The following is a 56,123-nucleotide window of genomic DNA, read 5'->3' on the forward strand; positions in this document are numbered from 1 at the left end:
AGAAGAAGGACGGGGTACCACGGTCGAGGCGAGCAGGTACCCTTATGGAAAAACGCCATTTTGAGTGTACCTTGGACTGGTTTTAAAACTGGAGGAGACTGTACCTCTCGGGTCGGGGCTCCTTAGCTGTGGAATGCTCTTCCAAAACTTAAAGTCATTGGACGCCGTGGTCTTTTTTTAATGAGCAGCCAAAACCATCTGTTCACGCAGCGTTTAGGTAGCATTTTAAACCTGTGACCTACTGTTTTTCTTTTAATTTTGTGTAGTGTTTTCACTTCTGCTTGTTGATGATTATGTTGGATTGTTAATTTGGTGCTGTATTATTTTGATTGTGAAGCACTGGGAGACTGATGTCTGTGAAAGATGCTTAGTACATGAACTTTGCTAGCTTGCATGCTAGTAGCTAAGTCAGTGTTCATGTATCTGTTGTCATGGTGTCTTGTGTTTGAACCATCTTACAGTTTGTTTGTCATTGATGTGGATTTGCTGCTCATGTGAGTCCTCCCACAGTGTTACACTAGCAGCTGGAACCACAGGGACTCTGATAAAACTGGAATAATAAGAATCCATCTGATATCAAGCTGTGGTTTGAATACCACTTCCCTCCTCTTTGAAGAGTAGTCCCATATCTGTGTTCAGGTTTTTGTACAGCCTCTTCTACACTTTGTGTCACTGTGTTTCTAGAGCACAGTAGTAGAGACCTGTGTCTGCCAGGGTTAGGGTCTTTATGGTCAGTTCAGTTGATTTCACTGATGTTTTGGTTTCATATTTCTGTTTATCTGGGATATATTCACCACTTAATGCTCCTTTCCAGAGAATAAACTGAGGTGCCTGAAGGTCTGAATGATGTCTGTACCAGTGAAGGTTTGGATCACTATCTGTTGTCTCATATTCACATCTGAGTGAGACAGATTCTCCTTCTCTTTTACTGACTTCATCTTCTACAGGAGAGATTTTGTCTCCAGCTATTAATCCTGAAAAAGTAGAGAAAATGAAGCCATTAGACTAACATTGTTCATGAGGCTGAGAGGAGAAGACAGAGGAAAATGTCAACTGTACATTGTTACTCTGGACAGGAACAGCTCAACTGGTCAGAGATTTCTGCTCTGAACTGCAGTTTATATAAATCTTTAGAAAATAATAAAACCATGTTGTTCTTTGTATCTTACCAAAGAAAAGAGCAGCAAGAATAATCCCCAGCCAATGTTCCATCTCTACAACAAGGTTTAAATCAACAGGAGAAACTAGCTGATGTTCAACATCCAGTCTGAGAATTGTTCTCTTCACAGCTCCACTTCTTATTGACTGAATGGTTGAACACAGTGCACAAGTAGTGCACCTCCTACTTGATAATGTCGCCCTCTAGTGGAGCTACAAGGTTCACTACAACAGGGTATAAAAAAGGCTTCCAGCAGCTTGGCAGTGTGTCAGCTTGTGTTTTTGTACAGAGACTGTGGGTTTGCTGTCACTGTGGGCCTCACAGCACAGTAGTACACAGCAGAGTCTGGCACTGCAGCAGAGGAGATCTGGAGATCCACACCATGCTTTTCTTCAGACAGTTTAGTAGAGAACCTAGAGTCTGATTGGAGAGACTCTCCTGGTCTCGTAAAACCAAGCCCTGAAATGTACAGGAGGAACTCTGGTGGTTTTCCTGGATATTGTCGATACCAGAAGAAATCATCACCACTAGTAGCTTGTCTGGAGTATCTGTAGGACAGAGTAACAGAGCTGTCTTCTAAACTGTTCTCTTCTTTCTCTACTGGAGTGAGATCTTCACAGCTGACTCCTAAAGGAAGAGATAACTCTGTTATTTTATGTTGTAGAAGACATAATGAATGATTCACATTCAGCTGGTTTTGTAATTAAAGTTCTGCATGAACCTTTTGAAGCTTTATACTCTAACATACCTGTGAGGATGGAGAGAAACATCAGAGAAAACCCCCAATGCTGCAGTGGCAGCATGTTGAATAAAGGTAATGTTGGTGGTGTGTGTATTGATCTCTGTTGAATCTAGAAGTTCCTCTCTCTTCTATAGTTCAGTAACAGCTCAGCTCCTCCCTGAGTCTCTCCGTCTCCTCGTAGCTCTGTAGTTTCTCTTCTCTCAGTTACACTTCTAAGGTAAAGTGATTCTAGACTACATCATATTGAAGTGTAACAGAGTGTGACTCCCTCTGGTGGACGTTGTGGAGTATTGTGTTGTCTTTGCTCCAAAGGTTTTTGTACAGAGTTTTGGTGTTTCCTGTCACTGTGGGCCTAAGAGCACAGTAGTACACAGCAGAGTCTGTGACTTTAGCTGAGATGATCTCCAGATCAACACGTTTCCTTGTCTTGTTAATGTGAGCTGAGAAATCAGAACCAGTTGGATGAATTGATCCTCCCTCTGTGATGGAGAGCAGGAACTCTGGTCTGGATCTCTGTATTGTCGGTACCACTGGATACTGTAGATAGCTCCCTCATATGTACAGGTCAGGTTGATGTTTCTGCCCTCTGCAACATGGTCTTCACTACTTTCTGGCTTTATGCTGTTCATGGAACCCAGGGCTGCAAAATGAGTATTATTCACGTCATTTATCATTACCTTCCACAGATGAACCTCTAGTTGTGAAATATGTGGTTAATACAGCAGCTTAGATGAGACTGTGATCTCTGTTCTAACACTCACCTATAAAGGGAAGAAGAGTAAAAAGAGGTAAAGCAACATGTCTTTGGAGTTGTTAAAGCCAAACAGACAGCAGATGAGCAATGTTCCTCCACTGCAGTAGAATGAACAACTAAACAGCCTCTCTGATGGGCAGCCCTTCTTCTCAACATCCACTGATTGGGCGTTTACTTCCTCAGACATTCTGCTCTGGAGACACAAATCATCTCATTGGTTGAGTTAAAGGTCAGTGGGCGGGCCAGAGAATAACCTTTTACTGAAAGTCAAAAAGATGAAACAGCAGTGAAGAGAATTAATACCTTTGGTGGATGTCTCTGATGTTGGTTGAGTTGTTGTGTGATTGTCTTACAGTTTAACAGTGTGTCTCTCTCTGTTGGACGTTGTGGAGTATTGTGTTGTCTTTGCTCCAAAGGTTTTTGTACAGAGTTTTGGTGTTTCCTGTCACTGTGGGCCTCAGAGCACAGTAGTACACAGCAGAGTCAGACAGCTTAGCTGAGGAGATGATCAGAAAAACTGACTTATCCTTGACTATAGAATAAATTCTTCCTTTGTGAATATCTCCAGCATCTTTTGCTCCAGAGTAGACACTTAGCATAAACTTCGGAGAGCTATTTTCTTCTTGTTTGTACCAGAACAAATAAGAATAGGTGTCACTGGTCTCAAATGTACAGCCAAGAGTAAGTGTCTCTCCTTCAGTAGTAATGACATCTCCTGGTGGCTGGATCACTCTGTCTTCTCCTTTACACTCTGGGGAAGAAGAGAACATGCAGAGGAAGAGATGAATCAATAAAGATGATTGATTAAAGGAGAACAATCAGTATGTTTCAGTAGTTACCTAGCCAGAGAGTCAGAATCAGGATGTTAGTCATCCAGTGTTTCATGTCTGCAGTGAGAGGGGGGGAGAGAGGAAGAGCATTGATACTCTGATGGATCTGGGCCTTCACATCATTGCTCCTTCCTCTTCGTCATCTGTTGAGGAACTCTCGACATTTTGTGATTGTCCTTAACTGTGTGTGTCCCTCTGGTGGACGTTGTGGAGTATTGTGTTGTCTTTGCTCCAAAGGTTTTTGTACAGAGTTTTGGTGTTTCCTGTCACTGTGGGCTGCAGAGCACAGTAGTACACACGCAGAGTCTGACAGCTTAGCTGAGGAGATCTGCAGATGTATTTTGGTTTTATCCTCACTCACTGAAGCAACCTTCCAGACTTTGTTGCATTTTGCGTTCCAAAGTGAGAGATGATGAATTCTGGTGGTTTTCCTGGATATTGTCTATACCAGAAGAAATAATCAGCAGAACCTTTGGAGTATCTGTAGGACAGAGTAACAGAGTTGTCTTCTAAACTGTTCTCTTCTTTCTCTACTGGAGTGAGTTCTTCACAGCTGACTCCTAAAGGAGAGTACCTCTGTTATTTTATGTTGTAGAAGACATAATGAATGATTCACATCAGCTGGTTTTTGGATTTAAACCTTTTCAAAGCGCATAATCTAACATACCTGTGAGGAAGGAGAGAACATCAGAGAAAACCCCCAATGCTGCAGTGGCAGCATGTTGAATAAAGGTAATGTTGATGGTGTGTGTATTGATCTCTGTTGAATCTAGAAGTTCCTCTCTCTTCTATAGTTCAGTAACAGCTCAGCTCCTCCCTGAGTCTCTCCGTCTCCTCGTAGCTCTGTAGTTTCTCTTCTCTCAGTTACACTTCTAAGGTAAAGTGATTCTAGACTACATCATATTGAAGTGTAACAGAGTGTGTCTCCCTCTGGTGGACGTTGTGGAGTATTGTGTTGTCTTTGCTCCAAAGGTTTTTGTACAGAGTTTTGGTGTTTCCTGTCACTGTGGGCCTCAGAGCACAGTAGTACACAGCAGAGTCAGACAGCTGAAGCTTCTGGATCTCCAGAGGAACTGATGTCTTGTTGATTTTAGCATCAAATCTGTCTTTCTGGAACCCTGGAGCATTAGATTTTGTTCCAATGGTATCACGTCTCAAAATAAATTTAGGAGAGTCATTGACTTCTTGTTTGTACCAGAACAAATATGCATTGGAGACAACACTGGTCTCAAATGTACAGCCAAGAGTATGTATCTCTCCTTCAGTAGTAATGGCATCTCCTGGTGGCTGGATCACTCTGTCTTCTCCTTTACACTCTGGGGAAGAAGAGAACATGCAGAGGAAGAGAAGAATCAATAAAGATGATTGTTTAAAGAACATTAGGTTAAAAGAGTGAATAATCTGGATTTTCCATTACTGCTGTTTCATCTCAGAAAAAATTATATAACGTATTTAGCATGTACGAGATACCAACAGAAATGATGTTTTTCTTTTTTCTGCATTAAAACACTCTTTGTATCTTACCAAAGAAAAGAGCAGCAAGAATAATCCCCAGCCAATGTTCCATCTCTACAACAAGGTTTAAATCAACAGGAGAAACTAGCTGATGTTCAACATCCAGTCTGAGAATTGTTCTCTTCACAGCTCCACTTCTTATTGACTGAATGGTTGAACACAGTGCACAAGTAGTGCACCTCCTACTTGATATGTCGCCCTCTAGTGGAGCTACAAGGTTCACTACAACAGGGTAGAAAAAGGCTTCCAGCAGCTTGGCAGTGTGTCAGCTTGTGTTTTTGTACAGAGACTGTGGGTTTGCTGTCACTGTGGCCTCACAGCACAGTAGTACACAGCAGAGTCTGGCCCTGCAGCAGAGAGATCTGGAGATCCATTTTGGTTTTTATCCTCACTCACTGAAACAGACAGTCCAGACTTTGTATTTTGCATTATTTCTCCTGATTCCAGATGAGAGATGAGGAACTCTGGTGGTTTTCCTGGATATTGTCGATACCAGAAGAAATAATCAGCAGAACCTTTGGAGTATCTGCAGGACAGAGTAACAGAGCTGTCTTCTAAACTGTTCTCTTCTCTCTCTACTGGAGTGAGTTCTTCACAGCTGACTCCTAAAGGAAGAGATAACTTTGTTATTAGATGTAACAGTTGGACAAATTTCATTCTTACAAAAGTTTCAAGAAATGATTCAGTTATGAAACATTGCAATCAAACCTAGAAAATGCAGAATATAACTTGCCTGTGTAGCACCTGGAATGAACCTTATCGAAAGTATTTTGTTTGGTTTACAGACAACACATAATTTAGCTGCATTCTGTTTAGTAATGCATTGAAGTATGCAGTTCTTCATCCTGCCAGTAGGGGGCTAGCTGTGTAGTGGTTTGTGGTTCAAACTTACTGTAATACATGGTAAGAAGAAGACACTTTTGGCAAAGAAGTTGAGGCCGTGTAGTAAAGGAGAACACGTTTGGTGTGTGTCCGCGGTAGTGAACTCGAACTCGCTGTGTGAACATCCTACTGTGAAGGATAAACTGAACTTTTATACACTACTATCAGCGTCTCCGTCTGAGTGGTGTAACAATTTGGAGGCACCGCTGGGATTCCTATCAAGATGAGGATTACTCTGCAGCGAAGAAAACACGGTAAAACACCGGTGTGTGTGAGCAAGGGACACGAGGTAGCTTAGCTTCCAGAGCTAACAGTTACAGTCTAGCTAGGACGACACCGAGCCGTTTTATTGTTTTTTGTAAAGGAAAAAGTGTATCGGGTCACTAACACGAACAGCAAGATGTCGGAACACCGTGAAGACTTTCTTTTGGAAATTGAAGAAAAGTTGATTGGATTAACCGTGAAAGAATTACATCGAGTTTGTGAGAACTGTAACATTGCGGGTGAAAACTTACCAGACGTTACAGGTAAAACTCGTCGTGCACTGGTTAAGCACGTCATAAACTTTTGTGAGCGCGTTGAGCTCCTAGAGAAGGAGGACGAAGGTATGTCTGTGCTTTTGCAACTGAACGACCTGCTCGACACACTCCGGGACAACCCGATGACCTTGACCGGCTACGGGTACGCGGGAGCGGCCGACGGCGGTGAAACAGCAGCGGTGTCCATGTATGCGGACGGCGTGGAAACAGCTCTCTCACCACAGCCCGCATCGGAACAACCACGAGGAAAAGGCACACCGTTTCCGTCGTTGCTGGAGCAAGGAGTTCTGGGGACAGCGGGGCACAATGCGACTCAACGCGGAGGCAGAGAGTCCATGAGTAACAGCTTCTATGCTCCTTCAAGGGGTTCAGAAAGGACTTCAAAATAAATGGATATGTAGGTGAGTCAACCTCAAAGGACACTCTTAGCTTTAGTAGCTTGGAACATCAGATTGAAAGTGGGCTAAGGAAATGCTATCCTGAATTTAAATTGTGGAGGCAGTTATTTGTGCTGTGAGGCCTGGATTGAAACTGAGGAGTTATCTGGAGGGGAAAAAGAACCTTACGCTTGATATCCTTAGACAAATACTCAGAGCTCACTATGCAGAAAAGGATGCAACTGTATTGTACCAACAATTGACAAAAGCTGTACAGGGACCTGGGGAAACACCACTAGATTTTCTGGTCCGAGTGCTGGATCTGCGCCAAAAGGTACTGTTTGCATCTGAGCGTGCCCAGTCTGGCCTGAAATATAACAAAGAGCTAGTCCAAAGCCAGTGTTCACAGTCCATCATGACAGGCTTGTCAAACGACAACATAAGAGCAGAAATGAGAATGTATCTGCGGGATGAGGAAAGTAATGATGAGCTGCTGTTACAAAAGATGCAGGTTGCGCATATAATGAAAATGAGAGGATCCAAAGATTAAAGCCACCAACAAAAACGCTCATCGGGCAAATCTGAACACAGTAGAGAGGAGTGAAGATGAAAGTGTCTTTCCAACAACTGTGCTTGCAGCTAAACCTAACAAACCGACTAAAGAAAACCCCTATTTACAAAAATGGAGGAGAACAACACAGCAATCAGGGAGCTTACAGGCCAGGTGGCATCACTGTTAAAAACTGTCCAGCACGAGAGACAAGCGGGCGACATAAACAGAGGCAACTTACCTGTGAATGCTCCTAGGAGACCAAAAAGACAGTGTGTAGCATGTCAGCAGGACAACAAAAACTGCAACCATTGTTTTAAATGTGGCAGTGACACACATTGGGCAAAAGGGTGTAGAGTAGGGGAGGGACAAAAACTGACGGGAAACTGGCGGAGGTTGTGACTGGGGGACACGCCATAACCTCAATAGCAATGTCCCAAGAAGATAAACACTCAAAGCTGAACCCACCGATAGATGCTATACATTCGCTTGAAAGGAACGAAAAAGACAAAAACTGCCCACCCCACAACATGTTATCTCTTCAATGTCAAATGAAAGCAGAAAGATCAATCCTCTCATTCAGAGAATGCTGGTACAAAACACAAACGAGTAGCACAGCTGGTAGGCCGGAAGTGTCTGGTCTGGTGTAAAATGAATAAGGTTAAGACGCTAGGTTTGTGGGACACAGGGGCACAAGTATCAGTCATGAGTGAGGCATGGAAGTCCCAAAACTTACCTGATGCAACAATCCACCCAATCAGTGACTTGTTAGACAGTGAGCAAATTCTGGATTTAAGAGCAGCCAACGGCTCAAAGATTCCCTTTCAGGGCTGGGTTGAGGTTAGTCTCAATCTGTGTGACCCAAAAGGTCAAACATCAGAAACTGATGAGGTAATAGTTCCGGTGCTTGTGAGCAGGGACGTAGTACAAAGACCAATAATAGGGTTCAATGCCATTGTTGAAATAATGAGAGAGGAGAAAGCCCAGGTGCAGCACAAGGAAAAAGTAACTTTGCTCAGACAGTCACTAAGACTAGGTTCAGGAAAGGCAGAGGCACTATTAAATCTGATCCAGGGAGCTACCAGTGACAATGCTTCTTACCCAGTCAGAACCGGACGCGTGTCCATTGTAGTCCCAAGGGGACAAGTCAAGTGTATTAGCTGCCCTGTAACAACGGATCTCAAAGTAAACACTGAGATGCTCTTTGAACCTGAAGAGAATCTTTCTTTGGAAGAGGGATTAGAAATCACTTGCCAGCTGGTAAATATGTCCTGCTCCTCACGTAAAGTCAACATCTATGTCAGAAATGCGACACAGCATGACATCTCGATGCCTGGTAAATTATGATAGGGAGCATACAGAGAATAACAAACTGCTATCCGGTATACCCAGAGGAGCACCATGTTAATTCAGTAGTTATTGATAATGCCCCAGTCCAACATAATTATACCATGGAAAAGTCACAGAGAGATAAAAAAAAACCAACAGTGGGATCCTCCTGTCAACTTAGACCACTTGACCAGTGAACAACAAATGGTTGTTAAACAAATGCTTAGAGAAGAGTCAAGTGCATTTGCGAGGGACAAAGATGAAGTTGGTTTTATTAAAACTTACAAATGGACATTGTGCTCAGCGATAATGCCCCAGTAGCTAAAACATATAATGCCATACCACGACCATTGTATGAGGAGGTAAAAACCCACATACAGGACTTGTTAAAAAAGGGGTTATACGCAAATCCACTTCCCCATATGCATCTCCAGTGGTTTGCGTGAGGAAACGGGATGGAAGCCTAAGACTATGTATTGATTACAGAGGGCTTAATAAAGAGACAATCCCAGACAGGCACCCTATACCACGCATCCAGGAGATACTTGATGGTCTGGGTGGAAATGCTTGGTTCAGCGTGCTGGACCAAGGCAAAGCTTACCACCAGGGAAACATTAGCGAGGACTCTAGGAAATTCACAGCCTTCACAACCCCATGGGGTCTGTATGAATGGAACCGGATTCCATTTGGCCTAACTAATGCACCGTCAGCCTTCCAACGCAGTATGGAAGAAAGCCTTGAAGGACTCAGAGACAAGATATGTATTCCTTATTTAGACGATGTCTTGGTGTACAGCAAACATTCTCTCAGCATGTTGAAGACATGAGATCAGTCTTAAAACGTCAACAAGCCTGGGGAGTCAAGCTGAGGCCGGATAAATGTGACCTGTTTAAAAATGAGGTGCGTTATCTGGGAAAAGTGATCTCAGCTGATGGCTACAGGATGGACAATAAAGAGGTAGCTGCAGTACAAGCGCTTAAAACAAACCACCTACTAACATCAGAGAACTCCGGAAACTCCTAGGGTTCCTGGGTTACTATAGGAGCTACGTGCAGGATTTTTCCCGTCATGCAAAATGCCTGTATGACCTGCTCTCATCAGACATAACCCAAAATACTCAGTCTAAGTCCACATGTCGCCCAGCGAGGACAGGACAAGCCCCCCCAAATCAGAAAATAGAGTGGACTGACACACACAAAAAAGCATTGAACTATCTTGTTGATGTCTTGACTAACCCACCTGTAATGGCGTATCCCAGATTTGAGGATCCATATATTTTGCATGTTGACGCTTCAGAGGAGGGACTGGGAGCAGTCCTTTACCAGAGACAGGAAGGCAAACTGAGAGTCATTGGCTATGGCTCACGGACATTGACACCAGCAGAGAAAAATTACAGATTACATTCGGGGAAACTGGAGTTTTTAGCACTCAAGTGGGCAGTTACAGACAGGTTTAGAGACTATTTGTTTTATGCTCCCTCTGTAACTGTATACAGTGACAATAACCCTGTTACTTATGTCCTGAGCACAGCCAAACTAAACGCAACAGGACATCGCTGGGTGTCCGAGCTGGCTGATTTTAACTTGACGTTAAAGTACCGTCCGGGAAAGTGAACACGGACGCAGACTTTCTGTCCCGGGCACATGTGAGTATGGAGGCATTAATGAGTGAATGCACGGAGCAGTGTGGCCCTGAGGTACTTGGTACAATATTCAATGCAGTCGAAAATCAGAAAGAACATGATGTGGACTGGATCTCAGCAGTGACCTGCAGCCCGTATGTGCAAGAAATAGCTGCAGATGCCCAGTCAGACATAAAGATAACACAGCAAGAGCTACTGAAGGCGCAGCTGCAAGACACCGCCATTTCTTATGTAATCCAGCTGAAAAAGTCTGGGGAGAAACCAGACAAGATGAAAGGTAAACGACTGTTCCATGAGTGGAAAAGATTGTATGTCTCTCAAGAGGGTTGTTAAAACGCAAAACGGCAACATGTAGTCACATTGTGCTTCCGGAAGTGTACAAAGAGTTGGTTTACAAATATCTCCATTGCGAAATGGGTCACCTGGGGGTGGAACGGGTTTTGCACCTGGCTAGACAGAGGTTTTATTGGCCTGGGATGCAGAAGGACATTGAGTTTTTTATTGCAAAGGTGTGTAAATGTAACTATCAAAAGAAACCTGCAGTCCATACCCGAGCTCCCATGTGTCACATACCTGCTACAGCACCATTTGAGATCATCTCTATTGACTATCTTCACCTTGAAAAAGCAGGGGAGGGTATGAGTATATTTTGGTAATTATTGACAACTTTACCAAGTTTGCTCAAGCATACCCAACCCGTAACAAATCAGGCAAAACAGCAGCAGATAAGATTTTCAACGATTTTGCCCTGAAATATGGATTCCCTGCTAAAATTCATCATGATCAAGGCAGAGAATTTGAGAACCGTTTATTCAGACAACTACAGAAATACACGGGCATTGCAAACTCTAAAACAACTCCTTACCACCCACAAGGGAACCCAGCTGAAAGATTTAATCGTACATTGTTATCTATGCTGCGGACCTTGGATGAGGAGAAAAGGGAAATTGGAGTGACTATGTGAGCAAAGTTGTACACGCTTACAATTGTACGACCAGTGAAGCAACAGGTTATTCCCCTTTCTATCTGCTGTTTGGTAGAAAGCCACGCTTGCCAATTGATGTAATATTTGGGATAAATGAGGAGGAAGGATGTAACTCCTATGAGGAATATGCAAAAAAATGGCAGCAACAAATGAAAGAAGCATATGACATTGCATCCAAAACTATCAAAAAGACTACAGCAAGAGGAAAAACATACTATGATCAAAAGAGACAAAGTGCAATGCTTTCTCCAGGTGACAGAGTCCTTGTTAGAAACATGTCGGAACGAGGAGGGCCTGGGAAATTGCGCTCATATTGGGAAAAGCAAATACATATTGTGGTTTCTCAAAAGGGCAGAGACAGCCCAGTTTATGAAGTCAAGGCTGAAAATGGCACAGGGAATAGCAGAATCCTCCATCGTAACATGTTAATGCCCTGTGATGCATTACCACAGCAGGAACCAGCTAAAAAAACTGGAAAGAATCTGCATATTCAAAAAGCAAAGAGACACAGGAAAGTAAAACAAAAGATACTTCAGAGGATTTGGAGACTTCAAGTGATGATGAATGCTACTGGGCTAATAGACTGAGACACCATCACCACAAGCCTGGAGAGCAAAATGTTGCACCTCAAAATGCTCCTGAAATAATTCAGCCGGAAGCTGAGGCTGAAACAGAGGAGGTCAGGGTTGAAACTCCTGCCCCCGTGCTAGTGGCCCAGGACACTACAGAAAGGACATAGGTAGTACCGAAGAGGTGTCACATGCAGTTTCAGCTGCAGACTGTCCTGTCAACCAGGAGTCAGAACTTACTGACATGCAACCACGTCGTTCACAGAGAGAGAGACGACCCAGAGAAACACTGACGTATGACTCGTTAGGTCATCCAACGCATCGTGTGGTGGGGCTTTGCACTAACCCACTCTATGTCAATGCACTGGCCCCAGGATATGGACAATACTGTATGCCTTGGCCACCTCTACAGATGTGGGGACCCCAGCTGGGTTTTCCTCCACTCATTGCTATAGGCTACTACTAAAGGACTGCTTGTGGGTTGAACATGGACTGTTGTAGAAGAAAAAAAAATGTGAACACTGTAGAATTGCTTGTGAACTGAATACTGACTGCAATTAAGTGTATCATCTGAGAAAGAGTATTAGAAAAAAAAGCTAAGTCCAGTTAACGACTGTGATCCTATATTGTTAATACTTTACTGATTGAATTTCTGATGGTGATATAAAGTGGCTAATATTCCAGAAGCTAAGTATTGGTTTAGGTGTGACATAAGAGTCCAAATTTTTGGTTAAGTAAACATTGGCATTGAAACAGTAAAACTTATGTTATGTTATGTTTTCAGACTATAAAAATTAGAAGTCTTTGGAGAAGATATTGAAGGAACAGAAATGGTTTTGTGTAGAAGAAAACACATGCAATTGCACTATTGTCACAACTATTCGGAGGTAAACTATACTGAAGTTTAAAATGCTTAATGGCGTCATTTATGAGTGGAATGTGATTACATCACATGGTGGACAATGGGGAGATATTATAAGGGTCAAACCTGTGGAACGCACTAATATTATTTACTTGTTTCTTACTTTCAAAAGAAAGGTTTTGCCAATACAATGTTTGCAATGTTTTCATTTGCCATGTGACAAAAGAAGTTTATGCTAATGTTAAGGATAACATTTATTTTGCAGGGGAGGAATGTAGCACCTGGAATGAACCTTATCGAAAGTATTTTGTTTGGTTTACAGACAACACATAATTTAGCTGCATTCTGTTTAGTAATGCATTGAAGTATGCAGTTCTTCATCCTGCCAGTAGGGGGCTAGCTGTGTAGTGGTTTGTGGTTCAAACTTACTGTAATACATGGTAAGAAGAAGACACTTTTGGCAAAGAAGTTGAGGCCGTGTAGTAAAGGAGAGACACGTTTGGTGTGTGTCCGCGGTAGTGAACTCGAACTCGCTGTGTGAACAATCCTACTGTGAAGGAATAAACTGAACTTTTATACACTACTATCAGCGTCTCCGTCTGAGTGGTGTAACACCTGTTATAATTGAAATAAAAAGTAGAAAAAGCAAAAAATGATCCAATGACGGCATGCTGGATAAAGTAGTCTGGTGTGTGTATTGATCTCTGTTGAATCTAGAAGTTCCTCTCTCTTCTATAGTTCAGTAACAGCTCAGCTCCTCCCTGAGTCTCTCCGTCTCCTCGTAGCTCTGTAGTTTCTCTTCTCTCAGTTACACTTCTAAGGTAAAGTGATTCTAGACTACATCATATTGAAGTGTAACAGAGTGTGTCTCCCTCTGGTGGACGTTGTGGAGTATTGTGTTGTCTTTGCTCCAAAGGTTTTTGTGCAGAGTTTTGGTGTTTCCTGTCACTGTGGGCCTCAGAGCACAGTAGTACACAGCAGAGTCAGACAGCTTAGCTGAGGAGATCTGTAGATCAACTTGATTTCTCTCCTCATTCAGTATAGCAGTCAGTCGAGGGTGAGGAGGTTTAGCTTCCACTACTGAAGGTGGTTTAGTATCAGTGATCAGGAGAAGGAACTGAGGAGCTGATCCAGGATCCTGTCGATACCACTGGAGATTTTGAGCTTTAACTGAATAGGTACAGGACAGAGTAGCACTACGGCCCTCTGATGAAAACACTTCAGCACTGCTGGCAGTAATCTCATCTTCCATCGTGTTACCTAGTGAGGAAAACAACATGTTAGATTTACACCGCTGCTCCAAAGTCACATATCCAACATTTGGAAAACATCACTCTGACATTTTTAAGTTCAGCAAATGATGCTGTTAACAATGTATTAATCAGTTATTAGTTATAAAGTGATGACATCTAGATTGATGCTTTAGAAATGTGTAACTTTGAACTCTATCTAAAATCTGAACTGGATCTGTAAAACCTTGAAAATGTCTTTATATTTCAAGATTTATAATCCAAACCATCCGTACCTATGAGAGAGAAGCAGAACAGAACTGCAGTGAGTTTTTCCATGTCTGCAGAGGTGAAATGCTGTTTTTGAAGGTTCAGGAAGAATAAGTGTTGTGAGTTGTTGGTCTGATGTTCACAGCTGGAATCAAACAGTTGTCTGTCATGAAGCCACCTCTGCAGTCAGGAGGAGGAGACTCAGATGTTGACTTACTTTCATTTCTCCAAGTCTTCATCACAACTGGGCTTTATTGGTGAAAAGAATCCAGACTGGCTCATGAAATACTCTGAAGGTTAACAGAGAATGTCTCCCTCTGGTGGACGTTGTGGAGTATTGTGTTGTCTTTGCTCCAAAGGTTTTTGTACAGAGTTTTAGTGTTTCCTGTCACTGTGGGCTGCAGAGCACAGTAGTACACAGCAGAGTCAGACAGCTTAGCTGAGGAGATCTTCAGAGGAACTGATCTTATCTTGGAATTGAGTGTAGATGAAAATCTGTCCCTGAACTCGTCCACTGTGTTCCCTTCATCCCCTTGAACGCGTATCAGAATAAATTTGGGGCTGTTGTTTCCATCCTGTTTGTACCAGAAGAGATTATTATTAGTTGATCTGCTGCTATATTGACAGCCAAGTGTTACTGCCTCTCCTTCAGTAGCAGTCACATCTCCTGTTGGTTGCAGCACGTTGTCTTGTTGTGCTCTGCATTCTGTAAAACAGCAACAAACAGAATCAGTGTGCTGTTAAAGAATCATATCAATGTTGGATTGATATCAAAGAAACAGAGTTGTGTTCATACCAAGGCTCATAGCAGCCAGCAGCACTGAGATGAACAGAGGCGTCATATCTGCAGTGTGGAGTAACTCTGAGCTACAGCAAGTAGAAAGAAGGCTGGGATCTCTCTGTTTAGTCTTCATCAACACTAAGTTGGTGGATTAGAAGGAGGAACCTGATCACAGTGACAGGGCTCATTCACAGCCCTGGGTTATTCCCCCTGCTGACAACTTTACACCACACACACATGTTGGTCCTCTCTCCTTTCTCAGTGTAACATGTCTTGTAAGTAGTCATCATTGAAAACATTCTGGTGAGTTGTTTCCAATTTGTTCCTCAACATATATGTGAGGTAACTGTCAAAACTCTGCTACCAAATTGTTATGTAAGAAGAACACTTTAATTTAACTTAACTTTACTTACATAATGATATTGCCCTATCTGTAGATGCCGGGAATCCTACTGTTTTAGTCCTTTTGGACCTCACAGCGGCGTTTGATACAGTGGACCATGCAGTCCTCCTCTCACGCCTTGAGAATTGTGTAGGCATCAAAGGTTTGGCACTCAAATGGTTCAGCTCCTATCTGTCAAATAGGAGCTTTTCTGTTATGATTGGGGACCTCTCCTTGTCAGTTGCTCCTCTATCTTGTGGGGTACCACAGGGATCCATCCTTGGCCCTATTCTGTTTTATTTATATTTACTGCCTTTACGGGCAATTATAGGGAAGCACAACCTGTCATTTCATTGCTACGCAGATGATTTACAAATCTATTTGCCGATGAAAGCAAATGACAGTGTTGCACTAAACTCCCTGCTAAACTGCATCGCTGAAATTAAGTTGTGGCTTTCAGACAATTTTCTTAATTTGAATGATAATAAAACGGAGTGTATTATTTTCAGTACTCCAGCCATGCAGAATGGCCCGGCTGTTAGTTTGGGAGCTCTGGCATCTTGCACTAGATCTTTTGTCAAAAATTTGGGGGTTACTTTTGACTGCAGTATGAAACTTGACAAGCAGATCAGTAACGTTGTTAAAATGAGCTTTTTCCAGCTTCGCCTGCTGGCTAAAGTTAAGCCCTTTCTGAACAGGCACGACCTAGAAAAGGCCGTTCATGCTTTTATTAGTTCAAGGTTGGACTACTGCAATGCCCTCTATGTTGGTCTGAATCAGACTTCAATCTCACGTCTTCAACTTGTTCAAAATGCTGCTGCTCGCTTTTAAACAAATACACCTAGACGTGCCCACATCAATCCCGTTCTCTACGCCCTGCACTGGGTCCAGGTGCATTTTAGAATAGATTTTAAGATTTTATTGTTTGTTTTTAAGGCTTTAAACGGTCTCGCCCCAGAGTATTTGTCAGAAATTTTAACTGTGCGAGAACACAACCGATCTTTGCGGTCTTCAAGTCAGTTGATTTTAGAAGTCCCAAGGTCCAGGTATAAACGGTGGGGGGATCAGGCTTTTGCGGTTGCTGCCCCAAGACTCTGGAACAAGTTACCCCCTGATATACGTACTGTTACAGATGTCGCTCTTTTCCGGTCCAAACTCAAAACATATCTGTTCAGTCTGGCTTTTAATACGTAGCAGTGGTGTGACAATTTCATTCCTTTGTTTCTTTGTAACCTTTTTCTGATTTTACTGTTTTCTATGTTTACTCTTTTTGTTTTATGTTGTGATTTTACTCATTTTGTTAAGCACTTTGGATACCTGCTGGTAGTTGTAAAGTGCTATATAAATAAATTTTGATTGATTGATTGACTTTAATGGCTAATATACAACGCCATGAATGAGATCCAGAGGGGGAGACACTGTGTTATGTACTGAACTGGTGATACTAGTCTTTAAACTGAGGTGAATGAATAGATATGTGCTGCTGGATTGAAGATGTGTGTGAAGCATCTATGTTTGGCCAATATATACACAATAAATTAAAGACTTCACTACATATATTTCATGAGTTTGGACGGACAGGATGTAAACTGCATCTTGAGGTTGGTAGAGGTTTACCTTTGCTAGGCGATAATTCACGTTCTTTTAACTGCTAATCAACAGTTTAGTATCTTCTGGTCCTCTGCAGCTGTGAGATGTCAAACTCAAAGATACAATACATATTTATTGTCACCTGGGGCTGAAATTCGTTTTGCTTCCCTGGGTAGCTCATATAAAAAGAGGACATTGCCATACACACAAAGATAAAGTACATTCAATTCAATTCAATTTTATTTCTATAGCACCAAATCACAACAACAGTTATCTCATTGCGTCTTCCATAACGAGCAGGTCTAGACCGGACTCTATGATCTTATTTACAGAAACCCAACAGTTCATTAAGTGCAAGCACTATTTGACAGAAGCAAGGAAACACTTCCTATTAAGAGACAGAAACCTCGAGCAGAACCATGGCTCGGGGTGGGGGGGCATCTGCCTCGAATGGTTGGGGGTGAGAGAAGGAGAGAGAGAGAGAATTATAGCCGAGGGTGTGAAACAGGAACATGGAGGCAGCAGGTGACTCCAACCATAACTCCAGAGCCAGAAACACCTGCAGGAAGAGAAAGGAGGAGAGAGGAGAGGGGCGAGAGAGAACAAGACTCTGGGAAAGAGAAGAAGTTGAGTTAGTAACATGCATTAATGGGATGAGGTTGTATACAGATGGAGAGAAGGAGGAAGAGAGAGGTGCTCAGTGCATCACGGGAAGTCCCCCAGCAGTCTAGGCCTAAAGCGGCGTAACTAAGTGATGGTCCAGGACTCTCCTGAGCCAGCCCTGACTATAAGCTTTATCAAAGAGGAAAGTCTTAAGCGTACTCTTAAATGTGGAGACGGTTTCTGCCTCCTGAACCCAAACTGGAACCTGGTTCCACAGGAGAGGAGCCTGATAGCTGAACGCTCTGGCTCCCGTTCTACTTTTAGAGACTCTAGGAACCACCAGTAACCCTGCATTCTGGGAGCGTAGTGCTCTTGTAGGGTTGTAAGGTACTATGAGCTCTTTAAGATAAGATGGTGCCTGACCATGAAGAGCTTTGTAGGTGAGAAGGATTTTAAATTCTATTCTGGATTTTACAGGAAGCCAAAAATGGGAAGCTGAAACAGGAGAGATGTGGTCTCTTTTCCTGGTTCCCGTCAGAAGACGTGCTGCAGCATTCTGGATCAGCTGAAGAGTCTTTATGGATTTTTTATAGCAGCCGGATAATGAATTAAATGAAACCAGACTTTCACGTAAAATACTCTGAAGTGTAACAGTGTAAACATCAGATTGAAGTGTAACAGAGTGTGTCTCCCTCTGGTGGACGTTGTGGAGTATTGTGTTGTCTTTGCTCCAAAGGTTTTTGTACAGAGTTTTGGTGTTTCCTGTCACTGTGGGCTGCAGAGCACAGTAGTACACAGCAGGGTCAGACAGCTGAAGCTTCTGGATCTCCAAAGGAACTGTCTTATCCTTTACTGTAGCAAAAATTCTTTCTTTGTGAATATCTTCAGAATCTTTTGCTCCAGAGTAGACTCTTAGCATAAACTGTGGAAAGCTATTTTCTTCTTGTTTGTACCAGAACAAATATGGAAATGTGTCACTGGTCTCAAATGTACAGCCAAGAGTAAGTTTCTCTCCTTCAGTAGTAATGACATCTCCTGGTGGCTGGATCACTCTGTCTTCTCCTTTACACTCTGGGGAAGAAGAGAACATGCAGAGGAAGAGATGAATCAATAAAGATGATTGATTAAAGGAGAACAGTAGGTTTAAAGAGTAAATAATCTGTATTTTCCCTTAGTGCTGTTTTACTTCAGGGAAAACCACATAATGTGTTATTTAGCATGTTAGAGATACCAACACAAATGATCTATTTTTGCTTCTTTCTGCATTAAAACACTCTTTGTATCTTACCAAAGAAAAGAGCAGCAAGAATAATCCCCAGCCAATGTTCCATCTCTACAACAAGGTTTAAATCAACAGGAGAAACTAGCTGATGTTCAACATCCAGTCTGAGAATTGTTCTCTTCACAGCTCCACTTCTTATTGACTGAATGGTTGAACACAGTGCACAAGTAGTGCACCTCCTACTTGATAATGTCGCCCTCTAGTGGAGCTACAAGGTTCACTACAACAGGGTAGAAAAAAGGCTTCCAGCAGCTTGGCAGTGTGTCAGCTTGTGTTTTTGTACAGAGACTGTGGGTTTGCTGTCACTGTGGGCCTCACAGCACAGTAGTACACAGCAGAGTCTGGCACTGCAGCAGAGGAGATCTGGAGATCCATTTTGGTTTTATCCTCACTCACTGAAAAAGACAGTTCAGACTTTGTATTTTGCAATATTCCTCCTGTTCCTAAATGAGAGATGAGGAACTCTGGTGGTTTTCCTGGATATTGTCGATACCAGAAGAAATAATCAGCACCAGTTGCTTGTCTGGAGTATCTGTAGGACAGAGTAACAGAGCTGTCTTCTAAACTGTTCTCTTCTTTCTCTACTGGAGTGAGTTCTTGACAGCTGACACCTAAAGGAAGAGATTACTCTGTTACTTCATGTTTTTTAAAACTCAATTAATGATTCCCATTCAAATGTTATTGAAATAAATCTTGTCCATGCTGCATAATCTAACATACCTGTGAGGATGGAGAGAAACATCAGAGGAAACCCCCAATGCTGCAGTGGCAGCATGTTGAATAAAGGTAATGTTGATGGTGTGTGTATTGATCTCTGTTGAATCTAGAAGTTCCTCTCTCTTCTATAGTTCAGTAACAGCTCAGCTCCTCCCTGAGTCTCTCCGTCTCCTCGTAGCTCTGTAGTTTCTCTTCTCTCAGTTACACTTCTAAGGTAAAGTGATTCTAGACTACATCATATTGAAGTGTAACAGAGGGTGTCTCCCTCTGGTGGACGTTGTGGAGTATTGTGTTGTCTTTGCTCCAAAGGTTTTTGTACAGAGTTTTGGTGTTTCCTGTCACTGTGGGCCTCAGAGCACAGTAGTACACAGCAGAGTCTGACAGCTTAGCTGAGGAGATCTCCAGAGGAACTGATCTTAACTTGGAATTGAGTGTAGATGAAAATCTGTCTAAGAATGAATTTGGGTCTGTTGTTTCCATCCTGTTTGTACCAGAAGAGATAATCATTAGATGAACTGCTGTTATATTGACAGCCAAGTGTTACTGCCTCTCCTTCAGTAGCAGTCACATCTCCTGTTGGTTGCAGCACGTTGTCTTGTTGTGCTCTGCATTCTGTAAAACAGCAACAAACAGAATCAGTGTGCTGTTAAAGAATCATATCAATGTTGGATTGATATCAAAGAAAGAGAGTTGTGTTCATACCAAGGCTCATAGCAGCCAGCAGCACTGAGATGAACAGAGGCGTCATATCTGCAGTGTGGAGTAACTCTGAGCTACAGCAAGTAGAAAGAAGGCTGGGATCTCTCTGTTTAGTCTTCATCAACACTAAGTTGGTGGATTAGAAGGAGGAACCTGATCACAGGGACAGGGCTCATTCACAGCCCTGGGTTATTCCCCCTGCTGACAACTTTACACTACACACATGTTGGTCCTCTCTCCTTTCTCAGTGTAACATGTCTTGTAAGTAGTCACCATTGAAAACATTCTGGTGAGTTGTTTCCAATTTGTTCCTCAACATATAGGTGAGGTAACTATCAAAACTCTGCTACCAAATTGTTATCTAAGAATTCTTTAATGACTAATATACAACGCCATGAATGAGATCCAGAGGGGGAGACACTGTGTCATGTACTGAACCGGTGATACTAGTCTTTAAATTGAGGTGAATGTATAGATTTGCGCTGCTAGATTGAAGATGTGTGTGAAGCATCTATGTTTGGCCAATATATACACCTAATTATACACTTTAAATTATTTAAAGACTTCACTACATATATTTTGTAAAGGCCAATAGAGTAGTTAAACACTATTTTGATTATAGCTACGCTATAAGTTTTTTTTGATTTCCTTTGTGTTCCTTCTGTCGCTGTTTGTTTCAGTGCCGCGAAGTGCATAAATGGAGGTGACTGGGTTGCAGGCGACTTCAGCTTCTACTGAGAGGAAGGAGGCAAAAGCAGTAAAACTTGGAAACTCACCGCCTCCATTAAAGTTTTTGTTACCTGCCTGTTCCATCTTGCGTTTATCCAGTCTGGTAGTTTGTGCAGCAGTTTCTGGTTTTCTTCGCTGTCATTGAGTATTTGTAGACCCTTTACATGAGGCATTGCAAGCATGCATGCATTTTTGAAATCTGCAAATGCCCTTAGTCCATCAGCATCTCTAGACTGCACTTTAGGCCAGGTTGATAGCCTTTCTCTAAATGCCTTCTGAATCACGAATGGCTGGCCGTACCTTTGATTTAGTTTGTCCCAAGCGTCCTTGTAAGCCTCTTCATCGTTTCTAAAGAAAGTCCCTTCAAGGCATTTTCGAGCTGGACCCGTTACATATCTTTTCAAATAGTACAACTTGTCTGCCGCTGAGATGCCCCTTTGATCAATCAGTGATATGAACGAGCACAAGACTCTGGGAAAGGGAAGAAGTCGAGTTAGTAACATGTATTAATGGGATGAGGTTGCATACAGATGGAGAGAAGTAGGAGGAGAGAGGTGCTCAGTGCATCACGGGAAGTCCCCCAGCAGTCTAGGCCTAAAGCGGCGAAACTAAGGGATGGTCCAGGACTCTCCAGAGCCAGCCCTGACTATAAGCTTTATCAAATATTAAAGTCTTAAGCCTACTCTTAAATGTGGAGATTGTGTCTGCCTCCTGAACCAAAACTGGAACCTGGTTCCACAGGAGAGGAGCCTGATAGCTGAACGCTCTGGTCCCTGGACCCAGACTGGAACCTGGTTTCACAGGAGAGGAGCCTGATAGCTGAACGCTCTGGCTCCCGTTCTACTTTTAGAGACTCTAGGAACCACAAGTAACCCTGCATTCTGGGAGCGTAGTGCTCTTGTGGGGTAGTAAGGTACTATGAGCTCTTTAAGATAAGATGGTGCCTGACCATGAAGAGCTTTGTAGGTGAGAAGAAGGATTTTAAATTCTATTCTACATTGTACAGGAAGCCAATGCAGAGAAGCTAAAACAGGAGAGATGTGATCTCTTTTCCTGGTTCCTGTCAGAACACGTGCTGCAGCATTCTGGATCAGCTGTAGAGTCTTCATGGACTTTTTGTAACAGCCTGATAATGAATTAAATGAAACCAGACTGTCTTGTAAATAACTCTGAAGGTTAACAGAGTGTGTCTCCCTCTGGTGGACGTTGTGGAGTATTGTGTTGTCTTTGCTCCAAAGGTTTTTGTACAGAGTTTTGGTGTTTCCTGTCACTGTGGGCTGCAGAGCACAGTAGTACACAGCAGAGTCAGACAGCTTAGCTGAGGAGATGATCATATGGATTATTTTGTCCTTCACTTTAATCTTCAGTCCAGGGATTACTTCGTTTCCTACTTGTCCTGAAGCAGAGTGTGAGATGAGGAACTCTGGTGGTTTTCCTAGATATTGTCGGTACCAGAAGAAATAATTACTGGATGACATTTCAGAGTATCTGTAGGACAGAGTAACAGAGCTGTCTTCTAAACTGTTCTCTTCTTTCTTTGATGGAGTAAGTTCACAGCTGACTCCTGAAGGAAGAGATAACTCAATCAGTACTCCATAAATAATCCACATTAAGATGTTATAGGGATTACATTTTTCACACTGCATGATCTAACATACCTGTGAAGATGGAGAGAAACATCAGAGAAAACCCCCAATGCTGCAGTGGCAGCATGTTGAATAAAGGTAATGTTGATGGTGTGTGTATTGATCTCTGTTGAATCTAGAAGTTCCTCTCTCTTCTATAGTTCAGTAACAGCTCAGCTCCTCCCTGAGTCTCTCCCTCTCCTCGTAGCTCTGTAGTTTCTCTTCTCTCAGTTACACTTCTAAGGTAAAGTGATTCTAGACTACATCATATTGAAGGTTAACAGAGTGTGTCTCCCTCTGGTGGACGTTGTGGAGTATTGTGTTGTCTTTGCTCCAGAGGTTTTTGTACAGAGTTTTGGTGTTTCCTGTCACTGTGGGCCTCAGAGCACAGTAGTACACAGCAGAGTCTGTGACTTTAGCTGAGATGATCTCCAGATCAACACGTTTCCTTGTCTTGTTAATGTGAGCTGAGAAATCAGAACCAGTTGGATGAATTGATCCTCCCTCTGTGATGGAGAGCAGGAACTCTGGTCTGGATCTCTGGTATTGTCGGTACCACTGGATACTGTAGATAGCTCCCTCATATGTACAGGTCAGGTTGATGTTTCTGCCCTCTGCAACATGGTCTTCACTACTTTCTGGCTTTATGCTGTTCATGGAACCCAGGGCTGCAAAATTAGTATTATTCACGTCAGTTATCATTACCTTCCACAGATGAACCTCTAGTTGTGAAATATGTGGTTAATACAGCAGCTTAGATGAGACTGTGATCTCTGTTCTAACACTCACCTATAAAGGGAGAGAAGAGTAAAAAGAGGTAAAGCAACATGTCTTTGGAGTTGTTAAAGCCAAACAGACAGCAGATGAGCAATGTTCCTCCACTGCAGTAGAATGAACAACTAAACAGCCTCTCTGATGGGCAGCCCTTCTTCTCAACGTCAAGCTGATTGGGCGTTTACTTCCTCAGACATTTCTGCTCTGGAGACACAAATCATCTCATTGGTTGAGTTAAAGGTCAGTGGGCGGGGCCAGAGAATCTAATATTAGTGGATGTTTCTGATGTTGTTTCTTAAACGTTTGAGCATCTGTTTTGTCTCTTGAATGCTCTTTATCAGTGTGTAGCTGATTGTAAATACATCCATCTCCACTGAGCCATGCAGAAGCCTGATTGGTTATCATGGAGGTAAAGGCTAAATGCTCTTGATGATGGCAACTTTGTGTTTGTTGCTTTGGGGCGCGGGGGGGGTGGTCTTTAGTCTTGTTGCCCAGGGCACATGAAATTGTTATTCCGGTTTGCTTGGTGTGATAATGTAATGTTAGTATTGCAGTGTTTCTTCTAGATTTATCAGCTAATGTCAGCTACCTACCGTTACCTTGGTAACCATCCAGACGGTACCTTACGTACCTGAAACCGGTGATTTAACGGCACCGCTCTCTTTACACAGTTTAACAACAAACCGCTGAGTGAACATCACTAACTTCATAGCTAGTAGCCCACTGTTATGTTGAGGATGGCCTTATATAATATTAACTCTGCTCTGTTCCAGCAGATACATGTATATGTCTTGGCAATGAAATACATTTTTTTAATTGATTTAGGCTTTTTTCCAGGGTCAGAGTCTTCTGGGTTAAAATGGAACTCCAGGTTATTTTTCTGTGTCTCAGAGTTGAAACTTTTATATACAAGAATGTGTTCCATAACAAAGGCCTGTCAAATATTTCTCTTCAAAGGTTAGATAGCAACCAAAGTCTACTCAGACAGTGATACATTTTGAAAATAAAACTGGTTTTGTTTAAATATCTCGTCCTTCTGCGATTACAAAACACAATTTGAGCCGTTTACAACATTATGTCTTTTAATGTGACAACAAAACTCAATAATAATTTTGACTATGTATTTTTCTGTATTTTACAGTGGTGTAAGGTGCTGGAAAAAGCTTTAAAATGGACCTGGAAAGTGCCTAAATTTGACTTTGGAAAAGGTGTACGGACCCTGTCCTAAGTTGGTAGATCCTTTAGCTTTTAAAGTGTGATTGTACTGATTTTGTCTCTTAACTATGATGTTAAGAAATATAAACTACCAGTGATTTCATATCTGTGTTCAGGTTTTTGTACAGCCTCTTCTACACTTTGTATCACTGTGTTTGTAGAGCACAGTAGTAGAGACCTGTGTCTGCCAGGGTTAGGGTCTTTATGGTCAGTTCAGTTGATTTCTCTGAAGTTTTGGATTCATATTTCTGCTTATCTGGGATATATTCACTTGGGTCCTCTCTTGCTCCTTTCCAGAGAATGAACTGAGGCGCCTGAAGGTCTGAATGATGTCTGTACCAGTGGAGTTCAGGATTATTAGACGTTGTCTCATAGTCACATCTGAGTGAGACAGGTTCTACTTCTCCTTTACTGACTTCATCTTCTACAGGAGAGATTTTGTCTCCAGCTGTTATACCGGCCTTTGTTTTACTGACTTCATCTTCTACAGGAGAGATTTTGTCTCCAGCTGTTATACCGGCCTTTGTTTTACTGACTTTATGAGAGATTCCAGAAGAGTTCTGTCTTTGTGTCTGTTGAAGGAAAGCTTCCTGTGCCCAGGGCCGATCCTGGCTCACGCAGATCTCATATCCTTTGGCAGTAGTGACCCTGTAGGAAAGGAAAATACATTTTCAACAATGTCTCTGCCATGTTTCCTTGAAATGTCAAAAACTGAGACCGAAACTGGCCCAATAAGGGACATAATCAAATGTCAAAGTGAAGCACAGACATACAGAAATGCCTTTTTGGGACAGCTAGTGTCACTCTTGGTGATGGAGATGATTTTCTGCAGTGCCACCTTTCTTGTATAAAATTTAAAGCAACACCACTCAGGCGCTCCTTCATCCTCCTGAACTTGCACTGGAAAGACAAAACACAACGTGGATGGTTTAACACTCGCCGCTGTCATTCACTGAGCTGAACACACAAAAGGTCAGCATGTGTGTTGCTGCATGCTGCCAGCACCATGTTCAGGTCTTAAAGCTCCACTGACTCCTCACACTGAATAACGACTTACTGAATCAGAAGCAGGTTTTAGTTTTAGACAGGGCCGACTCTGCGATCACAGCTTTGCACCATTTTAACGGGATTCTTCAAAACGTTATTCTACTGGGATAACTGTTTTTTTTTACATAAGTTTGGACCTCCATGAATTATGTAACTAGAAAGACACCAATACTTCTTAGAAAACTTTAATGCTGAGCCACGGGGCCATTTCTACAAAGGTGAGGTGCTACTTCAAATTAAATTGGATAATTATGTATTTATTTATGGATAACCAGACATTTTTCTGTATGATGTAGATATCTAGACTCTGGGTTTAGTTTTATGATGCTGTGATATTCTTATAGCAGAACTCCTTAGCACACAACAAGTTAACACAAACCTTTTTAGGGGTGCCCGGATCAAATTCGGGGGGGGGGGGGGGCTTCAAAACCCTAAAAATGTTGTCATCAATTCAGACACTGTAATGATATATCACAATAACTCGATATATGATTTCATCACGATATGATTCCATTGAAAGAGGAAAATGTTCAGAGATTTCTGCTCTGAACTGCAGTTTATGTAAATATTTCGAAAGAAGATAACTGTTGTTTTTACATTTTCAAGAATTTAATTACAGTTATTAAACATTGCAATCAAACATAAAAAGGGCAGAATTTTACTTGCCTGCTATAATTGAAAGGAACATCAGAGAAAACCCCCAATGCTGCAGTGGCAGCATGTTGAATAAAGGTAATGTTGATGGTGTGTGTATTGATCTCTGTTGAATCTAGAAGTTCCTCTCTCTTCTATAGTTCAGTAACAGCTCAGCTCCTCCCTGAGTCTCTCCGTCTCCTCGTAGCTCTGTAGTTTCTCTTCTCTCAGTTACACTTCTAAGGTAAAGTGATTCTAGACTACATCATATTGAAGGTTAACAGAGTGTGTCTCCCTCTGGTGGACGTTGTGGAGTATTGTGTTGTCTTTGCTCCAAAGGTTTTTGTACAGAGTTTTGGTGTTTCCTGTCACTGTGGGCTGCAGAGCACAGTAGTACACAGCAGAGTCAGACAGCTGAAGCTTCTGGATCTCCAGAGGAACTGATCTTATCTTGGAATTGAGTGTAGATGAAAATCTGTCCCTGAACTCGTGCTCTGTTTTCCCCTCTCCGATCTTAAAGCGACTGAGAATGAATTTGGGTCTGTTGTTTCCATCCTGTTTGTACCAGAAGAGATTATTATTAGTTGATCTGCTGTTATATTGACAGCCAAGTGTTACTGCCTCTCCTTCAGTAGCAGTCACATCTCCTGTTGGTTGCAGCACGTTGTCTTGTTGTGCTCTGCATTCTGTAAAACAGCAACAAACAGAATCAGTGTGCTGTTAAAGAATCATATCAATGTTGGATTGATATCAAAGAAACAGAGTTGTGTTCATACCAAGGCTCATAGCAGCCAGCAGCACTGAGATGAACAGAGGCGTCATATCTGCAGTGTGGAGTAACTCTGAGCTACAGCAAGTAGAAAGAAGGCTGGGATCTCTCTGTTTAGTCTTCATCAACACTAAGTTGGTGGATTAGAAGGAGGAACCTGATCACAGTGACAGGGCTCATTCACAGCCCTGGGTTATTCCCCCTGCTGACAACTTTACACTACACACATGTTGGTCCTCTCTTCTTTCTCAGTGTAACTGTCTTTTATGAAATGATCTTTAAAATGTTCATGTGGATTATTTCTTGTTTATTCCCCAACATATAAAATGTCTGTGAACCTGCTACCTGCTTGGTAGTTCTTATAAAAATATTGAAAGTAAATAAGACAAGAAAAACTTTATTTTCTGTCTCATGTGACAGAAATTTGTCTTTGACCGGGCAGGCTCAAATAACATAAGATACCTATAAGAACATGAAAGATACAGTACATATAGAAACAGTAAGACAATCATTGACTGTGCAGACGTACAAAATGCAAAAACAGAGCAAGAAGAAGTCTGAGTGGAGCTGTTGGACAACGTCTATGTTTGGCTGTTCAATGTGCTCATGGCAGTGGGAATGAAGGATTCCTTACGTGTTTTTTGTGCAAAGAGACCTCTAGTGTCGACCTGATGGCAGCAACTGAAAGGATTGTTGGGGGGTGGGGGGGGGGGGGTCGTCAGTCCATCCCTTTCTTCTCATGAACTCAATATCTCAGTAATGTCTGACCAAACTTTCTTCATCTTTGGAATAAACATTCACTTGAACTAAAGGATGAACTGATTAGATTTGATTTGATTTTTGTGGGTTTTCGTGCCGTGAATTCAAAACCTCCAGTTTTTTTCAAAGTTGTATTGGTTGAGTTTCTATTTGGGATGGAGATCAACATGTTGAACAATGGAAGGAGCTCATTGGAGCCTAATGGCCTGAAGGGTATGAAGAGGATTCGTCCTTTGTTAAAGAAACCAACCCTTGACCCCTTCTAGCCAGAGAATTACAAGCCTAGTTCCAAACTCCCCTTCTTTCCAAAATTTAAAAAAGGTTGTCAAAGAAACTTTCAAATGCTTGAAATACACAGGGTTATTGATTAATTTTAATCAGGTTTCCGTAAGCTGTTTTCCACGGAAACGGCTCCCTTGAAGGTCTCAAATGATGTTTTGATCTCTTCAGATGCCGGAGATTGATAGGTCTTGGTGCTATTGGACCTCACCGCCACATTGAATAGTGTGGACCACCATATTGTCATCGAGAGGCTAAATGACTTGGACATTTCTGGGACTGCATTGGAGTGTTTTTTTCTTATCTCAAGGATAGGATTTTCTAAGTCTCTGTAGGCGACTTTATGTCAGACATTGCTGCATTGCCTTGTGGGTCTCTCGGGGCTCAGTCCTGGGACCCATTTGTTTCTCTTGATACTTTCCATTAGGACAGATCATCAATAGAGATAACTCTTGTTATGAATTGATACTATAATTAAAATTGAATTGAATTGAATTGAAATAGCTTCAGAAACATATCTTATCATCTCTATGCAGATGACATCCAGCTGTATTTTTTATTTAAACCTGAAAGGCTTAATAAACTTACTGTACTAAACTATGATTACAGTTTAAATGCAATTACAAACTTGTTGAAATTTATTTTATTTTATTTATTTATTAATTCAGGACAATGCACATTGATGAACCTGCACAACAGTACACGTAAATGTGCCAGATTGTAGCCCAAGGGCTAATTTCCATCTGCAGTCCAATAGGCAGGTTAGAGTTACAGTAAAAAGACATAGGATAGTAGCATTTAGTATATAAAATCTAGAAGAAACAAATAGAAAAAAGAGGAGAAAAACAAAAACAAAAACAAAAACAGGACAATTCATTAGTAAAAAAAAAACAAAAAACAAAACAAAACAAACACAAGTTAGCGGTGGATACATGTTTGGTTAGCTCTAAGCCACAGCTTCACCTGGCTCTTAAAGGAGGCCAGAGTAGGACACTCCCTTATAGCTGGAGGAAGTGTGTCCCATAATGCACTGCCTTTAATAGATAGAGCATTATGACTGAATGTGGTTTTTCTAAAATGAACCTCACAGTCCCCGTTTACAACAGCTCTTGTGATCCGAGTGTGTCTGAATTTAATAAACTCCAGCAATGGAGGTGGTGCCAGGCCATGAAGTACTTTATAAATTATGCATAGTGAAGAAACTTTACAATAACTATCAAAACTCAAAAAGTGATATTTCTCTAAGATATTGCAATGATGATAAGAGAAAGGTTTTTTATCCAGAGTCTTAAGTGCCTTTTTGTACAGGAGCTCAACTGGTTTTAGGGTAGTAGTACCCGACAGAGACCAGCTGGTTTTAGGGTAGTAGTACCCGACAGAGACCAGCTAGTAATGCAATAGTTCACATGTGAAAGTATCATTGAATGCAGAAACATCAGAGCAGCTGAGTCCGATAGAGATCCTCTGATTTGTTTAAAATTATGAAGATTGAATTTGATTCTTTTGGATATCATTTTAACATGGTTTTTAAAAGAGAGTTTAGAGTCTATAATCACACCTAAATATTTACATTCATTAACAACTTCCAATTCTTCTGTGCCCAACATCACCCCCTATTGAGCAGGCATAACAGTAGAAGATTGCTTTGACAAGTATAAACAAACAGTTTTTTTTGCATTTAAAATAAGACATGATTTATTGAGCCATGTTTGTATGTGTGTAAGAGCTGCTGTGAGAACATGTGCAGCCTCCACAGGATCTTTTGCTTTAGTAAAAATTACAGTATCATCGGCATAAAGCTGGACATTAACATGTAAACAGTATTCGGGTAGGTCATTAATATATAAAGAAAATAAAATTGGCCCCAGTATGGAGCCTTGGGGGACTCCTACTGAACAACCCAAATAAGGAGAACAAACCCCACCCACCATAGTGCATTGTTCTCTGTGAGACAAATATGAGTGAAACCAGTTAATAGTTTGTACAGAAAAATTAAAATATGACAATTTAGATAGCAGAAGTTTGTGATTGACGGTATCAAAGGCTCTTTTCAGATCCAAAAATACAGCACCAACACATCCATTTTTATCTAGCTGACATTTAATTGTTTCCATAAACATGGCCAGGGCAGTCTCGGTTGAGTGGTGCGGCCGAAACCCAAACTGCATTGGATGTAAAGGTGTTATACTATTGCTGAGGAACTCAATAATTTGTTTGCTAATCCATTTTTCAATAATTTTCGAAATTACAGGTAGAATGCTTATTGGTCTATAATTGTTCATGTCAGATTTGTCTCCAGCTTTAAATATTGGGATAACTGAAGCCAATTTCCACGCCTTAGGAACAATTGAAGTTTTTATAGATAAATTAACCAAGTGCAAGAGTGGGGGCGCTAAAGCCTCTTTATGTAACTTTATAAAACTAGTGTCAAGTCCATACATATCCTTGGTTTTAGAATTGTTCAGAGCCGTAATGATTTCAATAACTTCTGGTTTTGTAATCTCTTGGATATAAAATTTGGGATGATTAGTGTCAGGTAGAGTAGGAACCTGATGATCAGAACCCTCAGAAGATGGAAACTGCTTAATCAAATCTTCTATTGATTTCACAAAGAAGGAATTAAGCTCTTGTGCCAGAACAACTGGGTCTCTCACCAGCAGATTGTTAATTTTTAATTCTAAGCCTTTAATGTCTTGCTTGGGTTGTTTCCCTGTCAATTTATTTATGATCTGCCATATTTTTAATAATTTGGATGAAAAAGTTAGCTTTAGCCTTGCGTAATTCAGACGTCACTTTATTTCTGGCTCTTGTAAAACTAAGTCTGTCTATATTATATCCAGATTTAATAGATTTTCGGAGTAATTGATCCCTTTGCTTTATTAGTTTTAAACAGGCAGGGTTAAGCCAGGGGGGGAGTTGGACTTCTTCCTCCCATGGCGCCCCCTCCTGGAGAAAGAGAGGATAACCTCTTTAACTTTCGAGAGAAATAAGTCACTGCCAGCTTCCACATCCTCGCATTCCATAAAGCTTATCCAGTCAATATCTTTCAAAGCTCTATCCACATTTTGTAGTTGGTTCTTTGGAATTGATGTATTGTTAGTGTGGTTGGTTGAAATATGATATGGATTTTCTGAGCGTTTTACCTTTCTAGAAAAAAAGATTACATTATGGTCTGAGAGACCTGTTAAAAGGTTGTGGGTTTTTATAATCCTTTCTGGTTTGTTGGTAAAAACTATGTCAATTCTAGAGTGAGTGTGGTGTGTGATTCTGGTGGGTTGTTCTATCATCTGAGTGAGGTTAAAATAATCTGTTATAAGCTTGAGATTTTTTATGTCTGATTTGTTATCCCAATTAACATTAAAATCTCCAAAAAGGAGGATTTCTTTTTATGATACATACTGTAAGGAGTGATTTAAGCTGGTCATAGAAGTCCAGTTTAGCAGTAGGTGGGCGATAGATACAGATAGCTGTCAGAGACATTTCTCTCGAAAGGGAGATATTTACACCAACGCATTCCAGTGTGATGTTACAGGGCCATTTGATCAGATTGCTTTTCAAGTTATTCTTACATACATGAGAACCCCCCCCCCCCTCCTTGACCCCTATCCTTCCTAAAAGTTTGGTATCTGGTAGTGACACAGCAGCTTCAGGTGAGGAGCTGGTGAGCCTGTTCAGATAAACCCATAAAATCAACATTAGAATTACATAACAAATGTTCAATCTGTTCACGCTTTGGCACCAAGCTGCGTACATTTAAATGACCCCCAAACAGCCCCCCTTTTTAAAACACCGGGTCCCAAACAGTCCTAGCCTCATTAAGTGTCCTAAAAAATTTGAGTCGTTTATGTTTTCTGAGTACTGGGTTACGAGTCTTACGTCCGCCCTTGTGTAGAATCTGTCCTTTTGTTCCGGGTGTTGTGGTGATGGCCTCCCACTGCAACGTTGGCTCCAGGCTCATACCAACTGGGGGGTCAGCAGTCGAGTTGATATTGGCTGAGCAAGGCGTTCCCCCACCGCTGGCGTGGATCAAGGGCAGCAGCACAGAGATGGAAACTGCATCGGGTGACAGCAGGCAGCCCTCGGTCCCTCGCCGCGGCGTCGCTGACCCCCGGCACAGCACTGGCTCTGACGCGCTGGGCAGTATCTCTAACCCACCAATGGCAGCTAGGCGCAGCTTCGCCACTGCTGCATCGGTCAGGGGCGGTGGAGACAAGCGTCCCCCAAGCTCCCGCCGTCGTAAAGCAAGCTCTTGACCCGGCATCCAGGCCGTAGTGGACCGGTTTAATGCCTCTGCTCCAGCAGCTATTACAGACGGGCAGCTCCTGCAACCCCGGCTCCGTGACGCCGGCCCCCGGCCCAGCAGCACTGGGCCGGGGGCCAGCAGCACTGCAGGACAGAACGCTTCAGCTCGCCATGACAGCTGAATAGGATAAGCCATTAATGGCAGCACTCCTGCCACTGGAAATGCAGCGTTTATGGTAGGAATTAACGAACTGATGATGGGCATAGGAGCACAGGGCCATGTGGGGAATGACCATAATTGATGGATGGTCACGTCCACTGGCCACATCGGCCCTGGCCGTGGCTGCGGCTGCGTTAGCCAGTGAGAATGGACCAATTGAGCCTTTTGCGAGGCTAAACTAGCCTGAAAGCCATTATTCAAAAGATGTGGGCCAGGGTTGGTCTCCACGTCACCTGCCAGCAGCACTACGCATGCCAGATGCAAAAGTCTTACAGTTTTACTAGTTGAGTTGATTATAAAACAATTGCTTGCAGTTAAATGCAGACGAAACAGAAGTGGGTTTTTTTAGGGTTTTTTTATGTGTCCCTGATAACTTCCAATCAGCGATCAGGCAGATCCTGGGAGCCTGGTCCTCATCTTCTAGATTTAGTCTGCAAAATCTCAGTGTGATTTACGTCCAATCAACAGCTTTTGATGCCTATATTAAGACATTAATTCGATCATGTTTCTTCCCCCTGAGAAACATAGCAAATCTCTGCTCCGTTGTGTCAAAAACTGAAATGGAGATGCTCATACCTACCTTTATCTTGTCACGATTAGACTGCTGCAAATCACTTTTTACATGGCTTAATCCATTTTCTGTACTCCGTTGACAAACAGTTCAGAATGCTGCTGCAAGACCCTTAGCATACTTAAATTATTACCAAAAGACGACAAGAGTCACTGGAATCATTTTTAATATATTTTGACTTGTTCACAGAGCCAGTACACTGCAGTAGGTCAAGAGATTGACTAAAGAGCGAACTCCACAGTCTTCACTTTTTCCATTGACATCTCCCCTCCTTGCTCCAATGCCCCAAACAGCTGCACTGTCTCAAAGTCCTGCTAACAGGTATTTTTTGTAGTACTACCTCAGTCGAGGTACAAATATGCTGAGGAGATACCATTGATTGGTCGGAGAGAATCACACTAATCACTGCATCATCATTGCTACGGACAGACAGGGGGGGACTAAATTCAGTTTGCTTTCTGTCTGTGGCAACACGCCGAGAATCAAAAACACCCCTTCTGTGTGTGTTGCGTTAGGTCACGGCAGTCGCTATGACGACCAGCCACGGCCCGACTCACGTATGAGGCAGTTCTAATCTGCAATGGAGGAAGAAGGACGGGGCACCGCGGTCGAGGCGAGCAGGTACCCTTAATGGAAAAACGCCATTTGAGTGTACCTTGGACTGGTTTTAAACTGGAGGAGACTGTACCTCTCGGTCGGTGGCTCCTTAGCTGTGGAATGCTCCTCCAATAAGCTTAAAGTCATTGGACGCCGTGGTCTTTTTTTTAATGAGCAGCCAAAAACCATCTGTTCACGCAGGCGTTTAGGTAGCATTTTAAACCTGTGACCTGTAGATTTTATTTCTTATTTTGTCTAGGGTTTTCTCTTTTGCTTTGTAGATTATGTTGGATTTTTAATTTGGTGCTGTATTATTTGATTGTGAAGCACTGGGAGACTGATGTCTGTGAAAGATGCTTAGCACTTGAACTTTGCTAGCTTGCATGCTAGTAGCTAAGTCAGTTTCATGTATCTGTTGTCATGTGTCTTGTGTTTGACCATCTTACAGTTGGTTTGTCATTGATGTGGATTTGCTGCTCATGTGAGTCCTCCCACAGTGTACACTAGCAGCTGGAACCACAGGGACTCTGATAAAACTGGAATAATCAGAATCCATCTGATATCAAGCTGTGGTTTGAATACCACTTCCCTCCTCTTTGAAGAGTAGTCCCAATCTGGGTTCAGGTTTTTGTACAGCTCTTCTACACTTTGTCACTGTGTTTCTAGAGCACAGTAGTAGAGCCTGTGTCTGCCAGGGTTAGGGTCTTATGGTCAGTTCAGTTGATTTCACTGATGTTTTGGATTCATATTTCTGTTTATCTGGGATTATTTACCACTACTTGCTCCTTTCCAAAGAATAAACTGAGGTGCCTGAAGGTCTGAATGATGTCTGTACCAGTGGAGTTCAGGACTATTAGACGTTGTCTCATAGTCACATCTGAGTGTGACAGGTTCTCCTTCTCGTTTACTGACTTCATCTTCTACAGGAGAGATTGTTGTCTCCAGCTATTAATCCTGAAAAAGTAGAGAAAATGAAGCCATTAGACTAACATTGTTCATGAGGCTGAGAGGAGAAGACAGAGGAAAATGTCAACTGTACATTGTTACTCTGGACAGGAACAGCTCAACTGTTGAGAGATTTCTGCTCTGAACTGCAGTTTATAAATCTTTAGAAAATAATAAACCATGTTGTTCTTTGTATCTTACCAAAGAAAAGAGCAGCAAGATAATCCCCAGCCAATGTTCCATCTCTACAACAGGTTTAAATCAACAGGAGAAACTAGCTGATGTTCAACATCCAGTCTGAGAATTATTCTCTTCACAGCTCCACTTCTTATTGACTGAATGGTTGAACACAGTGCACAAGTAGTGCACCTCCTACTTGATAATGTCGCCCTCTAGTGGAGCTACAAGGTTCACTACAACAGGGTAGAAAAAAGGCTTCCAAGCAGCTTGGCAGTGTGTCAGCTTGTGTTTTTGTACAGAGACTGTGGGTTTGCTGTCACTGTGGGCCTCACAGCACAGTAGTACACAGCAGAGTCTGGCCCTGCAGCAGAGGAGATCTGGAGATCCACACCATGCTTTTCTTCAGACAGTTTAGTAGAGAACCTAGAGTCTGATTGTAGAGACTCTCCTGGTCTCGTAAAACCAAGCCCTGAAATGTACAGGATGAACTCTGGAGGTTTTCCTGGATATTGTTGATACCAGAAGAAATAATCACTACCAGTTGCTTGTCTGGAGTATCTGTAGGACAGAGTAACAGAGCTGTCTTCTAAACTGTTCTCTTCTTTCTCTACTGGAGTGAGTTCTTCACAGCTGACTCCTAAAGGAAGAGATAACGGATATTTCATGTGGTAGAATAAATCAAAACAATATTCACAATCAGATGTTATTAGAATCAAACTTGTTCATGCTGCATAATGTAACATACCTGTGAGGATGGAGAGAAACATCAGCGAAAACCCCCAATGCTGCAGTGGCAGCATGTTGAATAAAGGTAATGTTGATGGTGTGTGTATTGATCTCTGTTGAATCTAGAAGTTCCTCTCTCTTCTATAGTTCAGTAACAGCTCAGCTCCTCCCTGAGTCTCTCCCCGTCTCCTCGTAGCTCTGTAGTTTCCTCTCTCAGTTACACTTCTAAGGTAAAGTGATTCCAGACTACATCAAATGAAGGTTAACAGAGTGTGTCTCCCTCTGGTGGACGTGTGGAGTATTGTGTTGTCTTTGCTCCAAAGGTTTTTGTACAGAGTTTTGGTGTTTCCTGTCACTGTGGCCTCAGAGCACAGTAGTACACAGCAGAGTCAGACAGCTTAGCTGAGGAGATCTTCAGAGGAACTGACTTTAACTTGGAATTGAGTGTAGATGAAAATCTGTCCCTGAACTCGTCCGGTGTGTTCCCTTCATCCCCTTGAACGCGCATCACAATGAATTTGGGGCTGTTGTTTCCATCCTGTTTGTACCAGAAGAGATAATCATTAGATGAACTGCTGCTATATTGACAGCCAAGTGTTACTGCCTCTCCTTCAGTAGCAGTCACATCTCCTGTTGGTTGCAGCACGTTGTCTTGTTGTGCTCTGCATTCTGTAAAACAGCAACAAACAGAATCAGTGTGCTGTTAAAGAATCCTATCAATGTTGGATTGATATCAAAGAAAGAGAGTTGTGTTCATACCAAGGCTCATAGCAGCCAGCAGCACTGAGATGAACAGAGGCGTCATATCTGCAGTGTGGAGTAACTCTGAGCTACAGCAAGTAGAAAGAAGGCTGGGATCTCTCTGTTTAGTCTTCATCAACACTAAGTTGGTGGATTAGAAGGAGGAACCTGATCACAGTGACAGGGCTCATTCACAGCCCTGGGTTATTCCCCCTGCTGACAACTTTACACCACACACATGTTGGTCCTCTCTCCTTTCTCAGTGTAACATGTCTTGTAAGTAGTCATCATTGAAAACATTCTAGTGAGTTGTTTCCAATTTGGTCTTCAACATATAGTTGAGGTAACTGTCAGAACTCTGCTACCAAATTGGTATCTTAGAATTCTTTAATGGCTAATATCCAACGCCATGAATGAGATCCAGAGGGGGAGACACTGTGTTATGTACTGAACTGGTGATACTAGTCTTTAAACTGAGGTAAATGTATAGATTTGTGTTGCTATATTGAATATGTGTGTGAAGCATCTATGTTTGGCCAATATCTACAACTAATTATACACTTTAAATTATTTAAAGACTTCACTACATATATTTCATGAGTTTGGACAGACAGGATGTAAACTGCATCTTGAGGTTGGTAGAGGTTTACCTTTGCTAGGGGGTTATTCAAGTTCTTTTAACTGCTAATCAACAGTTTATAATCTTTTGGTCCTCTGCAGCTGTGAGATGTCAAACTCAAAGATACAATCCATATTTATTGTCACCTGGGGCTGAAATTACTTTTTGCTCCCTGGGTAGCTCATATAAAAAGAGGACATTGCCATACACACAAAGATACAGTACATGCAATTCAATTCAGTTTTATTTATATAGCACCAAATCACAGCAAGTTATCTCATTGCGCTTTCCATAACGAGCAGGTCTAGACCGTACTCTATGATCTTATTTACAGAAACCCAACAGTTCATTAAGAGCAAGCACTATTCCTCAAAGGCAAGGAAACACTTCCTTTAAGAGACAGAAACCTGGAGCAGAACCATGGCTCAGGGTAGGGGGGCATCTGCCTCGAATGGTTCAAGAGTATATGGCTGCAGCCTGCAGCATCCCATCTTGTCCGTCCCGTCTCATCCGGTCCCGTCTCATACGGAGGTGTGTCCAACGGTAAATCCAGAGGGTCAAAAATGCGAAATCGCGAATAATTTTCCAGATGGATGGTTCTGTTGACAAGATAAATGCAGACTATCGTCTGGAATAAAATAAACCTGCGTCAACTATCATGCTAATGAATAAAATACTTTTAATATTTGGTTTTAACGTTTAGTTAAAAAAAAAACACCAAGAGAGCTCTAGAGAGACTTGCAGTACAGGGTTGCAGGTCGGACTCGAACTAGAGACCGCTGCATCGAGGAGCTAACATCTAATTATGGGCACCCGCTCTACACACTGAGCTATCTGGGTACTTGAAAAAGAAAAGAAAACACTAAATATTTAAATTATTTTATTAATTTGTGTGATTGCCGTTACTGTTAAATTAAAAAACAAAAAAATATTGAAAGTATTTTATTCATATGCATGATTGCCGTTACTGTTTAGGTAACGGCAATTTAAAACTGAACATGTACATAAGATAAATGCAGACTATCATACTGATGAATAAAAACACTTAAAATACGTGTTCGTCTATAAAAAAAATGCAGATGATAGGCAAACTAAAAAAATCCTTCTATAGCTGCAACTTTGATTTAAGTTAGGTTTGGTTTTAATTTCTTTCCCCCTTTCATACAATACAACACAAAATACGATAGAACCGCTGTGGAAGAAAAATACAATCGCATCCTGGCCCAAGACCGGGGCAGCAGAGATACGCAGTCGAATACAGGACGGGTCCCAGAGACCCGAAGGCCGATGCCGCGGTAGTAGAAAACTACAACCGCATTCTGCCCCGGGTCCCAGAGACCCGACCGCATTCTGCCCCGGGTCCCAGAGACCCGACAGCATTCTGCCCCGGGTCCCAGAGAGCCGACCGCATTCTGCCCCGGGTCCCAGAGACCCGACAGCATTCTGCCCCGGGTCCCAGAGAGCCGACCGCATTCTGCCCCGGGTCCCAGAGAGCCGACAGCCGAGGCAGCGACTGTAGCCTAGAGCTACAGTCGAATGCTCTCGCCATGCTGATAAGCAGTTATTTGCAGCAATGTCCCAGTGAAGTGTGAAAACAATATAGAATATACAATTAAAAAGTCTTGGAAAGAGTGTAACATGTTTATTTTCGTAGTCTTGTTGTTGTGTGTGCAGATCGTGGATTGTTATCCCTCCTCAGGAGATCCTGCCGTTAGTCGCAGAATCGGCTGCGTCGCTGATGCAGGTTTCATCAGATGTAGCCACGTTAATATGGAACAACACAAGCATAACATTCAGAAATGAGCAAACTATGTATGGCAAAATGGTTACTTTAACAGTTTTTTAACGTTTTTCAAATTGATTGCAACAAATGTGGTCACGAATTTACCCGTGACTCCATCTGGAAAATTATTCGCGATATCGTAATTTTGACCCTCTGGTTTTACCGTTGGACACACCTCCGTATGAGACGGGACCGGATGAGACGGGACGGACGAGATGGGATGCTCCAGGCTGCAGCCATACCCGTCTCGAATGGTTGGGGGTGAGAGAAAGAGAGATAGAGAGAGAATTATAGCCGAGGGTGTGAAACAGGAACATGGAGGCAGCAGGTGACTCCAACCATAACTCCAGAGCCAGAAACACCTGCAGGAAGAGAAAGGAGGAGAGAGGAGAGGGGCGAGAGAGAACAAGACTCTGGGAAAGGGAAGAAGTTGAGTTAGTAACATGCATTAATGGGATGAGGTTGTATACAGATGAAGAGAAGTAGGGGGAGAGAAGTGCTCAGTGCATCATGGGAAGTCCCCCAGCAGTCTAGGCCTAAAGCGGCGTAACTAAGGGATGGTCCAGGACTCTCCTGAGCCAGGCCTAACGATAAGCTTTATCAAAAAGGAAAGTCTTAAGCCTACTCTTAAATATGGAGACGGTGTCTACCTCCTGAACCAAAACTGGAACCTGGTTCCACAGGAGAGGAGCCTGATAGCTGAACGCTCTGGTCCCTGGACCCAGACTGCAACCTGGTTCCACAGGAGAGGAGCCTGATAACTGAACGCTCTGGCCCCCGTTCTACTTTTAGAGACTCTAGGAACCACCAGTAACCCTGCATTCTGGGAGCGTAGTGCTCTTGTAGGGTTGTAAGGTACTATGAGCTCTTTAAGATAAGATGGAGCCTGACCGTGAAGAACTTTGTAGGTCAGGAGAAGGATTTTAAATTCTATTCTAGATTTAACAGGAAGCCAATGCAGTGAAGCTGAAACAGGAGAGATGTGGTCTCTTTTCCTGGTTCCTGTCAGAACACGTGTTGCAGCATTCTGGATCAGCTGTAGAGTCTTTATGGACTTTGGATAGCAGCCTGATAATAAATGAAATTAATCAACACTGTCTCGTAAAATACACTGAAGTTTAACAGTGTGTCTCTCCCTCTGGTGGACGTTGTGGAGTATTGTGTTGTCTTTGCTCCAAAGGTTTTTGTACAGAGTTTTGGTGTTTCCTGTCACTGTGGGCTGCAGAGCACAGTAGTACACAGCAGAGTCAGACAGCTGAAGCTTCTGGATCTCCAGAGGAAAGGACTTATCCTTTACTGTAGCATCAACTCTCTCTTTCTCTTTAGAATTATCAGTTTTTACAGAGAAACGTTTCAGCAGCATCTTTGGGTAATCATTTTCTTCTTGTTTGTACCAGAACAAAGTGGCACCTGTATAAGTTGTCTCAAATGTACAGCCAAGAGTAAGTGTCTCTCCTTCAGTAGTAATGACGTCTCCTGGTTGCTGGATCACTCTGTCTTCTCCTTTACACTCTGGGGAAGAAGAGAACATGCAGATGAAGAGATGAATCAATACAGATGATTGATTAAAGGAGAACAGCAGCTATGAAGAGCAAGTAATCTGGATTATACCCTTACTCCTGTTACATTTCAGGGAAAACCATATAACGTGTTATTTATCATGTACGAGATACCAACAGAAATGATCTGTTTTTGCTTTTTTCTGCATTAAAACACTCTTTGTATCTTACCAAAGAAAAGAGCAGCAAGAATAATCCCCAGCCAATGTTCCATCTCTACAACAAGGTTTAAATCAACAGGAGAAACTAGCTGATGTTCAACATCCAGTCTGAGAATTGTTCTCTTCACAGCTCCACTTCTTATTGACTGAATGGTTGAACACAGTGCACAAGTAGTGCACCTCCTACTTGATAATGTCGCCCTCTAGTGGAGCTACAAGGTTCACTACAACAGGGTAGAAAAAAGGCTTCCAGCAGCTTGGCAGTGTGTCAGCTTGTGTTTTTGTACAGAGACTGTGGGTTTGCTGTCACTGTGGGCCTCACAGCACAGTAGTACACAGCAGAGTCTGGCCCTGCAGCAGAGGAGATCTGGAGATCCACACCATGCTTTTCTCCGGACAGTTTAGTAGAGAACCTTGTTTCCAATGTCAGAGATTCTGCTTTTTTTGTAATGTTCAACCCTGAGATGAAGATGAGGAACTCTGGTGGTTTTCCTGGATATTGTCGATACCAGAAGAAATAATCACCACCAGCAGCTTGTCTGGAGTATCTGTAGGACAGAGTAACAGAGCTGTCTTCTAAACTGTTCTCTTCTTTCTCTACTGGAGTGAGTTCTTCACAGTTGACTCCTAAAGGAAGAGATAACTCTGTTATTAGATGTAACAGTTGGACAAATTTCATTTTCCCAAAGGTTTCAAGAACTGATTCAGTTATGAAACATTGCAATCAAACCTAGAAAATGCAGAATATAACTTGCCTGTTATGATTGAAATGAAAAGTAGAAAAATCACAAAATGATCCAATGAGGGCATGCTGCATAAAGTAGTCTGGTGTGTGTATTGATCTCTGTTGAATCTAGAAGTTCCTCTCTCTTCTATAGTTCAGTAACAGCTCAGCTCCTCCCTGAGTCTCTCCGTCTCCTCGTAGCTCTGTAGTTTCTCTTCTCTCAGTTACACTTCTAAGGTAAAGTGATTCTAGACTACATCATATTGAAGTGTAACAGAGTGTGTCTCCCTCTGGTGGACGTTGTGGAGTATTGTGTTGTCTTTGCTCCAAAGGTTTTTGTACAGAGTTTTGGTGTTTCCTGTCACTGTGGGCTGCAGAGCACAGTAGTACACAGCAGAGTCAGACAGCTGAAGCTTCTGGATCTCCAGAGGAAAGGACTTATCCTTTATTGTAGCATCAACTCTCTCTTTCTCTTTAGAACTATCAGTTTTTACAGAGAAACGTTGCAGCAGCATCTTTGGGTAATAATTTTCTTCTTGTTTGTACCAGAACAACGTGGGATTTGGATAAGTTGTCTCAAATGTACAGCCAAGAGTAAGTGTCTCTCCTTCAGTAGTAATGACATCTCCTGGTGGCTGGACCACTCTGTCTTCTCCTTTACACTCTGGGGAAGAAGAGAACATGCGGAGGAAGAGATGAATCAATAAAGATGATTGATTAAAGGAGAACAATCAGTATGTTTAAATTGTCTCATTGCCAGATATTCAGACCCAGATTCTCAGTGACTGCTGTCTGATGTCAGATTATACCAAATAGTTATTAATAAGTAAATAGAAGCCAACTAAAATCATGAGTTGTACATTTGTGTCAATTACTTATGAAAAGAACCATGTTGTTCTTTGTATCTTACCAAAGAAAAGAGCAGCAAGAATAATCCCCAGCCAATGTTCCATCTCTACAACAAGGTTTAAATCAACAGGAGAAACTAGCTGATGTTCAACATCCAGTCTGAGAATTGTTCTCTTCACAGCTCCACTTCTTATTGACTGAATGGTTGAACACAGTGCACAAGTAGTGCACCTCCTACTTGATAATGTCGCCCTCTAGTGGAGCTACAAGGTTCACTACAACAGGGTAGAAAAAAGGCTTCCAGCAGCTTGGCAGTGTGTCAGCTTGTGTTTTTGTACAGAGACTGTGGGTTTGCTGTCACTGTGGGCCTCACAGCACAGTAGTACACAGCAGAGTCTGGCCCTGCAGCAGAGGAGATCTGGAGATCCACACCATGCTTTTCTTCAGACAGTTTAGTAGAGAACCTTGTGTCTGATTGTAGAGACTCTCCTGGTCTCGTATAAAGCCCTGAAAGGTACAGGAGGAACTCTGGTGGTTTTCCTGGATATTGTTGATACCAGAAGAATCGATCAGCACCAGCTGATTGTCTGGAGTATCTGTAGGACAGAGTAACAGAGCTGTCTTCTAAACTGTTCTCTTCTTTTTCTACTGGAGTGAGTTCTTCACAGCTGACTCCTGAAGGAAGAGATAACAAGTTGAACAAATTTCATTTTTATAAATGTTTCGAGAAAAGATTCAGTTATAAAACATTGCAATCAAACCTAGAAAATGCAGAATATAACTTGCCTGTTATAATTGAAATGAAAAGTAGAAAAAGCACAAAATGATCCAATGACGGCATGCTGCATAAAGTAGTCTGGTGTGTGTATTGATCTCTGTTGAATCTAGAAGTTCCTCTCTCTTCTATAGTTCAGTAACAGCTCAGCTCCTCCCTGAGTCTCTCCGTCTCCTCGTAGCTCTGTAGTTTCTCTTCTCTCATTTACACTTCTTAGGTAAAGTGATTCTAGACTACGTCAAATTGAAGGTTAACAGAGTGTGTCTCCCTCTGGTGGACGTTGTGGAGTATTGTGTTGTCTTTGCTCCAAAGGTTTTTGTACAGAGTTTTGGGCTGAATCCCATTTCTTCCCCTTACCCCTTCCCCTAGCTTTTGCGCGTTCACGCGGCATCTAGTGCCGGTCCAATCCCTATTACGAGCTAGGGGAAGGGGATAGACGAAGGGCTGTATACCCCTACGAACCTAGTGTGGACTCGACCTCACTTGAAAACACACAGGCATCAATGGCTGCTGCATCGACCAGAGAGACTCATGAATGTAAGTACTTTCGGCTTAAATAATTGATTAAAAAGTTACGACAGTCTTGTTTTGTGGTCTATGCAGTCCTGTACATGTATACTTGCAACCATGTTCCTAACTGAAACTTTTTAAAAATCGCTAGCTTGCAATGCTAACGCTAATTGCTAACGCTAATCGCTAACGCTAACGTTGAACAGTCCCACATATTTCTGCCTTGAATGGACTGTATAGATCGCATAGATTGTATAGCTAGATATATATTAATATTAACGGTCTATGATACATCGCTACGTGCTTAACATATACTGCCCTGTCTCACACAGGAGGACACAGGAGGACACAGGAGGAGACAGGAGGAGACAGGAGGACACAGCAGCTGATCCAGGTTGGGGCTGCAAACGAGCAGACGTTTCCTAATTCATATGTTCATGTTGTACCCATTCATTATTGCATTGGTAGCCTACTGTATTATTGTAATAATCTGTAATTAATTCCTGTTCATTGTTCATGCACTTGTTATATTGTTGTTGGTTTTGATATGGGACACTGATGATATGTGAGGGGGGGGGGTTACTGGCCAAAAGGCTCCAGACTGGTCTGGAATATCAGAGCAGCTGTACTTACAACAGTGTAGTGTGTGTGTAGTTTGTTTGTGGTCTTGTGTGTATTTTTTTAGTTTTACACATATGAGTGCCTTTTATTGTGTGCGACATGTTAGTTTTGGTTCTAATAGTTGACAATGGTTCTGTAACATTATTTTATGTAACGTTTTTGCCTGTTATGTTCAATTTATCACCAATAAAGACAGATTTTTGTCAACAAAATGTTTTTGTGAACATCAATGACATTCAAAACGGTGATAACTGAAACAGATATACACACACCATGTATACATGGTGTATATGTATGTACATGTACACATGATGCATGTGTATACACATTTGTATTGCAAACAGACCTAAGTACTACACAGATAAGTACTCTGCACTACCAAAGTGAACCTAAAATAACTACAAAATATATAACACACACTGTTGTCCAAACCCACACAATCAACAGACCTAGACGGCATCTTGGAGGTTTGTGATCAATACTGTATGGTGATGTCACCAAGTGGTGTCCCAATTCATAGGGGTATGTTTTCACCCCTTACCCCTACCCCTTGGTTTCAAGGGCCAAGGGGTAGGGGTAAGGGGAAGGAATGGGATTCAGCCTTGGTGTTTCCTGTCACTGTGGGCTGCAGAGCACAGTAGTACACAGCAGAGTCTGACAGCTGAAGCTTCTGGATCTCCAGGGGAACTGATCTTATCTTGGAATTGAGTGTAGATGAAAATCTGTCCCTGAACTCGTGCTCTGTTTTCCCCTCTCCGATCTTAAAGCGGCTGAGAATAAATTTGGGTCTGTTGTTTCCATCCTGCTTGTACCAGAAGAGATAATCATTAGATGAACTGCTGCTATATTGACAGCCAAGTGTTACTGCCTCTCCTTCAGTAGCAGTCACATCTCCTGTTGGTTGCAGCACGTTGTCTTGTTGTGCTCTGCATTCTGTAAAACAGCAACAAACAGAATCAGTGTGCTGTTAAAGAATCCTATCAATGTTGGATTGATATCAAAGAAACAGAGTTGTGTTCATACCAAGGCTCATAGCAGCCAGCAGCACTGAGATGAACAGAGGCGTCATATCTGCAGTGTGGAGTAACTCTGAGCTACAGCAAGTAGAAAGAAGGCTGGGATCTCTCTGTTTAGTCTTCATCAACACTAAGTTGGTGGATTAGAAGGAGGAACCTGATCACAGTGACAGGGCTCATTCACAGCCCTGGGTTATTCCCCCTGCTGACAACTTTACACTACACACACATGTTGGTCCTCTCTCCTTTCTCAGTGTAACTGTCTTTTATGAAGTGATCTTTAAAATGTAACGATGTGTGCACGTCTAGATGTGTTTGTTAAAAAGCGAGCAGCAGCATTTTGAACAAGTTGAAGACGTGAGATGGAGGTCTGATTCACATTAACATAGAGACATATACACACACACACACACACACACACACACACACACACACACACACACCAACATAGAGAGCGTTACAGTACTCCAACCTTGAACTAGTAAAAGCATGAATGGCCTTTTCTAGGTCGTGCCTGCTCAGAAAGGGCTTAACTTAGCTGCAGGCAAAGTTGGAAAATGCTTTTCAACAACGTTACTAATCTGCTTATCAAATTTCATGCTGCAATCAAAAGTAATCCCCAAGTTTTTGACAGCTGATCTAGTGCAAGCTGCCAGAGCTCTCAAACTCAAAGCTGGACCATTCTTCATGCCTGGAGTACTGAAAATAATACTCCGTTTTACTTAATATCAGCGATACAACTAAGCAGAGAGTCTAGTGCGACATTGTCATTTGATTTCATAGGCAAATAGATTTGCAAATCACTGCATAGCAATGAAAAGACAGGTTGTGCTTTCCTTTAATCGCCCCTAAAGGCAGCATGTACAAAGAAAACAGAATAGGGACAAGAATGGATCCCTGTGGTACCCCACAATAGAGGAGCAACTAATGAGAATAGGTCCCTAATCATAAAAGAAAAGCTCCTTTTTGACAGTTAGGAGCTGAACCAGAGGAGCATGGATTTATGACAGAGTTAGTAGCATTAAATAAAAATCTAGGTTCATGTTAACTGCTAGCTATGACAGAAGAGAGATGCTGTCTCTTCGCCACCTTCACAGCATTCTGGTATGTGGCTAGAGTGTCCCTTAATACACCCAGGGACACGGTACACTGTCTTTCTTCCATCCTCGTTCAGCTTGTCTGCAGTGTTGCCTCAGGGCCCTTGTGGTGTCATTTAGCCAGGGTCCTCCTTAGGTTAACAGCTTTAATACGATAAGGGCAATAGAGTCTAGGATTTCAGTGCATGTGGAATGGAACTCAGAGAGAATGTTATCTGGGGAAGAGGGAGAGACCAGACCATTCTTTTACATAAACTGTGAGCCCACAAACGCAGAGGCAAAACTCTCCAGCTGAAGAGGATGATGCAGCGGTCCTAGAAGCTGAGGAGCAGAATGTAACATACCTGCTATAATTAAAATAAATTGTGATTCTAGACTACATCATATTGAAGTGTAACAGTGTGTGTCTCCCTCTGGTGGACGTTGTGGAGTATTGTGTTGTCTTTGCTCCAAAGGTTTTTGTACAGAGTTTTGGTGTTTCCTGTCACTGTGGGCGTCAGAGCACAGTAGTACACAGCAGAGTCAGACAGCTTAGCTGAGGAGATGATCATATGGATTATTTTGTCCTTCACTTCAATCTTCAGTCCTGGGATTGGACTTGTCAATATTCTTCCTGATCCTACATGAGAGATGAGGAACTCTGGTGGTTTTCCTGGATATTGTCGGTACCAGAAGTAATAATCATTAGATGAAATTTTGGAGTTTCTGTAGGACAGAGTAACAGAGCTGTCTTCTAAACTGTTCTCTTCTTTCTCTACAGGAGTGAGTTCTTCACAGCTGACTCCTAAAGGAAGAGATAACTCTGTTATTTCCTATAGAAACAGACTCAATTAATGATTCACATTCAGATGTTATTAGAATAAAATTTCTTAATGCAGCATAATCTAACATACCTGTGAGGATGGAGAGAAACATCAGAGAAAACCCCCAATGCTGCAGTGGCAGCATGTTGAATAAAGGTAATGTTGATGGTGTGTGTATTGATCTCTGTTGAATCTAGAAGTTCCTCTCTCTTCTATATAGTTCATTAACAGCTCAGCTCCTCCCTGAGTCTCTCCGTCTCCTCGTAGCTCTGTAGTTTCTCTTTCTCTCAGTTACACTTCTAAGGTAAAGTGATTCTAGACTACATCATATTGAAGTGTAACAGAGTGTGTCTCCCTCTGGTGGACGTTGTGGAGTATTGTGTTGTCTTTGCTCCAAAGGTTTTTGTACAGAGTTTTGGTGTTTCCTGTATCTCTTCCTGTACCAGAAGAGATAATTACTAGTTGAACTGCTGCTATATTGACAGCCAAGTGTTACTGCCTCTCCTTCAGTAGCAGTCACATCTCCTGTTGGTTGCAGCACGTTGTCTTGTTGTGCTCTGCATTCTGTAAAACAGCAACAAACAGAATCAGTGTGCTGTTAAAGAATCCTATCAATGTTGGATTGATATCAAAGAAACAGAGTTGTGTTCATACCAAGGCTCATAGCAGCCAGCAGCACTGAGATGAACAGAGGCGTCATATCTGCAGTGTGGAGTAACTCTGAGCTACAGCAAGTAGAAAGAAGGCTGGGATCTCTCTGTTTAGTCTTCATCAACACTAAGTTGGTGGATTAGAAGGAGGAACCTGATCACAGTGACAGGGCTCATTCACAGCCCTGGGTTATTCCTCCTGCTGACAACTTTACACTACACACATGTTGGTCCTCTCTCCTTTCTCAGTGTAACATGTCTTGTAAGTAGTCACCATTGAAAACATTCTGGTGAGTTGTTTCCAATTTGTTCCTCAACATATAGGTGAGGTAACTGTCAAAACTCTGCTACCAAATTGTTATCTAAGAATTCTTTAATGGCTAATATACAACGCCATGAATGAGATCCAGAGGGGGAGACACTGTGTCATGTACTGAACCGGTGATACTAGTCTTTAAATTGAGGTGAATGTATAGATTTGCGCTGCTAGATTGAATATGTGTGTGAAGCATCTATGTTTGGCCAATATATACACCTAATTATACACTTTAAATTATTTAAAGACTTCACTACATATATTTTGTAAAGGCCAATAGAGTAGTTAAACACTATTTTGATTATAGCTACGCTATAAGTTTTTTTTTGATTTCCTTTGTGTTCCTTCTGTCGCTGTTTGTTTCAGTGCCGCGAAGTGCATAAATGGAGGTGACTGGGTTGCAGGCGACTTCAGCTTCTACTGAGAGGAAGGAGGCAAAAGCAGTAAAACTTGGAAACTCACCGCCCTCCATTAAAGTTTTTGTTACCTGCCTGTTCCATCTTGCGTTTATCCAGTCTGGTAGTTTGTGCAGCAGTTTCTGGTTTTCTTCGCTGTCATTGAGTATTTGTAGACCCTTTACATGAGGCATTGCAAGCATGCATGCATTTTTGAAATCTGCAAATGCCCTTAGTCCATCAGCATCTCTAGACTGCACTTTAGGCCAGGTTGATAGCCTTTCTCTAAATGCCTTCTGAATCACGAATGGCTGGCCGTACCTTTGATTTAGTTTGTCCCAAGCGTCCTTGTAAGCCTCTTCATCGTTTCTAAAGAAAGTCCCTTCAAGGCATTTTCGAGCTGGACCCGTTACATATCTTTTCAAATAGTACAACTTGTCTGCCGCTGAGATGCCCCTTTGATCAATCAGTGATATGAACGAGCACAAGACTCTGGGAAAGGGAAGAAGTCCAGTTAGTAACATGTATTAATGGGATGAGGTTGCATACAGATGGAGAGAAGTAGGAGGAGAGAGGTGCTCAGTGCATCATGAGAAGTCCCCCAGCAGTCTAGGCCTAAAGCGGCGTAACTAAGTGATGGTCCAGGACTCTCCTGAGCCAGCCCTGACTATAAGCTTTATCAAATAGGAAAGTCTTAAGCCTACTCTTAAATGTGGAGACGGTGTCTGCCTCCTGAACCAAAACTGGAACCTGGTTCCACAGGAGAGGAGCCTGATAGCTGAACGCTCTGGTCCCTGGACCCGGACTGGAACCTGGTTCCACAGGTGAGGAGCCTGATAGCTGAACGCTCTGGTCCCTGGACCCAGACTGGAACCTGGTTCCACAGGAGAGGAGCCTGATAGCTGAACGCTCTGGTCCCTGGACCCAGACTGGAACCTGGTTCCACAGGAGAGGAGCCTGATAGCTGAACGCTCTGGTCCCCGTTCTACTTTTAGAGACCCTAGGAACCACAAGTAACCCTGCATTCTGGGAGCGTAGTGCTCTTGTGGGGTAGTAAGGTACTATGAGCTCTTTAAGATAAGATGGTGCCTGACCATGAAGAGCTTTGTAGGTGAGAAGAAGGATTTTAAATTCTATTCTAGATTGTACAGGAAGCCAATGCAGAGAAGCTAAAACAGGAGAGATGTGGTCTCTTTTCCTGGTTCCTGTCAGAACACGTGCTGCAGCATTCTGGATCAGCTGTAGAGTCTTCATGGACTTTTTATAGCAGCCGGATAATGAATTAAATGAAACCAGACTGTCTTGTAAATAACTCTGGAGGTTAACAGAGTGTGTCTCCCTCTGGTGGACGTTGTGGAGTATTGTGTTGTCTTTGCTCCAAAGGTTTTTGTACAGAGTTTTGGTGTTTCCTGTCACTGTGGGCTGCAGAGCACAGTAGTACACAGCAGAGTCAGACAGCTTAGCTGAGGAGATGATCATATGGATTATTTTGTCCTTCACTTCAATCTTCAGTCCAGGGATTACTTTGTTTCCTACTTGTCCTGAAGCAGAGTGTGAGATGAGGAGCTCTGGTGGTTTTCCTGGATATTGTCGGTACCAGAAGAAATAATCACCAGATGTCATTTCAGAGTATCTGTAGGACAGAGTAACAGAGCTGTCTTCTAAACTGTTCTCTTCTTTCTTTGATGGAGTAAGTTCACAGCTGACTCCTGAAGGAAGAGATAACTCTGTTAGTTCTTATTGTATAATCATTAATCAGTACTCCATTAATAATCCACATTAAGATGTTATAGGGATTACATTTTTCACGCTGCATGATCTAACATACCTGTGAGGATGGAGAGAAACATCAGAGAAAACCCCCAATGCTGCAGTGGCAGCATGTTGAATAAAGGTAATGTTGATGGTGTGTGTATTGATCTCTGTTGAATCTAGAAGTTCCTCTCTCTTCTATAGTTCAGTAACAGCTCAGCTCCTCCCTGAGTCTCTCCGTCTCCTCGTAGCTCTGTAGTTCTCTTTCTCTCAGTTACACTTCTAAGGTAAAGTGATTCTAGACTACATCATATTGAAGTGTAACAGAGTGTGTCTCCCTCTGGTGGACGTTGTGGAGTATTGTGTTGTCTTTGCTCCAAAGGTTTTTGTACAGAGTTTTGGTGTTTCCTGTCACTGTGGGCCTCAGAGCACAGTAGTACACAGCAGAGTCAGACAGCTGAAGCTTCTGGATCTCCAGAGGAACTGATGTCTTGTTGATTTTAGCATGGAATCTATCCATTCTGAACTCTGGAGCATTAGATTTTGTTCCAATGGTATCACGTCTCAAAATAAATTTAGGGAAGTCATTGACTTCTTGTTTGTACCAGAACAAATATGCATTGGAGCTAAAACTGTTCTCAAATGTACAGCCAAGAGTAAGTGTCTCTCCTTCAGTAGTAATGACATCTCCTGGTGGCTGGATCACTCTGTCTTCTCCTTTACACTCTGGGGAAGAAGAGAACATGCAGAGGAAGAGATGAATCAATAAAGATGATTGATTAAAGGAGAACAATCAGTATATTTCAATAGTTACCTAGCCAGAGAGTCAGAATCAGGATGTTAGTCAGCCAGTGTTTCATGTCTGCAGTGAGAGGGGGGGGGGAGAGGAAGAGCATTGATACTCTGATGGATCTGGGCCTTCTCATCATTGCTCCTTCCTCTTCATCATCTGTTGAGGAACTCTCAACATTTTGTGATTGTCCTGAACAGAGTGTGTGTCTCCCTCTGGTGGACGTTGTGGAGTATTGTGTTGTCTTTGCTCCAAAGGTTTTTGTACAGAGTTTTGGTGTTTCCTGTCACTGTGGGCTGCAGAGCACAGTAGTACACAGCAGAGTCAGACAGCTCAGCTGAGGAGATCTTCAGAGGAACTGACTTTAACTTGGAATTGTGTGTAGATGAAAATCTGTCCTTGAACTCGTCCGGTGTGTTCCCTTCATCCCCTTGAACGCGCATCAAAATGAATTTGCGGCTGTTGTTTCCATCCTGTTTGTACCAGAAGAGAATCATTAGATGAACTGCTGCTATATTGACAGCCAAGTGTTACTCTGCCTCTCCTTCAGTAGCAGTCACATCTCCTGTTGGTTGCAGCACGTTGTCTTGTTGTGCTCTGCATTCTGTAAAACAGCAACAAACAGAATCAGGTGCTGTTAAAGAATCCTATCAATGTTGGATTGATATCAAAGAAACAGAGTTGTGTTCATACCAAGGCTCATAGCAGCCAGCAGCACTGAGATGAACAGAGGCGTCATATCTGCAGGTGTGAGTAACTCTGAGCTACAGCAAGTAGAAAGAAGGCTGGGATCTCTCTGTTAGTCTTCATCAACACTAAGTTGGTGGATTAGAAGGAGGAACCTGATCACAGTGACAGGGCTCATTCACAGCCCTGGGTTATTCCCCCTGCTGACAACTTTACACCACACACATGTTGGTCCTCTCTCCTTTCCTAGTGTGACTTCTTCTGCACATTTTCATCATTAACCCTCTGAGACCGAGAGACTCACCCACGAGCCTAAACAGCACCTCTGATTCATAGTTTTAATCATTTAATAACCATAACAGCTAGCGACGCTCCAAAAGTTGCGTCTAAAACCTGACGGGTTAGCGGTTACGGAGGTCTTTTCCTGGTCCTTCTAGCCTCTACAGGTGATTTTCTATCCAGCCTGGAACTTCCAGCCTCTTTCGGGGTCGTTGAGCTTTAAATCCAAACCGTTAAATCCAAGATTTACCCACTTTATGTCCATAATTCATCGCGTTTTGGCTCATTTGTGCCGCTAGCTCGCTGCTCCTTGTCTGCTCTCGTGTGTTTAGGAAAAAAAAGGAAGCAGCCTGCCCATATATGGGAGACAACGTTATCCAAAGAGTATGGAAGCTGAAAGATGCCAACACTCCCAGTCAAACTGGCTAGTGTGCAATCAAAGATGCTATGGTGCACAAGATAGATATCTACCGTTTTATAGAGCATAATGGCCTCACTGGTTTGAGATTTGGCGTATATCTATATAATATAATATATATTTGGGCCTTTTTTGAAGAAATGTAAATAGTATGTGCTTTATATGAGTTATAATGTTTATTATGTTTATTTTTGCATATAGAACTGTTTTAGACACACAAATGCTTGTGTAGCATTGCTGTGGGTGTAATATCAATAAATATGACATTATTATGTTATTATTGGCATAAGTAAATGTCATGAGAGCAAAACGTCTTGACTTTCTTTGAAACAATGTATGTATTTTGTCAACTGTATAAGTTATAATGATTATTTCTTCACAGTGTGACTCCCAAGACATATGAGAAGTGTTTTAGAGAGTTAAATGGCTTATCTATTAGTTATCTGTCTGTGATATCAATACATATCTGGAAGAGTCATGTCCCGTTTTATTTATTTATTTGTCTTTAAGGTCCTACAACCAGAAGTGTAGGGGTAAAAAAAAGAGGTGGGTAAACTATAAATTCTGTGACCAGGTGGACCACGAAACGATCACCAATAAGGCAAGGCAAGGCAAGGCAGCTTTATTTGTATAGCACATTTCAGCAACAAGGCAATTCAAAGTGCTTTACACAAAATCAGTTAAACAGATAAAACACAAGTAAAAACAGTTAAAATCACAAGCATTAAAAACCGGTAAAACACATGGACAGTTAAAAACAAAGAGAAACTAAACACACAGAATAAAAGTTACAGTGCAGCATAAGAAATTTAAAGAAATGATTAGTCATTTAAAGAAAGGCAGCATCAAATAGAAAGGTCTTCAGCCTTGATTTAAAAGAACTGAGAGTAGCAGCGGATCTACAGGTTTCTGGGAGTTTATTCCAGATATGAGGAGCATAGAAACTGAAAGCTGCTTCACCCTGTTTAGTTCTGACTCTGGGGACAGAAAGCACCTGTCCCAGATGACCTGAGAGGTCTGGGTGGTTCATAGTGTAGTAGCAGATCAGCAATATATTTTGGACCTAAACCGTTAAGTGATTTATAACTAGCAAGAGTACTTTGAAATCAATTCTTTGAGACACAGGAAGCCAGTGTAAAGACTTCAGAACTGGAGTGATGTGATCCAGTCTCTTGGTCTTAGTGAGACTCGAGCAGCAGCGTTCTGAATCAGCTGCAGCTGTCTGATTGATTTTTTAGGGAGACCTGTAAAGACCCCGTTACAGTAGTCAAGTCTACTGAAGATAAAGGCATGGACAAGTTTTTCCAAATCCTGTTGACACTAAGTCCTTTAACCCTTGATATATTCTTAAGGTGATAGTAGGCTGACTTTGTAATTGTCTTAATGTGGCTGTTAAAGTTCGGTCTGAGTCCATGACTACACCAGATTTCTGGCTTTGTCTGTTGTTTTTTACCATTGTTGTTTGAAGCTGAGCGCAGACTTTTATCGTTCCTCTCTTGCTCCAAAAACAACCACCTCAGTTTTTCCTTCATTTAATTTCAGAAAGTTCTGGCACATCCAGCCGTTAATTTGTTCGATGCACTTAGTCAGTTTTTGTATGGACTATAGTCCCCTGGCGATAAGGTTATGTAAATTTGTGTGTCGTCCGCATAACTATGGTAACTTATTTTGTTTTTCTCCATAATCTGAGCCAGTGGAAGCATGTAGATGTTAAACAGAAGAGGCCCCAGAATGGAGCCTTGCTTGCGGAACTCCGCACGTCATATTGTGTACCTCAGTATGCATAATTACCTATAGACACAAGTAATCCCTATTCTTTAGGTAGGATTCAAACCAGTTTAGTACTAAGCCAGAAAGTCCTACCCAGTTTTCCAATCGGTCTAGTAGTATGTCATGGTCGACCGTGTCAAATGCAGCACTGAATCAAGTAATATTAGATTGAAATTTTGTGCCATTATCTGGTGTAAGGTGGATGTCATTAAAGACTTTGACAAGAGCCGTTTCAGTGCTGTGGTGTGGTCGGAAACCCGACTGAAAGGTATCAAAACTGTTGCTTAGTGACAAGAAATGGTTGATTTTGAAAGACTACTTTTCATGATTTTACTTAAAAACGGAAGGTTTGATATTGGCCTATAGTTGCTCATTAGTGACTTGTCTAGGTTGTTCTTTTTTAAGAGTGGCTTGATTACTGCAGTTTTCAGGGCCTGTGGAAAGATTCCTGAAAGAAGAATGTGTTCACAATCTGTAGAAGATCAGAAGTCAAACATTGGAAAACATTTTTGAAAAGTCCCGTTGGTAGACATCAAGGCAACAGGTCGAGGTTTTCAGATGTTGATAATGTCCTCCAGTTTTGTATGGTTGATCGTGTGAAATTCTGTCATATTGGAACTATTTTAATAAGGTGGGCCACGGCCATATATGTATGGTATGTATGTTATATATATATATATATATATATATATATAGAGTATATATATATATATCTAGATATTAGTATATATATATATATATATATATATATATATATATATGGTAAAAACCCCATTGATTTTCTCCATAAGATTTAGATTATCACCATAATGTATAAACCATCAGAGGTAGATGACCCCAGTTTCTGCTCCTGATGAAGCTAGAAGTCTGTATGATGATCCCTTGTAACATAAGAAAAACAACTATCCCCTACTTATCTACGTAGAAAACTACATTACCAAAATCCTAAGCGTACCAGCAACGTTTCTGATCGGTCCAACTCGCTGTTACCTTAGAAACGTTTACCGTACCCGCGAAACAGGGAACAGCTAGAGCGACACAATAACTAGCTAGCTGACTAGCAAAGGGAGCTTCTTGTCACTAACTTTCAGTGGCCAGAGAATGAAATAACATCCAGTTATTATCAGACAATATATCCTGTAACATCCAGTTATTATCAGACAATATATCCTGTAACATCCAGTTATTATCAGACAATATATCCTGGAACATCCAGTTATTATCAGACAATATATCCTGTAACATCCAGTTATTATCAGACAATATATCCTGGAACATCCAGTTATTATCAGACAATATATCCTGTAACATCCAGTTATTATCAGACAATATATCCTGTAACATCCAGTTATTATCAGACAATATATCCTGTAACATCCAGTTATTATCAGACAATATATCCTGTAACATCCAGTTATTATCAGACAATATATCCTGTAACATCCAGTTATTATCAGACAATATATCCTGGAACATCCAGTTACAGACAATATCCTGGAACATCCAGTTATTTCTCAGACATATATCCTATAACATCCAGTTATTATCAGACAATATATCTGTAACATCCAATTATTATCAGACAATATATCCTGTACATCCAGTTATTATCAGACAATATATCCTGTAAATCCAGTTATTAGAACATATATCCTGTAACATCCATTTATTATCAGACATATATCCTGGAACATTCAGTTATTATCAGACAATATATCCTGAACATCCCGTTATTATCAGACAATTATCCTGTAACATCCCAGTTATTATCAGAACATATTATCCTGTAACATCCAGTTATTATCATACAATATATCCTGTAACATCCAGTTATTATCAGACAATATATCCTGTAACTCCAGTTATTATCAGACAATATATCCTGTAACATCCAGTTATTATCAGACAATAGATCCTATAACATCCGTTATCAGACAATATATCCTGGAACATCCAGTTATTATCAGACAATATCCTGGAACATCCAGGTATTAATTAGACAATATATCCTGTACATCCAGTTATTATCAGACAATACATCCTGGAACATCCAGTTATTAATTAGACAATATATCCTGTACATCCGTTATTATCAGACAATATATCCTGTAACATCCAGTGTATAATTAGACAATATATCCTGTAACATCCAGTTATTATCAGACAATATCCCTGTAACATCCAGTTATTATCAGACAATATATCCTGG

The 56,123-nt window shown here is 41.9% G+C and overlaps 5 gene segments (V, D, J or C); all 5 read right to left on the minus strand.

The window, feature by feature from the left end:
* Positions 1-1,427: 1,427 nt before the first annotated feature.
* LOC116685664 (T cell receptor alpha variable 12-2-like) lies at positions 1,428-22,825 on the minus strand. The segment is given in 2 exon segments: positions 1,428-1,786; positions 22,676-22,825. Coding segments are annotated over 2 exon segments (414 nt in total).
* A 171-nt stretch (positions 22,826-22,996) lies between these two features.
* On the minus strand, positions 22,997-23,579 carry LOC116685668 (T cell receptor alpha variable 3-like; the record flags this gene model as incomplete). The annotated part of the segment is given in 2 exon segments: positions 22,997-23,310; positions 23,432-23,579. Coding segments are annotated over 2 exon segments (354 nt in total), but the record flags the coding sequence as incomplete, so codon positions are not given.
* Positions 23,580-26,647: 3,068 nt separating this feature from the next.
* Positions 26,648-36,582, minus strand: LOC116685666 (T cell receptor alpha variable 18-like; the record flags this gene model as incomplete). The annotated part of the segment is given in 3 exon segments: positions 26,648-26,756; positions 36,028-36,268; positions 36,359-36,582. Coding segments are annotated over 3 exon segments (468 nt in total), but the record flags the coding sequence as incomplete, so codon positions are not given.
* Positions 36,583-39,826: 3,244 nt separating this feature from the next.
* On the minus strand, positions 39,827-40,588 carry LOC116685665 (T cell receptor alpha variable 18-like). The segment is given in 2 exon segments: positions 39,827-40,254; positions 40,473-40,588. Coding segments are annotated over 2 exon segments (471 nt in total).
* Positions 40,510-50,132, minus strand: LOC116685667 (T cell receptor alpha variable 3-like). The segment is given in 2 exon segments: positions 40,510-41,089; positions 50,047-50,132. Coding segments are annotated over 2 exon segments (414 nt in total).
* Between the last annotated feature and the right edge of the window lie 5,991 nt (positions 50,133-56,123).

Source organism: Etheostoma spectabile, unplaced genomic scaffold, assembly GCF_008692095.1.
Source record: "Etheostoma spectabile isolate EspeVRDwgs_2016 unplaced genomic scaffold, UIUC_Espe_1.0 scaffold00570148, whole genome shotgun sequence".
Taxonomy (NCBI): domain Eukaryota; kingdom Metazoa; phylum Chordata; class Actinopteri; order Perciformes; family Percidae; genus Etheostoma; species Etheostoma spectabile.